Here is a 72,089-nt window from a genome sequence, read left to right on the forward strand (position 1 = left end):
GCATTCTCAATGCGGACCTGACAGGCTTCCAAGTGTAAAAAGAGGCATTGTTTTCCATTATTTTGGGGTTTTTGTGTTTGATTACAAGAATTTTGGCAAACCCAAGTATATATGACCTTAATTAGTATGGTACAACACGAAATAGAGGACAAACACCAAAGATGAGACTCTAGGTGTCTGCATATATGTAAAAATCGTAGTTTTCATGCTAAAAAAGTGAGGAAATTGAGCAATCTGGCCAAAAATACTACGGATGGATGCATATAGTGGTTTATTATGCTATTATCTAATTATTTTGATTATGAGTATTTTTCAATTCAAGTTAGCTATTTTTCTTTATTTTTTGTTAATTTTCTAGAGAAAAACAAAGGAAAATAGAAAAAAGCAGGTGAAATGGTGACATAGTGACAAAAAAAAAGGGACTTATCAATAAGTCAACAACAAATTATGGTGAAGACAGGGTGAAATTATAAGAAAGTTGTGGAAAAGCCCAATTTAGCCAGTTTTTGGACAAAATGACAAATTTTATAGAAATAGAGCAAACGGAGTTCAAATGACGAAATTTTTTAGCCTAAAGTGCCTTTTGCAACAAGATAGGAGCACATGTCAAGTTTGTAACAAGTGTTCTAGAAAACCTCCATATAAGATAATTTGGGCCCAGTATTTACAAGTGAGAGAGAGCTTGAGAGACCTAGAGCGCGTGGAATTTCTATGACTTCGTTCGATGCACGCAACACACCAACTAATACGAAACATGAGAGGTAGACTTGCTATCATATCTCTTCTTGTCCTATACTCACTTTGTCGCAAAAAAACTCCAAAAACGGCAATGTGGCATTGTGGGAAAGAAATTGAAACGGGCCCATAACACGTCAACCACTAACTTGATAGCTACAAGACCTGGTAGGGGCTTAACCCTAACCTAGGAGAACACCTCTATGACCTCCAATGTGGGTTTAGGTCAACCAAAATAAAACCTAACCTCTCCGGGCACTACAGAAGTTGATCGGGAACGAATCGTTGAAACGGCACGAAACTTTATGAGAAGTTATGTCTCAAGTATGTCTACAATCCCATGTAACCTCCTCATGAATCCATCATCAAAAAGTAAACAAAAAACGCAAAGCGTCATTTGGCCCTCACGGCCAAGCGAGACGTCCGTTTGCCACCAAACTTCACATGCATCATCGACATATCATCAACAACCAAAACTTATGGTCAAACCTCAAAGGATATCTTCTCCGACCTTCTCCTCACAAAAAGATGCAAATTTAGCGACAAATTGCCCAAAACGGTATCCATAAAGCCAAAGGTTACACCAAAGCCATGGGAAGGCGTTTTATTGCAACTACAAGTATAATGCCCTTGGTGGAGCTGCCTTTGAATGAACCTCCCAACCTCACATTAAATAGCCCCTTGGGCCTCATTCCCTATCCACACTTGCAGCCCGCCGCTTGGGCCTGGTCCTTGACCACCGAGAATTGCCCTTGGCATGACATTACTCCCCCCTTGGAGAAGCGTTTTTTGTCCTAAAAAACAAGAGTGATGATACACTAATGTTTTTCACAGTGGCATCCTGCAGGGATCCAACTGTTTGCTTGATTGGAACACGGTGCAGTAGGAGGTTCAATGAAATCAAGAGTAACATCTCGATTTTCCATATTTTTGTCCTGTTGAAACAATCTTGGTGTAATTGTTGCACATATAATATAGTTTAGAACTCACTTGAGTATGCTAAAGGAGTTATCACAACTAAGATTTACGCGAAAGAGGACCTCTTTTCACTTTCCTTGGAAGTAACTTGCTGACGTAACCATCATGCAAGTTTAAGTCCGTGACGTGTTATCTTCTCGTATCAGAAAAAAACCCCACCATAGCTTGTGTTCAAGGTTGAGAACCTAAATTGTAAATTGAGGGACTAAACTTAGTCGTAAACATGCTTTAATTTATGATAAACAAACTCCAAGTAGAGAAATAAATTATTACTAATTCGACTGCATGGTACTAACGTACGCACAATGCGTATCCTTTAGCACAAGATTGCACTTTGTAATCTACCTATCCTCCTTGGGTAACGGACAATACTGAGGTGTTTTCCCCTATGGTTTACAAACAATCTTCCCAGATGACTGGTAATAAATGGGGATCACAATGTGTATAACCTTTGCAACAAGTCGAGCCTTATAGCAATCAATCTCACCATCCGGCTTGCGTTTCAACTTGTAAACCCATTTTGTATTGGATTTTGAAGGTTCAGTGTGTTATAGATTCTTGCCGGATAGGATAGTTGGGGACAGATAGCCCAAGTGTATGTTAGTGATAGGCGTGTTGTGCTCAATTTATGGAGCCTACTTGTCTTTTCAGATTGCAGATAGGAGCCACGGATTGCATTTTATGGCCAATTGAAGTTTTGTAGGGGGCTAGGTTAGTGCCCACCTGACCACATGGGGAATCATGCCGTCTGGCGTCTTTTGAGTCTCGAGAAGGTTCTAGAGCAAGGTATGCATCATACGCACTCAGCAAGAACTAACGGCCGCCAAATGAAGAAGCGATGGTGGAGATATTGAAGGCTAAAATTGGGGGGTGCTTTGCAGACAGGGATACAAATGGTTTTGTGGGGTTTTGGCGGCTTCATATAATAAACTTAGAGGAGTCCAAAGGGGGTGAGGTTGTCACGGCTTGTAGTTAACATGGTAGAGACTCAACACAACTTTACAGCTCGGTGATTGGATCGTCTGGTGACAAGTGGCAGGCTAGGAAAAGCAGGAGCAAAAAATGAGGTTTTTAAGAGTTTTTTTTTGCATTTTGTTAAAGGCATGGGGGACATTGGATAGGTGACTTCCACGTGGCAACAAGTTAGTCCATATGCATTGGAGGGTGGCCGGATGCCGTGGTATCACTATAAAAGGTCACTTGAATTCCGGCACCACATTACTGGCGTCACTGGCGGGCGTCGGTATCTGTGTGTGTATTTATGGAGGGAGCCAAGGTTTTCTAAAAATTTCAATTTCAAAATTCCAATGCCTATTTTGGCAGGTGTTTCAACGTCAGTGCGAATGCACATTCTGAGGCCTCTTCCTTTGGCTGTTCCGATGCCTATACCGACATCTGTACCGTCGGTACCTGCAAAAAACGAAACCGCGGGCTTTCTTTGCGCATTTCTACTAATTATTGCACCACATCTCAAGCTCTCCTCTTCACCCTCTCTCATAGATCTGTTGCGATACACGCCATCGGAGGTGCTAATCTTGCTTGTGGGTTAGCACATAACAATAAGGTAAGATTATTTTCATGTTTTCTTGTAGATTTAGGGTTTATGGTTTAACTTTGTGTTTGTGTTTGTGTGTGCACTTTTGCAGTTTCTACGACTTAGGCAACAACTTTCATTGCTCAAATACGACTAATGTGAGTGCTCAAACCTTTAAATGCATATTAAGTTTATTTAAATTACTTTGTATATTAAAAAATTACTTTGTTTATTTAAATTACTTTGTATATTAAAAAAAGAAAATTTCATGCTTTAAACTTTGAATGCTTTAAACTTACAATGCTTTAAAAGAAATTAGGATTTGTTATGTGAAATTTCATTTAAAATTATGGAAAAAGTTTGTTTAAGTTTATGAAAAAATCTTGTTTTGAAGAAATCTTTTATTGAATTATGTCCTTTTTTAAATTATGTAGTTGATGGGGTTTATTTTTTAAGTTAAGTTTAAGTTATAAGTTAAGTTAGATTAGATCAAGTTATATTAAGTTAAGCTACGTTGTTATGTTAGGTTATACGTTAGGTTATCTTATACGTTATGTTAGATTAAGTTAAGCTACGTTAGGTTAAGTTATATTAGGTTAGGTTGGGTTAAGATATGTTAAGTTAAGTTAGGTTAGGTTAAGTTACGTTAGGTTATGTTACATTAGGTTAGGTAAAGTTACATTAGGTTAAGTTAGGTTAAGCTACGTTTGACAATACGGTAAGCTATAGAGCTTGCCCACAACGCATATTAAACACAACACAATGGCGTTCCGTTCGTCAATACGGAAATCCATAAAGCTTACCCACAACACATATGCATTGTGGGCACGCTCTATGGCTTTCCGTATTGCCAACGGCTCGCCATCGTGTCGTTTATATGTCTGCGAGCGTATTTCAAGTCCTAGAATAGCACCATGGAGAGCCGTTTGGCAATACGGCAAGACATAGATCTTGCTTACAATGCATATGCATTGTGGGCAATCTTTATGGCTTGCCGTATTGCCATACGTCTCGCCATGGTGTTTTCCATATGTTTGCGAGCTGCCCCTAAAAATAACATAATGGCGATCCATTTGGCAATACGACAAGATATAAAGCTTGCCCACAAGGCGTATGCATTATGGGCAAGCTCTATGGCTTGCCATATTGCCAACGGCTCTCCATGGTGTTGTCTATATGTCTGCGAGCGGTTTTCAGGCCATAAAATCACTTCGCAACTCTAAAAACAACACAATGGTGAACCGTTTGCCAAATTGGCAAGCCATAGAGCTTGCCCATATCACATATGCATTGTGGGCAAGATCTATGGCTTGTCGTTTTTCTAAACGCCTCACCATTGTGTTGCTTTTATGTTAGGTTATGTTATGTTAGGTTTAGGTTATATGTTAGTTTAGGTTAGAGCTATCGACGGCATAATAGTCAAGAAAATACAAAAGGACTTTGAATATGACGCGTGTACTTCAAAAAATACAATCGGACTTCCAAGTGGCTCGTGTACTTTTAAAAACGCAAACGGACTTCGGTTAGGTTAGGTTATAGGTTAGGTAGATGTTATAAGATAGGTTACATTAAGTTAGGTTAGGTATAGGTTTTACGTTACGTTAGATTATATTATAGGTTAGGTTAGAGCTAGCGTCAAATTAATATTACTAAAAATGCAATCGTACTTCGAGGATGACTCATGTACTTCTAAAAATGCAAACGAACTTTGGTTAGGTTAGGTTATACATTAGGTAGATGTTATAAGTTAGGTTATATACATTAAGTTAAGTTAGGTATAGGTTTTACGTTGTCAGGAGTTTTTTGGAGCAAGGGATTGTGCATATATACATACACATGCATGGTGCATCAAATAAGGAATTGCCCATTTTTCAGAGCCAGGTGGTTACGTGGGACCCACACGTGTATAGGTAGGACAACATGTACATAGTGAATCGATTTTCACTATTACCAGTACCATTGTGTGTTTTCTACAATAATGAGGAGTTGGTAGTGCATAAAACTTCTCGAGGAAGCTATTGCGGGCCGACGACATGAGGTAAGTAGGTGCGTCAGATGGCATCCATTGGTGTCAAGAGGTCGAATGGGGTCAATACTTGCACGTGGAGAAGTACGGACACAATGTGGTTGTTCTCTTGTGATAATTATGCAAAGAGGTCATCATGAGGACCATATTTTGGGGCCACATCACGTGGTGGCGGGATGCATTATTGGAAAAAGTTGAGTGTCAGGTGTGCAGATGATGCAAAAAGGTGACAACTATGCACTGCGAGGTCAGTTTTTGGCCTGTTCGGGGTCCGTATGAGGTTATCTAAAAGACCAAGGGTGCCCAAGTAAGAAATCTAAGTGTGGGAACTGAAAAAACAGAGAGAATACCAGAAAAAACGTGGAGTGAAGAGGACGAACAGCCGCAACTGTGTTTTTGCTCATTTTGGAGCCTGTTTTGGCCATAAACTGCTGATCCGAGGTCGGATTTGAGCACTTTGACATTGTAGACTAGGGTTTTGGGCCGTTCCGGACGCGATGGCACTGTCCATTTTGCCAAAATCCTCACTTTTTTTTTGTTTTTTTGGTTGTGTAAGTTTCTCCTATGAGGGAAGCTTCTGCTCCAATTTGTGATTGTATCTGGCATATTTTACCCATATTGTGTGAGCTATTTGCCCCATTGGTGTTGGCCGAAGCTAAATTGTATCTAAACATCAGAAATTCTCCTCTTTTGAGCTGAGTTTTTTTGGGTGTGTGTGTGTGTGTGAGTGTCTCTCTGTGTGGAGTGCATAAATGGGTAGTCTCTCTCCTCTCACTCCATAGGTGTGTTTCCTGTCTCGGCCAGGTGGGTTGTGTAAGCCGAGTGGTGCCCCATAGTGTGTGTGTGTGTGTGTGTGTGTGTGTGTATCATCCCAAGAGTGTGTGTCGGGTCATTATAGAGGCGTTCTGTGTATTTCCATCCCGCTCACATTCTTTTGGTGTCCCCCACGGAGGATCTTCTTCGAGTACCTTCTGCTTCGAGCTTCGAGCTTCGAGATTTGGGATTACAGGTTGCAGACTACAGATTATAGGGACAGGTGCAGGTGATTCACACAGGTACAGGTAGCTGGAGTACAGTGATATACTAGCAGTGGTGTCACTTGCAGTTGTTGTGGGTATGCATCATTTGGCGCCTGTTTGAGCGCATTGTCTCCTGGATTGTACGTTACTTGTGGAAACTACCATTGTACGCCTTTGTGGAGCCATATTTGGTTTTATTTGGCAGTCCCAGTCATTTTTGAGACTTGGTCTGGAAGATAGTCATTTCTGAGACTTGACTATACGAGATTTGCATAAGTCTTCGTGTGATGGTCGATAGCGTGAGGTTTTATTGAGCTGGGGGATTCTCAAATGTGGAGATCCTTTCAGTGATACAGGTAGCTGGAGCACCCTTTTTGTGACCTCGCCATAGGCTATGTACTAGTGATTCCTACTTGATGCTCGGGTTCTATTGTTAGCAGTTTATGCATACATATACAGTCTATATTTTGGGTTCTCACTGCTCTACTTCTGGGGAAACTCTGTCAAAAAAATTTCAAGTTATAATGGCTGATTTTTTGGTCTTTTGAGCCATTTATGCTGTTATGCTACTGAAATTTTGGCAAAATCAGAGGATAAGTCAGGTGTGCCTTCTTGGGAGCTTCATGGTTGACTTTAATGGATGATCAAAATATCCCTCAATTCACTCCTTTTCATTTAACTCAAACAATCCAGATAAATGTCCATGTGTCCAGGAAGATCTTTTTTCAGCAGCGCATAGTCTTATGTTCGGGCCAAGAAGATTAAGAGAGATCCTGGAATGTCCTTTGCCTGTTGTCATTCCGATGATTAACTATGAAAACTCATTTGATGTGCATGTGTTTGTCCTTATCTAAAGTTGAGCTCCATTGAAGTTTCTGGAAATTGAGTCAGTAACAAGTTTGGGTGCACGTGTGTTCGAAGGGGTTCTCAAAGCAACGTAGCTTGGGTAGCCATGGCTTTCTTTTATCCGCAGTTTCATGGAAGAAGTGATGAAGATGTGGAAGACTTTTTGGAAAAGATGGAGGTTGCCTGCATTAGGAACCAGATTCATGACCCAGCGCAGATGTTACGTCTTCTCAAGATTTGTCTAAAGAGTGATGCACGAGTTTGGTCCAAAGCATTTGAAGAGGAGTTGCGTGTGGCTAATCCACCTATAAGATTGAGTTGGGACAATCTACGACATGGGTTGGAAGTGGAGTTTGTGAAGATAGAAGATCCTGACAAAGTGTGGCAAGAAGTACAGGCTTTAGTGCAAAAGGAAGGTGAGCCAGTAGATGCGTACATACGTAAGTTTTCATTGGCATGGGAGCGGATGTGCAAGGCCTTAGCACCACAAGTACCCCCGCCTGACATGATGAAGAAGGACAGATTCTTGGCTCGTCTTTGGGAGAATATACGTTGGAGAGTGGAGCTAAAGAAGCCTAGGACATATGAAGATGCATTGGAGGTAGCAAGGAACAAAGAGTGGAAGCTGAGGAAAATGAGCCAGCTAGGAGTAGAGTCTTTGCCCATGAGGTCTGAATTTCAGCCTATGGACTCTTTACAAGGTCGCATGCTAGGGGTTCATCATGAACCAGTGTCAGGTTATGCCAGCAATGGTCACTACAGCAGTGCAAGATGATGGGCTAAGGCAAGATTTAATGAAGAATCTTAGTTCAAACATGCTAGGCGAAGTGGGAAATAATCGAGGTCGAGGGAGGTTTGCAAATCAGTCAGGAGGTGAAGAGAGACGGTAATGGTAGGTTCTGGAGGCAGATGCCCACATGTTATAATTGTGGAGAGTTGGGCCACATCAGCCCGCAATGTGATAAGCCACCAAGGATGGGGGGAGACATGTATCCATTGCCAAGACAGGTGCTAACTAGGTCAAATGATTATGGCATCGAAATCAAGGGAGAAGAAGGAACCAATGGATTAACCCAGGAGGAAAAGGGAAAGAAAAAAGTGTTAAGTGTAGTCACCTTGGAGAAGGCATCAAAGCTAGAGGATACATTAGTGATGCCTATTGGAAGAGGACCATAGAGGACAAGGAAAGGAAGAAGTGCCCCAGGTCCTAGTAAGAAGAAAGGAAAGAGCCATGAAGGCGAGGATATCAAGGCCAAGAGGAAAAGAAGGGCTCGTCGTAAGTTTCATGTTTCAGATTTTCCACTAGGGGATGGGCAATTAAGCTATGACTTGAAGGAGGATCTGAAGAGCAGGAAAGTAGATGTTACTTTTGGGCAGCTTATAGAGATGATGCCTAAGCTAAAGCGGCAGTGGAAGAGGATGGTTAACCCAATGGAGAAAGAACAAGAGAGAGGTTCAGTGAAGGTGTTGGCGATGGATGAGCTACCAAAAATTTTCCCAATAGTAGATATGTGGCACAAAAGAAAAAATCTGGGACAAGGTTATGTTGATGGCGGAGCCCAAATATGTGTCATAACACACTCATGCGTTGAGAAGATAGGTCTTACAGTGACTGGGGTGTCAGGCTTTCGGATCAGATTGGAAAACCATCAGAAATTAAAATGTTTGGGTGTTGTAAAGAGCTTAGAAGTGGAAGCATATGATGCAAAGGCAGTGGTTGATTTTCATGTGATGCTAGCGGGGTTGGGAGTATATCCTATTATACTGGGTAGACCATGGTTACGTGCAGTAGGAGCTGTTCAGGATTGGAGACGTGGTACGATTAGCCTCTATGGAAAGACAGGTTCCAAGAAGCTATATAATATGGACACAAAGAAATGATTGGAGGAGCTTTATGAATATGAGGATGAGTCTAGTGATGAAGACTATTCCACAGTGACTGATGAGGACAGTGATAGCACTACCAATAGTGATGAGGATGCTGATGTTTCATTTCTTTTGATGGACAAATAAATCCAAGATTCTGGTTTAGTCGCATTTGCAAATGAAGTTGAAGATGAAAGTGAAGGGCCTTATGAAGTGATTGAAGGGCTGATGCAAACCAAGGTTGAATTGTCAAAGAAGCAAGAATTGATGACACAAATGATCAATGGAGACCTGTAAAATATTAAGAAGGAGATATATTTGCACATGCAGGTCTATTCCAAAGTAATTGATGGTTTTCTTGGTGCAAAGTTGATATATGGCATCTCTACAGGTTTTCCTTGGGATCTAGGTGGAATAAGCATCTACTAGTGTTGTTGTTGCTGAGCATGAATGCTCTAGCAGGCTAGGGGATGGGCAAATTATGTCAGGAGTTTTTTGGAGCAAGGGATTGCGCATATGTACATACACATGCATGGTGCATCAAATAAGGAATTGCCCATTTTTCAGAGCCAGGTGGTTACGTGGGACCCACACGTGTATAGGTAGGACAACATGTACATAGTGAATCGATTTTCACTATTACCAGTACCATTGTGTTTTTTCTACAATAATGAGGATTTGGTAGTGCATAAAACTTCTCGAGGAAGCTATTGCGGGCCGACGACATGAGGTAAGCAGGTGCGTCAGATGGCATCCAGTGGTGTCAAGAGGTCGAATGGGGTCAATACTTGCACGTGGAGAAGTACGGACACAATGTGGTTGTTCTCTTGTGATAATTATGCAAAGAGGTCATCATGAGGACCATATTTTGGGGCCACATCACGTGGTGGCGGGATGCATTATTGGAAAAAGTTGAGTGCAGGTGTGCGGATGATGCAAAAAGGTGACAACTATGCACTGGGAGGTCAGTTTTTGGCCTGTTCGGGGTCCGTTTGAGGTCCTCTAAAAGGCCAAGGGTGCCAAGTAAGAAAGCTAAGTGTGGGAACTGAAAAAATATATAGAAGACCAGAAAAAATGTGGAGTGAAGAGGACGAACAGCCGCAACTGTGTTTTTGCTCATTTTGGAGCCTATTTTGGCCGTAAACTGCTCATCCGAGGTTGGATTTGAGTACTTTGACATTGTAGACTGGGGTTTTGGGTCGTTCTGGACATGATGGCGCCATCCATTTTTCCAAAATCCTCACTTTGTTTTTGTTGTTTTGGCTGTGTAAGTTTCTCCTATGAGCGAAGCTTCTGCTCCAATTTGTGATTGTATCTGACATATTTTACCCATATTGTGTGAGCTGTTTGCCCCATTGGTGTTGGCCCAAGCTAAATTGTATCTAAACATCAGAAATTCTCCTCTTTTGAGCAGAGTTTTTTTGGGTGTGTGTGTGTGAGAGTGTCGCTCTGTGTGGAGTGGGTAAATGGGTAGTCTTTCTCCTCTCACTCCATAGGTGTGTTTCCTGTTTCGGCCAGAGGGGTTGTGTAAGCCGAGTGGTGCCCCATAGTGTGTGTATATATCATCCCAAGAGTGTGTGTCGGGTCATTATAGAGGCATTCTGTGTATTTCCATCCCGCTCACAACGTTAGGTTAGATTATAGGTTAGGCATATTGATTACATTAGGAAAAGTTTCGACTCAAAAATGGGCCTTGTAAGAATTGTTGATGTGGCATAGCTTTCAAAAAGTGGGGATCGGTAAATTTTTTGCAAATAAGATCCAAACTTGTTGGAGGTTGGATATTTAGAATCTACTCTTCAAATGCTATCTATTGATATATAGCATGCATGTATCGGACATTGCCTTCATGTAGATCTAGAAAAAGGTGATTTTAGATTACCATAACGATAACAAAACCTGGCTGATTGAAAAAAAATGGCATAACTTTCATAGAATTCATCCAAACTTTTCGGACCTTGGCTCTTTAGAATCCATTTTTCAAGAACATTCCAATGATAGGTCATATCATGGGGTTCTAAGCAATATTTAGAGGGGTCTACCGGGTTGCTTTCTTTTGTACAACTTTGATAATGTGGCACTCTTAAAAGGCCCAAAAATGAGTTCAAAATTTTCCTAATGTAGGTTATGTTAAGTTTAAGTTATAAGTTAAGTTAGATTAAGTTAGGTTATGTTAAGTTAAGCTACATTGTTATGTTAGGTTATACGTTAGGTTAGGTTAGGTTATCTTATACGTTAGGTTAGATTAAGTTAAGCTACGTTAGGTTAAGTTATATTAGGTTAGGTTAGGTTAAGCTATGTTAAGTTAAGTTACGTTACCTTATATGTTAGATTAGCTTAAGTTACGCTAGGTTATGTTACACTAGGTTAGGTTACGTTAGGTTAGGTAAAGCTACATTAGGTTAAGTTAGACTAAGCTACATTCGACAATACGACAAGCTATAGAGCTTACCCATAACGCATATTAAAAATAACACAATGGAGTTCCGTTCCTCAATACGGAAATCCATAAAGTTTATCCACAACACATATGCATTGTGGGCAAGCTCTATGGCTTTCCATATTGGCAACAGCTCGCCATTATGTTGTTTATATGTCTGCGAGCAGATTTTGAGTCCTAAAATAGCACCATGGCGAGCCGTTTGGCAATACAGCAAGCCAAATATCTTGCTTACAATGCATATGCATTGTGGGAAAGCTTTATGGATTGCCGTATTGCCAAACGGCTCACCATGGTGTTGTTTATATGTTTGCGAGCAATTTTCAAGCGCTAAAATTATCTCGTGCCACTAAAAACAACACAATGGCGATCCGTTTGGCAACACTGCAAGCCATAAAGCTTTTCCACAAGGTGTATGCATTATGGGGAAGCTCTATGGCTTGCCATATTGCCAACGGCTTGCCATGGTGTTGTCTATATGTCTGCGGGAGGTTTTCAGGCCATAAAATTGCTTCGCAACTCTTAAAACAACACAATGGTGAGCTGTTTGCCAAATTGGTAAGCCATAGAGTGGGAAAGGAAATGCGACAGAGGATTTGACAGCTCTGTACGATTTATTTTGGTCATACTGTGATGGAGATTTGGGAAAATCTCGATCTTGAGAGAAAGAATTACATTGTCGATACCATTCAGAGAGAGTACAAGCCGGCAAAGTGGTACGACAAGGTCACTAACGCCTAGATTTTTAGTGTGGCGAGGTCCACAATGTCACACCCGTTTGTCAAAGGCCAGAGACAGATTCAATGACGGCGATACCAAGCCGGTATGGTTGGACGCAGAGGAGTGGATTGGGATTCCACGAGAGACACAAGACAATCCCAATAGATTTCAGCAGCAGAGAGATGCAACCAGAGCACGTTTGGAGTCTGCTGGACCGTCACATCTTGGGAGTGGAGGCTACGATACGCTTCGACATGAGTTTGTAAGTATTATATGTATGCTTTAAATTATTGATAGTATATATGTTATTTGAAGATTTATCTAATGATTAAACCATAATTTTGCAGGAAGTTGCCGTGAAGCACATTCCGAAACGCCAAGAGGAGAAGTATGGGTACAAGCATGGACTTGTGGCCCTTTTGACCTAGCTGAAGGAGGAGGGAGAGGACGTCGATTGGGAGGCATTACCATGAGGGCTTCTCACTCAGTGACCTCTTGTGTTATAGAATTGATATTTTATTATTTATTGCAGCTGACAGGTGGAAAAGACTATACCCGGCTTGGCCTATGTGAATGGATATGTATATCATATACATTTTATTATTCAAGTGCTCTTTTATGAGCTTTGGCCATTTATGACCGGCCGGTCAGTTTGTACTCACATTGACCATTCAAGAAATCTATAAATGAAATACGTGCAAGAGGGAAATGGTCACTCTTGCACGGGGGGAGATTGTACCCAGTGCTTGTGTCGCCTTTTCTCCTCTCCTCTCTTCTCTCTCGCCGTGCTAGGCGTAGCACTCCACCCTAGGAGGTGCGCGTGCACGTGCTCTCTCGCTCTATCTCCCTCTGTGTCTCTTTCTGCTCGTGTGCAGCTTGATTATGTGCAAGGATGGTTGCCAGGTATGAAAATTGTGTCTTTCATCGTCTATAGTATCTAGTTTTGGTATTTTGCAGGGCATCCAAGCTTCCGACTGTAGCAGTGGTATCAGAGCGAAGGTCGACATCCTTGGTGATGCACAAATGGTTTCTATGGAGGATTCTATTTTTTGCAATATTGATACAGCTAAGTTAGTTTCTAAATTTTATCTACCTCTTTGCTCCCTTTGTGTTTATGAACATTGAGTTTCTATATTCATCATCAAAGCACTTGATGTATTTATTGAAGGAGTTCATGACTTTTGCATATTTCAAATGGGGGTGTACAATTCATAAGGGACGTACCTTATAATAAAAAGGTTTTAGTAAAACACACAAAAGAAAAATTGGTACATATGTACATCGATTGGTGGAAATATCTCTGTAAGATGGTAGATTAATTTGTATTAGATAATACAGTTTGATAAGAAGAAGATATGGACGAGAATTTTAATGGAATAGGGATAACCGAAGCAAACCTTCAAAATGATGTCCGAGTTTGAAGAGGAATGAGAAGATCAATTAGAAAGGGTGTGCTCTCGTGGGAATGATTCACCATTTTAGTGCACGTGGTTAGTGACCGGAGACAAGAGGAGTTTGGAATTATGCACAAGAGATAACATGACACTATCGTTGATATCGTTAAGCAGCACAGTAGCTGTTCATTCAATTAACCATAGCAGCATATGCAACAGAAGATGGTGATAGTGGGAAAACAACTCAATATGGCAGCACATTGTGCCACTCAGGAGCTTAAGGCATCAAGCTTGGTCACAAGGATAGCTTAAGAGGACATAACATGTGGTTACAACAGTGGCACAACGACAACACCACTTGGAGACACCACCACAAGGGAAGAAAAAATAAAGATAAAAATAAAAATGGTAATAGCATGCAGCTGTCATACAGCAACGTGTGTTGATGGAAACCCACAACATCAGCAACAACGGCACAAGACCAATGACAAAATTGCCAGATGTCACCATCAACAAAGAACAGCATGTGAGTCAGCGGCAGTGCAAATTCTCTCAATCTCTCTCTCTCTGGTCGAATAATGACCACAAACACCCGCAGCTCTGTCGCTTTCTCTCAGTTCTCACCAACCATGCAACCCCACACCCTTCTCGCTCTGCGACGCTGGTTAACATGCAGACTCGCAAGTGAATTCTGACACGAGCCAACCACTGCCCAGCACACTCTCTCTCTCCTCTTCACACGCAGTCAAACTTCAATCTCGCCCACTTATTTTTATTCGTGGTCTGCAATATGGCGTTCCCCAGCCACACAAACCGCACCACCCTCATGCAGGGGTGGCGACACTTTCTCTAGTTATCCCTCTCCCTCCACACATGCACGGGAGCAGTCATCGGCTAGTTTTCGATTGCAGCTTGATTCTCTTTTTTCTCATAGTTGCACGTGCACACACACACACACACATTTTCAATCACCCCTGTGTCATGTAGAGTCGCCCACCCTCAGTTTCCCCCATGGTATTCCTACCCTCACCAATAGCCTTCTAACCGCACACACATGTGCGCTGTAGCTGGCGGCTAACCGTCACTAGCATGTTGAACCCCGACCACTGATCTACCAAACCATTAGGTATCCGCCCCTTTACCAATACAATGGCGATCAACCCCCTTCCCGCTCCTTTCCTGCTTGACGTACCTGACGCACTTCTCTATCCACTCTCATGATATCATGCAGCTAGCCTGCTAGCTGCTTGCATCCTCCTCCCCATATGGCATTCCCTGCCCCCTCTCAACTTCTCTTCTACGTCTAGGAGGTGTTGCACCCTAGCACTTACAATAGTCGTTGCCTTCACGTCATCTGCTTTTCAAACCACAGCACCAAGACGCATCCCCTACTGCTTACTCTATATCGACACCCCTATCTCCGTTGAAGATGACGATCGTGGAGTTGTGTGCTTCAGCGAGAAGGGTCCTTCAACAGCACTTGACACAGGCCGTTTTCGAGATTATAGGAACAGAGGGAGCATCCAAAGTTGGTGTCGACTCCGCATTGACAGTACCCAAAAAAAAAAACTCGAGTGACCTCTAAGTTTTATATTTGAACATTTTCCAAGTTTTTGGAAAACAACGAATTTGTTTTTCAAGCACTGCTGAGCATATGTGATTACCATCGTAATGTCTTCACCTCCTGCAAAAGCCTTATTGTGTTGGGCAAGTCACGTCGACTTGTGGACGTGCTGATCAACCAGCAATTGACAAGCAAGAAATGTCGTTGTTGATGACGCGCACATGTATGATGTGGAGTTGGAAAGACCCGCCAATGCTTCCATCTTAGCTTACCTTCTATCTACAACTCTGTAGCTTGAAGAAGCGACCTGCAAATCATTAATTTCCCCAAGTAGATGCTAGGTATAGATGCGACATCAAGATAGGAAAGATTCCTAAGATAACGCATTACAAGAAGGCGGTCATTGACAAAGCTCTGGAGCAACCGTTGCAATAATTTCTCAAACGATGGCCAATGCACAGCATCCTCGGGCATTGACACCAACACTGATGACGATTTTCTCAATCTTTTTTTCTACTTCATTTTATTTTGTACCTAGACATTGTATTGGATCCATAAGGATTGTATCAATTTGGTCTCATAAGCTTTTTTGCAGACAGTTAATACATTAAGGAAGTCATGGTGTCCTTTGTAAGCATATGTGATTGTATCTTTGATCGTTAACTCCGACAATCTGTTGTGGCATATTCTAGATGTGGTAGCATAAACAAATTTAAAATAATAATAATCATAATAGAAAAAATCATCACCTTACGTAGGTTCCATGACTATCACTGGCCAATTCAAAAATTGACGACCACAGTAAGATTAGAGACGATGATCACAATCCAAGACCTTGGTTGATGAAGTCGGATACTCCTCGACTGCAAGGTATCCATGGGGCTATGCTATCATAAACTCTGGGACGATTAGGCTCATTGACACAACACGATATTGAATTGTATCAAATCATTATTATAATTTTGGCTAGGCAGTGATAATCTCCTCATCACTAGTTTTTGGATAATGTATTTGTTACTCATTTCTCTGCTTGCCACCTGTAGTAAGAATAAAAATAAAAGTGGATACAAATTTATTATACACGCCTTGGGTCAAATTAAAGCAAATAATCCTTCCACATTGATGATAGTCCTTTCCTTTTATCTCTTATAAATAGTTTGAATTCTCTAACTATGTACAATTCGTAAACCTTAAAGTGAGGAGACCCTGTAGCTTCAACCAAGTGAGATACCTCACGTTAATTGCCTAAAAACCACCCCATTTTATTGACCAAGTCAGGTAGTGAGTGATCTTGGTGTTGTACTTTTGATATTCTTCTTAAAGATCAGACTAAAGTTACGACTAGGTAGAACCCTACCATTCAAAGTGAGTGTAACTTGTTAATGGATCTGTACCTTGCATCTCAATTTGACACTTTATCCACAATTTTACGTTACAATTTTGTTAGTCATTATGCTATATTTATGTTATATTTGGTTGTTTTTTTTGGAAACATTTGTTCTGCCAGATATCTCAACTGTTGAATTTTTTCCGTTGATTACTGCAAAATCTCTCCTCACACTACATATTGCAATTTTGTGTGCTTATTTTCTAGAACTCTGACACTCTCACCTAGCACATGGGATGCGTATTCTAACAAGGCATCAAAACTTCTCTCTTTAGTTACATAGAAGGGTGCAGGGATGATGTTTGCATATGCTCTACTTATGAGGCCGTGGATTTCACTCGTCCACTCATTCTTAACAATTTTTCTCATAAATTGAACCGTTTGCTTTCTAATTTCAAGTATGTATTGCGACACAAATGATGGGATAGAAAATGGTGTTTACAAGAACAGGATATTAAGTAGTACGAGAGTTACATTGCTCAACACATGATTCGAAATACTACAAGAACCTCGCGCTTGCCACACACACAGATACGTACACATTTTGATGCAAAATATCCTTTAGGTATGTATATCACATACATCATTTCTCTTTTCATATTTCATTTCTCTCCATTGTGTTCTAAGCTGAATACTCAAACACTGTTAAGGTCATGGCTTCTGATTGTATTGAAAGAAATTTTTATTGAGATGATTTGTCAATAAGCTATGCAACTACTCATGTGAGCTAAGTTGCTCTAGATAGTGACCAACAATTTGTAAGTACCTTGCTATACTCCAAAATGGTGCCCCACACATAGTAAATATTGTTCCCTTTTATGTCTTGCCTAGTCCATTGGTCACCAACACACAGATTCGCCGATTTAGGCAGTGTGTAGATACTCATCTTAGTGCATATCCGCCGATTTAGGCAGCACATTGAACATTACAGATTCATGAATTTGAAACAATACCAAATGCAGATTCGCCGATTTAGGCAGCACGTCAGGTGTAGATTCACCAATTTAGGCAACACCGACCACAAAATCATGTTGTAGTGACTGGTCACCACTGCAACTGGTATGATTTTGTTACCCGGGTACATAATGAAAGTGATTTGGATTTGGAATTATATTGTGGAAATGGAATTGGATTGGGATTTGGTATCTGATGATTATCACAACATTGTTTATGTGATGAGACTTGACATTATGAGATTGATGATGAGTGTGCCCAATGATATCCCGATTCATCAGGGTATGACATATACTGCTTATTCTAGTGAAATGGGACACTAGAATAGGTAGTATGTGGATGACGGCAGCAAGCATAAGCAATGTTGTCTAATTTTATAGCTTTTTCTTTTACTATGTGATCGTTTCAATGCAGATTTGTAATCATTGTTTTTGACAAGTATTGTTTGCAGATTTTTATCTTTGCAATTGAGGACAGTTGCTTTCCAACGGAGAGGTATGTTATAGAATTGATATTTTATTATTTATTGCAGCTAACAGGTGGAAAAGACTATACCCAGCTTGGCCTATGCGAATGGATATGTATATCATGTACATTTTATTATTCAAGTGCTCTTTTATGAGCTTTTGCCATTTATGACCGGCCGGCCAGTTTGTACTCACATTGACCATTCAAGAAATCTATAAATGAAATACGTGCAAGAGGGAAATGGTCACTCTTGCACGGGGGGAGATTGTACGCAGTGCTTGTGTCTCCTTCTCTCCTCTCCTCTCTTCTCTCTCGCCATGCTAGGCGTAGCACTCCGCCCTAGGAGGTGCGCGTGCACGTGCTCTCTCGCTCTATCTCCCTCTGTGTCTCTTTATGCTCGTGTGCAGCTTGATTATGTGCAAGGATGGTTGCCAGGTATGCAAATTTGTGTGTTTCATCCTCTATAGTATCTAGTTTTGGTATTTTGTAGGGCATCCATGCTTCCGGCTGTAGCAGGCTTTGATACCTCTGTCGGTATAGCAATCGTGCTATGGTTATGGTTTTGCTATGGTTATGGTTATGGTTATGGTTTTGGTTCTGGTGATGGTTATGGTTTTGCTATGATGGTATAGCAATCGTGTGATGGTTATGGTTATGGTATGGCACACAGGTTATGTTTATGGTTTTACAGTTTTCGACTCATGTTAACAAGTTATGTTATTCTTACAATTTCGCTAATTTCCATACACTCGCTCTTTAGCGTCAGCTTGTAGGTGGAGTGCGGTTGCTTGTGCACTCTTCCTTTGGGCAAAGAGGGTTGTTTTCTTTTGCTGCAGTACATGCAGCATTAGTTCCCAGCCGTCTTTGCCCAAAAAAAAATTGCAGGTTTTGGTCGTCGGTACAGGTTACGGTATGACCGCCGGTATGGGTCACGGAACACGCGTCAGAATTTGATTTAATAATACCAAGGCTTATACCGTTGATTATTCCAACGCTTGTTTATAAGCCTATTTCGACGCCCGCTACACCAATACTTATACCAACGCTACGATACCAGCACCTCTTCGGAAACTTATTTGAGCGCTTTTAAGTTTAAAATTTAGCGTATTATCGTCGATACATGCGCCGAATTCTGCGCGACCTCTTGTAGTGTATATAACCCGAAAGATGAGCCCATTGGTGAAGTGTGGAGGCCTGACTAGCACTCCTTGAGCGCCGACTATGGCATGTCATGTGGTGGCTCTGTGTTGGTTCCATTGGTGGCGCTCAGGGGCAAAAACCATGTGGTTTTGGCCTCTTGCGGCCCTACGCCGGCGGCGCGCGCTGAACAGACTGCCACTGGCGGCTTGTGTTGTGAAATGATGTGGCGTGCCCTTGGGGGTTCAATCCCGTGCCCGTTGGGGCCAATCTTTTGAAGGCGAAGGTGTGTCCCCCAATAGCGATGTCGCTATTGCTCAACAAGGGAGGGTCCCACGGCAGATGACGGCAGAGAGAGAGACAGCTCGAGAACATGGTCAAGGGGCAAGGCCAAGGGGCCTATCCCACCCGCGGCAAGCAAGCGGTGGTTTGCTTGCGGGTAGTGTCGAGTTTTGAAGGTGAACTCTAGTGGATTGAGGCGTTGTGTATATCCTGGGCTATAGTGAGGCATTGTGTTGTGTGCTGGGTGTGTTCCCCTTTCCCCCTCTCCAACGTGGGAATACTTTTGAGTCTTCCGATGACCATCCAATTTTTCCCTACTTTGGTCTTTGGACAATTGAATTAAAATAAAAAACCTTAGCCTATGAAAGTCTTAATGGAGCAGAACCTTAGGTCTTTTTAAGCACATTGCTCTTTTGCAGACTGCCCCCCTTTGGATCCCTATTTTTCCTCCTTTGGATCCCTGCAGAGATCGGTCTGGCAGCCTTACCAATATTCAAGCTTTTACTCTCCTGGTACTTCCCCATATTAAATGATCAGTTTAACATGAGAAAATCATTTGGGAGAGTTAGATATTAATTTTTATGACAGTCTGTGGTCTTTCTATTGCAGTCTTTAAATGTTGTTCAAAATTGAATTTCATTATTTAGGAGTGTGAACCATGGAAATTGATTTGTTGCATGTGTAGAGTGCTCACAAGTGTGACAAAATAGAAGGACACTTACCACGTTGGTGGTTAATCTTGTTGCCCAACATATATCACAATATTTGAAAAGACAAGTCGCATGCATGAGTGAGAGCGAGAGATTTATAAATTATGAATGTTTGATATATATATATATATATATATATATATATATAGAGAGAGAGAGAGAGAGAGAGAGAGAGAGAGAGAGAGAGAGAGAGAGAGAGAGAGAGAAGCAAAGATGATTGAGGAGAAGAAAAATCTTAGGTGGTATAGTGATAGAACCACTTATCACTTTTTTTTAACACATACAACCATTCTCAAAGTACACAGATACCTAAGAGAGAGAGAGAGAGAGCGACGGAGGATCAAGAGAGAAAATAAAGTTGAGAAGGAAGAAAGAATCTTCTTGAAATCTGCTTGCCGGATTTCAAAAGAGCGCACGCCAAAAAATGCTCGGTAAAAAATTACGTCCTCACTCTCTCACACACACACAAATAGGAGTGTCATATATCTATGCTTGCATCTAAGGGCATGTAAAGTAGCCTATGTTAATGAGGCCTACATAAGAGACTTTAGCTATGGTTTTTGTTGAAAATTTCTCAACAAGTTGTTGTGTTTCTTGTGTTAATGAGGGCTAGCCAAGCTTTACTCGCAAGGTGGTTTGTGGAAAGGGTTCGAGGTACACAACAAATTGGTTGCCCCTCAATGGACTAGCCTGAAGATCAGGGGTGCGACGGGTGAGCTCGTTAGGCAATGCAAAAGAGTAGCGAAGACTTTGCGATGGGGAGATCTTGTGAAACTTCAGCTAAGCTATAGTTTCTGTTGGAAATTTTTCAGCTAGGGTAAAGGGGTCAATAAGGAATCGGGCTCCCGTCCTGGAAGCCATTGGCCCCTATTACTATAACCACTTTTTGACAATGATGAGACACCTAGAAGCTGGCGTTGGCCTGGCTAGCGCAACGGATCAAACCATCCTTACCGTTTGATCCAGAGCTTGAGCCTTACTGGCTTATCGCTCGTTGTACGTATACCCTTGGTTGGCTTCCTATACACAGTCATTTTTGACACGCATGAAATTTTCTTTCGTGTCGTGCATTCTCTGTGTCTCATCATTCACAACATGACTTCTCTCCCCGACAGTTCTTGTGATGAGCTCTCCACCACGCCCTCCCAAGTTGAATACAGTTCAGAGAAAGGAATTGGCCGCCTTGCTTGGGTGGCCTTAAGTTGGTCCCTTCACCCTTTTCTTGGGTTTGTTTTTTTTTTGGAGGGGGGGGGGAGGTAACTTTCAAAAGTCTTGTTGAAGTGGGCTGTGTTGACAAGGACTTCTAATTTGAGGCACCATTTTTTGCAACGCTAGCAAAAAGAGAGAGAGAGAGAGAGAGAGGGAATAACTTGTTTGCATAAAAAAGTTTTGAACCAACTGACATTTAATTTGGAGCCCCTTTAAAGCTTGGACAATTTTTGTTAAAGTCAAATGACCTCCCGATTGCCCGATTTTTTTGGAAGCTCATTCATTACTTACTACTCGGTCCAAACATCCCAAACCAATTAATTAGTTAGCGAGATTCCATAGAATCTTTGAATTCAGAAGTAAACTTCCACCCCCATGTCTATTCTCACTGTACTGGGCACCCACACCCTCATCACCGTTGTGTCGTCCAGACATGGCATCTCTCTCTCTCTCTCTCTCTCTCTCTCTCTCTCTCTCCCCGCCCATGCAAGCCTTCTGACCGGCATTGTATCTCTCTCTAGGATTGGCCATCTCCTTGCATGGCTGCAGTGATGCACTCACCATCCAATTAACAGGTCGCCTAACAACCGGTCCCATCGCTTAACAACCTGGACTATCGCCTCTCTCTCTCTCTCTCTCTCTCTCTCTCTCTTCGCCCTCGTAGAGGCCATTTCTCGCTGCTTATGTCATCGCCCTTGCACATGCCTCTCTCTCGGAGCGCCGTTTTCAATGATGCCTGCGATGAGATGATCTCCAGGCTCGTGTCTCCAGGCCCCACAAGAAAACAAAAAATCCTTTCTCTAACACATGCCACGAAACATGGCAGCCAAATGCAAGGCAGATGCAGCATCCACAGACGATCGCAATGATATTCTCTCTCTCTCTCTCTCTCTCTCTCTCTCTCTCTCTCTCTCTCTCTCTCCATGTGCCTGCCCGTAGAATGCAATAAAATCAAAGAAAATAATGTGCTTGCCACCACGCCCACGCTTCTCCTCAAAGCCTTAAGAGGCATCTTGGTAGATTCTATCTAGTAAACCCACTTTGCAAAATTGGCACGGCCTATGAGCTCATTTCTTGCATAAATTTCTTTGAACTACATGGCTTGGATTTTGGGTGCATCTCTAGACCATTGGATAAAGCTTGTGGATTAACGTCACATGGCAAGATGATGAGAAACTTTTTTTAAACTATTTTTTGTAGGTCCATTTTGTTACCTGGCCTCCCCCGTTTAAAAAGATACATTGGGTATTGAGTCACACCAATGTTTCAGAAAAATCAATTTCACAAGCATACAAAATTCCCTGTAGAATAGATTTGAAGACGAGATTTTGCAAAAATAACCGCATTTTTTGCAATTTAACTCTATTTTTTACATGTTTCAAGTGGATTTTCTTCCTCTCCCCCTCTCTTCAAACGGCTGACTTGGTTTCTCAATAGGCTCAAGGCTAAGCTGAGGGGTCAATGTTATATTTGAGCCTCCACTCTACTAGATGCCTTCAACTTTGGGGTTCTCAAGAGTTCTAGAGTCAAGCTAATGAAGCCATTAGTTCTCTTTTAACATAGAAGGAGCGTAAGAATAAAGTAGCTGTAAGCCCCCATATTTGATGTCATAATAGGTGAAAAACACCTCATTGAGATTCAAACTTTCGTTTGAGATCTTTTTTCCTGCGCTGGTGGGATGGAAGCTCAAATTTAAGTTTTAGCCTCCATTTTTCCTAAAGCATTGGGCCGGTTCAAAATTAAGTTTTTAGTCCTAGGTCATGTGAAGGCCCGAAGTTAAGTTGGAGCCTCCACCTCACCTAGGTGAAGAAACAAGAGGTTCAAACATATTCTAGGTGGAATGGGTTCGAGCCTCCACCTCAAGCAAGTGAAAACGAGGAGGCTTAACTTAAAGCTCAAGCTAAAGTTATTGCATCCACCCCACTTAGGTGGAAGACCTAACCTAGGTGGGGAATATAAGGCTTGGATTTAACATGTTGTAGTTAAGATGGAGACTCAAGCTTAAGTTCAAGCCTCCACCGATCAACATAGGTGTAAATTAGTATGCATAACCTTAAGCCTTCACTTTGAGCCTTTTGTTTTCTACCTGGTGGAGGATCCAACTTAAGTTCGAGCCTCCATATTGCTCATGCACTAAATAATAAACTAGACATTGAAGATAAGTAAATATGCAACATTAACATGGAATAAAAAATAGAACACACGCAACTAGAAAATCAGTGATGAAGTACAAATTACAAGATGACATGGACCTTATTACAAAACATCTTGACAATTAATCAAAAGATAGAAGATACATCAAACATAGACCTTAGTTTAAAAGCTGATCAAGAAGCTAGATGCTCATGAGTCAACAACCATCTTGAATACTATTATTCATGCTCCATTATCAATCTTAATTAAATAACTAATGAATCTTGTTTGTAGAATTAACACCCCTTGACTAGTGTTCACAGTGAGCCCCATCCTCATGCCTCTACTGAAAGATTTTGGTCTTGTCGTACACGATCTCTGTTGAACCAAACGTTCCCATGGTCTGCACTCAAAAAAAGAAGAAACTTCTAGAGACGCTACAAATGATGGAATGGGTGGGGTGGCATTGATCTCATGCTGCAAGACATGAAGCACATGAGGGTGTTAACTACAAGAGAAAATTAGGAGACATTGGTGACAATTACAATATCACATACTTGGAGGAGAGCTCGGAGGTGATGTGTTGGAGGAGAACACAAGCCAACTTGATGAAGTTGCTATTTGTGATCATAAGCTCTGAATCTTTATTATAAGCTGGTGCTTTTGTTGGGTAGATCATGTTAATAAGTTGAGGTTCATTAGCAGCTTCAGAGGGAAGAACTGGAGGCGCTACAAATGATGGTAATGGGGGACGCCACATCGATTCCATGTTGTAATTAGGCATGGAGCTGTTAACTGCAAGAGAAAATTAGGATAATACACAAAGGAGTCCTGGATTGTGAAGAAAAAAGTAAGGAAGGACTAAGCAAGGAAGCTACGTAGAAGAAGCAGTGTCTGAGAGCCTAAATGGCCAGATTTCCTCGTTATAAAGATGAAAATTGGAAATAGTAGTAAAATATTCCAAATTTTGTGTTTGCTGGGAGGGAGAGAGAGAGAGAGAGAGAGAGAGAGAGAGAGAGAGAGAGAGATGTACCTGCAATAGGAAGGTCGTAGCTAGGGCTACTGCTGCACGCAGATGCCGATGAGGTCTCTGCCTCATGCGCGTGATTTGCAACATGCAGGAGGAGGCCCGTGTGCTGATGCACCATCTCCCTGAAATTGAGCTTGTTGGCAGACAGCTCTTTGATGGGCGATTTGGGCTTCGCCCGCGACTTGCGCTTCCTCACTTTCATATGAGCACTACTACTGCCCGAGCCTGCAGGTCTAATTACTATCTCCTCCTGCAGCAGCTCAGGCCTTTTGCAGGGTATTATGAAGCAATTGTCAGCTCTATTAGAATTAAGCTCGACGCCATGCAGGCAAGCTGTACTGCAGCTGGCAGCTAGCTTCCTCTTCGCCATCTGTAGCTCCAGTAGCTGCTGCCGATCATGTATTGCAAGGCCAGAGTTGAACGACAATTAGCTGGATAGCTTATATAAAGGAAGACAACTACAACAGGAGCATTCGCCTCAGATTATAATAAAACAGGCGAGAATGAGAGCGAGAGAGAGAGAGAGAGAGAGAGAGAGAGAGAGAGAGAGAGAGAATATTTGACATTGGGTATGTAATTATAATACTATTAAAAACATGCGAATCAAAATTCAACCTCAGATCAGATATGACTTTGAAGAATTACAGGTAACATCAATCCTGCGTCATGCCTGGCTGCTTGGATAACGACCCCTGCCCCGTGCCTTTGGAAAAACATGAGTGGCAATGACTATTTCTTGAGCCATCTCTGACTCTTTGCTTGACCCACAAGATACCGATAACAACGGCAATAATGTTTACCCAATTGGCCTAATTAATTGCTTCCTATTGTGTTGAGCGTACTTAATTGGCTAATAAAGATAACATGTAGCTAATTATATACCAATTGCTAACTATCCAAAAAAATCACAACTTTTCCAAATGGCTCAAAAATTCTCTCAACTAGTGTGGTCGGCAGCCAAACGCCTCTCTCTCTCTCTCTCTCTCTCTCTCTCTCTCCACCCTTTTGGTTGCACGTTGTTCATTGTCTTGCTTGGAGCTGCAGGGGACACCCGTCGCTTGAAGGATGTGTTGACGCATGGGGGGGGGGGGGAAGGGGGAATCCCTGCCCCCATTTTAAGCAGTATATATTTAGAACTCTGTAGCGAACCATTCTAACCTGCCATATCTCACTGAATTAGCTTTGATAATTATAAGAGAGTTCTTTGTGAGAGACAAAATGCAAAAGGGACACTCTCGTTTTAAAATATTTGTTGTCATAATAAATTTTAGATCATTGTAACAATCTAGGAGAAGAAGCAACAGGGGGAATGCTACTTCAAGGGGGGGGGGGGGGGGGGGGAGCTTTTGCAGTTATCTCTAGTAACAAAACTTGTTTCAAGTGTGGCATAGCAAAGAACTTTCTAGCATCAAAGACTTGCAGCATTTGCGGGAAGAAGGGTAACCTTCCTTCCAGGTGTTTCAAAAAGGACAGAGGAAGCACCAATAGAAATCCAAGGCCCAAAGTCTATTTGGCAGAAGAAGACAAAGATGAAGATTAAGAAGAAGGTAACAGTAACTACGACAACATTCTCTAGCTTTTTGTTTTGGTGTCTCCCCTTTAGTTGTATTTTGTTTGGATATACCTTGGACTAGCTTGGTCTAAGTTTATATGTCTGTTTGAGGGGAGGTGTTGAGTGTCTCTTGGATTGGAGATAGTTTGTCTCCTAGATTGGGGATGGTCTTCTGAATTGGAGATGTTCTTTTTTATATTGGATTGGAGTGTGCCCGGGATGTGAGCTTCTTCAGTTTCTTCCTAGTCCAAACCTCAAGGGGAGGTGTGAGCTTCGTCCTAGAGTACTAGAGTATGAGTCAAGGAGAGAAAAGGTGGAATTATCCAACATGTATTGGTGCAAGGTTGTAGAGCTACTTAAAGCTCATTTCTTGAATGGATAAACCAAGTCTATTTTGCATCATCTCTTGTTTATCGTGATCCCATCACACTCACTTGTGTGCATGATGTTCATGTTTCATCCACCATAGCTAGCACGATCCCATCCCATTCCCATCAGTTGGCTATAAGAATCCCTTGCTAAAGAGATAGATGAGTTCCTTGATGAAAATTGGCTCGCATTAAGTTGGTTGATGATGGCATGAAACGATGTTGTATTTCTTGCACGAGAGAGTTCTTCCCAAAGAGATGCTAGTAGTGAAGCCTGGAAAAAGTTGGCATGGAGGAGAAGAATACTTTGAGAAGGTGTTTTCAAAAGTTTGAACAAAAATTGATATTGGGAAAAAACATGCATGTGATGTAGGAGGTCACTTTTCAAGGGAGAATACTACAAAGAAGATTTTTCATGCTAGGTTGTGATGAACCTGAATTTTCAAGGATGCTCATGAATATGTGAAGACTTGTTTGACTTATCAACGAGATGATACACTATTGGATGCAAATAGAATTTCACTTCAACCAATACTTCCACCTGAGCCCTTTCAAAAGTGGGGTCTTGATTTTGTGGGTCCTTTTAAACCAACTGCAAAGTATACATGCAATAAATACTTTTTGGTGGCAATAAAGTATTGCTCCACATAGGTGGGTGCACAAGCAATGATGGATAGTAAAGTAGAGAGTGTGGCAATTTTTTTGTACAAGACCATTATGACAAGGTTTGGATGTCCTATTTACTGATCTCTAATCAAGGAGATCATTTCATTAATAATGTGATTAGGAAGTTGACTAGATATCACATGATTATTCGCAAGAAGTCCGCAAATAAGACCTTGATCAAGACGCTTCAAGGGAGGATGTTCCCTAAAGTTGTTAACTTTTTTTGTTTAAAACCTTTTACTAGTGGTGATTGTCATGTTAAGGGAGGTAAGAAAAGAACCTTAAATCTAGGAGAATCCCTGGGAGAAGTTTATGCTATGAGTGAAGCGGGGTCACATCCATGTATTTCAAACTTTAAACGTACCCTTGTTCTAAACCTTTCATTGATCTCGTGCATGCGTTTTTCTTGTTTCAAGCTTTGCACACCCTATTTCTCTTAAGCCATGTGTAAGAAGCTGCTAGCAATTGAGGTAGGAGACTCTGCAATGATCCCCTCAAAAGTGGAAGAAACAGAGACAATGGTGATGAGGCGGTTTGCATGCAAGGCAAAAGTTGCTACTCAAGCTACACCTACATCACCAAATGTGGTGATAGAGGAGGACCTTTTAACACCTATAGAGGAGTCACCGTTAGCAATGGAAATGGGGCCAATTGTCTACAACTTTGTTGACATGGGATAGGATATTTGAATATGGAGACAAAAGATCTTTTGACTTTCCATCTTCATATGTCTTTTGCCTTTCTACCTTCGCATGGCTTTTCATTTCCTAAACTCACCCTTCACTTACGCACTTAATATGTTTTGATTTTCTTTTATTTTTTGAAATCGGGGAGACATAATGAACTTTTTAGATTACAATACATTTCAAAAGATTAAAAAATGATAGATGGAAAAACACTCAAAAATCATTGCAAGAAATTGAGGAAAAAACAAAGTGAATTTAATCGTGAAACACTCTTTGAGAAAAATCAATTCCACAAGCTTACAAAACTCCTTTTAGAATAGATTCAAAGAAGAGATTTTGTAGAATAATCGCATTTTTTGCAATTTAACTCTGTTTTCTTACATTTTTCAAATGGATTTTTCTTCTTCTCCCCCTCTCTTCAAACGGGTGACTTGGTTTTTCCAATCGACTGAAGACTAAGTTGAGGCACACTTTTTCCGAAGACTGATGGAAAGGATTGTGTGTGACTCAATACCCAATGTCTCTTTTTAAACGAGGAGGTAAACAAATGGACCTACAAAAAATAGTTATAAATTTTTTCTGTCATCATTAGCTTGCCATGTGACATTAATCCACATGCTTTATCTATTGGTCTAGGGATGCACCCAAAATCCAACCCTTTACTAAGGAATCACGATAACTTATGTAGTCCAAAAACAAGAAGGGGGATGCTTTTTAGCTCAAAGAAATTTATGCAAGAAGTGAGCTAGTGTCAATGAGCCTCCAGAAAAATCCGGGCAAACCGAATGTCATTTGACTTTATATCCAAGCTTCAAAGGAAAAAAATTGACAAGGCGCTCCAACTTAAATGTTACTTTGTTCAAAACTTTTTTATGCAGACAAGTTATTAGCTCGTTCTCTCTCTCTCTCTCTCTCTCTCTCTCTCTCCCCCCCCCCCTCCCCCCCCTAGCGTTGCAAAGATTGGAGCCTCAAATTAGAAGTCCTTGTCAACACTTATAGTGAAAAGGTTTCTTTGGAAGAACAACACGAAAACTTTCCGGACATGGCAGTGGGCTAGATGGGAGGTAGTTTCTCGCCCGCTAGACCAAGAAGGGCTCGGCATTCTTAATCCTGTATCTCATGTTGAGGCCCTTTGTGCCAAGTTTATGGTCTCATTTGCTAAAGACGACCAAACTTGGACTATCATGATCACGGAAATGCTTGATGCAGTAAAACTGGGATCGAAAGGGGGAAAGTGGAAGGGGATTGTGATGCACGACAAACTTCTCGCCCTGAAGTGGTCTTATCTTAGATCTGGTGGACTCTCAAGGGAGCTAATGAGAAAGTGCAAAAGTGCAGCTGAGGTTTTGGAATGGGGGGAAGTAACCAGATACTTTAAGAACTCCATTTTGCATTGGTCCCCTTGGCTCTCTAAAATATTGGGGCCGTCGCATAGCCCTTATTGGATAGAAATGGCCAGGAATGTGAATAATAAGAGGCTCATTCGACTTGGGGAATTCTGGGATGGCAACGGGAAGTGCTGGAAAACTGTTGACTCTTTAGCCACCCAATTTCAACTGAATGGCTTTGAGATCTTACTAGTCTATAGGGTGATGAAAGAGCTTTATAAGGTGGTGATGCCAATTTGTGAATCCAACATTGAAGGGGACGCTTGGAGATGGCCCGGGAGTAGCCTCTTTTGAAAACCACATTCTAAAGGCATTTACCATGCATCAATGCATGAGGCTAATTGGTGTAGCCCCCTCAACAAATTATGGAAGAGGCACTAGATGGAAAAACGGTGGGAGGGAGTCATGGAGAACATCTAGAAGCCAAGGTGGCCTCAGTATATGAAGATATTTTTGTGGAAAGTGATATGGGGTGCTCTGTCGACGGGCGTGAAGATACAAGAAAGAGGAATCGGGTCCGATCGTTGCTCGCACTGCAGAATAGCTAGTGAAGACCTAGCCCACCTTTTCATAGGATGCCAGGCAATCGGTGGCATGGCTAGAAAAATATGCAAGTGGATTCAAAGGAGGTGGAAAATCAAGTTCTTCAAGAATGATATGTTCTTTGGTAGTAACAGTTTGGGAAGTCCTGCTCTTCTTGTCTGCACTCAAATAATCAGGTACTACTTCTTTCACCATATTTGGCAAGCAAGGAACGCCATGTGTTTGAGGGGGATCTGGCTGTGGCAAGCTTTGGTGAAATAATAGTACAAGAGAGCAGAGTGACAATCCACATGATTGGAGGCAACCAAGCCTCAGAGGACTGGTTTAGAACAATACATGACATCTTGTAATAAGTCAAGCCTAGTAGTTGTGGTCTCTATGTCAAGCTGAAAACTTATAGTTCTTTGACCCTCAAGGCTTGGTCCGAGCCCAAGTTTGGTGTATATTTCTGATGTTCTTAATAGTATCCACTCACAATTGTGAGTTTTGCAAAAAAAAAAAAAGAGTCCTTGTCAACATAGGCCACTTAAACAAGATTTTTGAAAGTTATCCCCCCCTCCCCCCTTCCAAAAAAAAAAAAACACACAAGGCTAGGGTAAAGGGGCCAACTTAAGGCCACCCAAGCGAGGTGGTGAATTCCTCTCTCTGGTGCATTGTATTTATCTTGGGAAGGCGCGTTTGAGAGCTCAATACGAGAAATGTCGAGGAGAGAAACCATGTCGTGGATGATGAGACACAGAGAATGCACGACGCGAAACCAAAAGGGTGTAAAATCAGTTGATACGCCAACAAGGATCGAGCTCAGGATTCAATGGTGAGGATGGTTTGATGCGTTGCACTAACCAATCGAGCACTAGCTTCTAGGTGTCTCATCATTGTCAAAAAGTGGTTATAGTAATAGGGGCCAACGACTTCCAAGACAGGAACCCCATTTCTTATTGGCCCTTTACCCTAGCTGAAAATTTTCCAACAAAAACTATATCTTAGCTGAAGTTGCACAAGCTCTCTCCACCCCAAAGTCTTTGCCACTCTTTTGCATTGCCTAACGAGCTCAGCCACCGTACCCCTGATCTTCAGGCTAGTCCCTTGAGGGGCAACCAATCTGTTGTGTACCTCGAGCCCTTTCCACTCACCACCTTGCAAGTAAAGCTTGGCTAGCCCTCATTAACACAACAAACACAACAACTTGTCACAAAATTTTTGAAAACAATTATAGCGGATAACATCAATCCTGTATCATGCCTGGCTGCTTGGATAACGACCCCGGCCTCGTGACTCACTATAAGAGGTTGTGTGCACTTGTGACGCTGCTAGCAACAAAAATACATTGGGTTTTTAAACTCCTCGGTGTCGCTAAGACCGTCGCTAAAAGCGTCGATACAAGAACATCGCTATGAGCGTCGCTATAAGCGTCACTATAGACGTCGCTATATAGCGACGCCTATAGCAACGATCATAGCGACGTTTACAAGCCACCTATAGCGACATTCATAGCAATGCTAGAGAGCTTTATATAGCAACGCTTATAGCGACGCCCAACAGGAATGTTTTTTGGTGTCAGGGCATTCAATGCCCTGCCACCCATCAACCATATTGAATGTTTCAATAATAGAGTAAACATAAATGAATCCAAGATAAGCCCAAATTCTCCTTTAAAAGAAAGTGAAAGCTTAGATATAGACCCAAAGTAGTCACCAGCAAGACAATATAACCATTAACTCCATCATCCATAGTATTGTTTGGAGAATAAAGATACAAAACTGACAAAAGTAAAGTGATGAAAGTAAATCAATGACAATTACGGTACACATCATAGGCAAAATCACTTGATTGTTAAACTTTGCAAATGTAATAGTTACAACACCATTGTCATTGTTGAAAAAATATACGTGGTTTTTCAATAGTTACAAAAAGACATATATACGTCATCTCATGATACATATGCTATGACAAAGGGAAACTAATGCTATCTAGCTACGGTTAGACTACGTCGTCTAATCAGACGTCTCATCGCGTCCAAGCGACGTATCTGTCGACTTTTGCAAAAAAAACAATAAGACAGCTTTTTGTAAGTATAAACATATAAATTATAAAACAATACAACAAATAGAAAAGAGTAAACCCTAATACTAACCATGCCCTTGTGAGAACTCAGAATGTCCATCGGGGCATTTAAGCCCTTCCTGCCTGCGTACTCAAGCTCGTACGGCAGGGGTCTGTAGCCGCATGTCGATGGGGGTACGTACGTCAGGTGTCTCCACTGGAGTCTGGGTCCCGAAGCGAGGAGTGTCGACTAGAGTGACTCCTGGAGGAGTAGGTAGTGGTGTGTAGCTGCTAGGAACGATTGTCAGCCGTGTAAAACCTGGCGTAGATGGCGATGCGGTGGCTGGTGTGGGGACGGGCAAAGAAGGGGTGGATAAAGAGCCTCTTCAAACACGAGGTAGTGTTGAGGCATCCGTGGCAGCATCCCCACAACAACCGCCACCGCCACCACTAGAGCGTCGGTGCTTAGACGAGTGTCAAGATCGTCTCGTCGATACTGAAGCTTCGGAGCGCGCTGAATGCTTCGAAATAGAGGGAGACGCTAAAGAAGTAGGAACGCGTAATGGTGCTCCAGAGGGATGACGCTCCACGTACCACTGTTTTTGTTGGGGTGACAAAGAAGAAAGAAACTCATCATCATCCATACTTGCATTAAATACACAAACATTTAATCTTAATATTGAATGAATGGAGAAGAAAAAATGGACAAGTAAAGAGAGAGAGAGAGAGAGAGAGAGAGAGAGAGAGAGAGAGAGAGAGAGAGAGAGGACTCATAAAGGGGGAGGGATTCCTGTGTAGAGAGATTTTGTTGAAGTTCTGTGAATTCGTAAAAGCACTACGCTCCAGGTGCGATGGAGACTGAAGCTGCAATCGCGAAGGTGATCCGTCTCTGCTCATAGATGTTGCTTGCCCCACCGCTAAATCTAGTTGATCAGGTGAAAGAGACTCTAAGAAGCAGTAGTAGTGCTTCTTATCGTTTCTTTCACCCGATCAACTAGATCTAGCGGTGGGACGAGCAACATCTATGAGTAGAGACAACTCACTTTCTTCGCGATTGTAGCTTCGGTTTCAATCTCACCTGGAGCGCAGTGCTTGTCGTCCCTGCTTGTGAGAACATACCTAGAGCATACGTACCTGGAGTGGACGCAAAGACCATTAAATACTATAACACAATGATGCATATAGACAAGAATGGACAAAAAGGCACGTGAATATAATATATATTATAGAAAGGAGCAAAATTATTAAAATACAATATTTATGGCTTTACGAGGTCTCTCTCTCATCCTCGCAAAGCTCATCATAACTTCCTATATCTATATAGAGCTCTCCGTTTAAACAGATGTCCTCCATTTCATTTTGTAGATCCTCAGCATGCACCCCATAGAGAGTAGCAGCTTGATGCTCGTCTGGCACCACCTCAGCAGCTTCTGACTGAGCATCTTCTTCGATCTCCTCCATTGATGCCGCTATGATTGGCACATGGTAGCCTTCATATGCCCGTGCACTACGAGGGGCTATCTCTATGACGTACCACCACTTTGATGCAGACTTTGTAGGATGAAATATCACCTGCCAGAGCCACATAACTTACATGAGAGCTTCCAAGCACATAAATTTTAAAATTGGATGTTAACTATTTACATACTGACCAGCTATTTCCACCTCATCAACTATGTGAACAAGAAGATGCACCTAAATGGTTAGCATGGTAGTAGGAATGTGTTTTTCAAACATGCACACAACCTCCACAGCATTTAGTTTGGCGAATGGTATGGAGTCTACGTTGATCTCCTCTCATGAGATCCATTGCACCAAATTTGCAAGTTTGTAGATTGTGTTACGGACGTCAAGTGACAAACATCCCTCAATGGACACTAGTAAAATAAACTGCAAAACACGTGTAGCAATGATATTAAAGTCCACACAAAAATTTGTTATACAATTCCCACTATGATATATTCCACTATGAACATACCTGACACATTTTATGCCAGTCGTGTGACTTCAAACCGGTAAGCTTTCCTTCTTTAGTAAAACACGTTCAGAGCGAGTGCATTACGCCAGTGGGGGTCCACACAGATCAAATGGTCTCTTTTACTTTGCGTTCTTGTGCTCCTGTGAAAATCCATGGCACTTTAGGGAGTTTTATCGATCCATCGGATGCAGTCTATAGCCAATATTTCTCCATACGATCCACATTTCTAAGGTCAACCCTGGCTCCCAAAGTATCTTTCTTGCCGGTCAGATGGTCCCATAGCAGATTATCCACATTCTTGAATATGTGCATTGTATCAAGCAAGTGATTGATCATGAGTCGGGGCCAGTATGGTAACTCGTACCATAGAGAGAGTCTCTTCATCCCTGGGGGCAAACCGTCATCACACATCTCCTTTTGCTCTAACCATGCTTGTGCAGACATCCTCGGGGTTGTCTTCCCGAAAAGTCGTTGCATAACACATGATTCTCTGGAAGATACACTTGATGACCTTCGTAGATTTACTTCTTCAATGAGGGTGCCCGAGGTGCATTCAGTCTAGTTCCACATGTGACACATGCTTTGTATCCGCTTGTTTGAAGCCCTGCATGTATACACATGGCTACAGATGCCAAAGACAAAGTACTCATGAATGGTGAAGCTTGAAGCTCTCTCCCTACGAATATATTCACAAATATATAGACAAGTTTTGGAATTTACATCTCAAAGACACTGTCTTCAAAAGGATGGATTTTGGAGAGCAAAAATAACAATTTTGTACGGGTTCAACTTGGGATATGGCGGATTCTGTTAACTTCCAAAGGCCACGTACCATATCTGCGGTCATATACAGCATACCATGGTGGCTTCAAGAATCAACTTCCAACAAGGGGCTAAGAGAAATATTCTAGGAGAAATCTTAAGTCCACAAAAAACAAGGATCGTAACGAGCCTAGGGGAAGGACAACGTCCAAAAGTCTCCCAAAGGCAACGCCAACAACAATAAAGCTAAGGAGAAGGGACTTTATAAAGGCAAAAATAAACTCTCTCCTGAAGAGCTAGAGCATTATCAAAAAGATAACCATTCCAGCTTGTTTTAAGTGCGGGGAGAAAGGGCATGCCTATCGTGCTTGCCCCCACATGAATACATGTGATAAGCCACCTAGAGCTACCTTGGTCAAAATACAAGAATAGGATTGTCATGCTTGGGGAAAGGTAAGAGAACATGATGCTTTTATTCTCTTTGACCCTGGTTCTACTCACAATTTCATATCCACAGAGTTGGCCACCAAGCTAGGCATCCAAGCCTATGAGATGAGAGATGTCCTACCTATTGATGGTTCTTTCAAGTGGAAAGAAGCCTCAGTCACTCCCTTAATTGGGAAATTGAGGCTCCCTGTCCAAAGCTATGTGGACAAGGAGGATTTATTCATCTCTCATCTCAAGCATGAGGATGTAATATGCATTGCATTTATACGCCCATATAACAAAAATTATACGTATAAAATGCAATATACATTGTATTTCCGAATATTTTCCGAATACCCATATAAAATAGTTTTCGATCGATATATTTTTCGATTGAAAACAATTTCGATCGAAAAATATCTCGATCGAAAAACTCTATGTATATACAATTGTCGCCATATTCGATCGAAAAGCATTCTGGACTTTTTGGGAGTTTACAGAGCTTGGAGCTTTTGAGAGATTGATAGATAGCGATAGCCTCTTCGGTTTACAGCCATTTTCAGGTATATTTTTTAAATTTTCAGTAAATACTAACTTTTTTTGTGTGTTGTGCCAGACTTGTGTGGTGTAGTAGTTTTGACCCTCACCACAAAGTTGGCTTGCAGGTCGTAGGCCACTTTGTGGTGTGTAGCCATATGGCTCACTCCAGAGGTCTGTAGAATATAGTTTCCTTTCCCGTGGTGTGTCGTTATATGACTCACTCCAGGGAAGGCTTAGGGTAAATTTAGATTCTCACTCGTATGGTGTAGTAGTATATCTCTCACCATACAGATGGGTTAGGATTAGAGGTCGACTCGTAGAGTGTAGTAGGCATGATGTACACCTCTCACTTCAGAGTGGCCTATAAAATTTACAATCTTAAAGTAAATCATTGTTGATTATTCTACATAGAAGCACAAAGATTAACGTTCGTCATTTTAAGAGTGCAGAGATGCATACTTTATGCTCTCTTCATCTTAATGTGACTTTTGTTATTTTTGTGCTTCTATTTCTGTAGTAACATTATTGTTCATCAGCAGATGACTTGGTGTTACTATGAACGTATATATATACAACAATTGATTTACATTTGAGATTGTTGAGTTGTTTGCTGATGGTTGTGTTGTGCGTTCCACACACTCAATTAGAAATAGCTTATAAAATTTACAATTTTAGATTAAGTTTTTATGTCATATGTGTTACATAGAAACACAAGTGTTACCACTCGTTATATTAAGAGTGAAGAGATGCATATTTTCATGCCCTCTTCATCTTAATGTGACATACTGGTTACTCGTGTGTTTCATATTCCAAAAGAACATCATTTTTCATCATTAAATGACTTGGTGTTGTTTTGGACGTAAACACATACGATAGGTAACTTACATCTGCAATTGTTAATTTATCCGCTGATAGTTGTGTTGTGAGTTCCACACACTTTATCAGGGATTAGATTGATAAAAACTATCAATCTATTTTACAACAACATCCAGGACTTGTGCTGAGAATATCTCACACTAGCTGAGCTGTTTATATTTGAGTGTGAGTGAATATGTGTGTCTGAGAGAGAGAGAGAGAGAGAGAGAGAGAGAGAGAGAGAAAGAGAGAGAGTTTTTGATGTGAACAACAACGAGATAACACTTTCTTTCATCATATACAAAAACTTGTTGAGTAAGTATTACAATGGTACTCTCACAAATCATCTCCATCTTCAAAAACTGTAACCATATCATCTACTTCGTCCATATCGGAGCATTCTGAAACTATCTCCCATTCCATATCATCATCATCATCAACTTCTGCAGAAATAGCTTCATGCGTTTGGAAGACTCCATATTGCTTTTGAGCGGCTCTAGTTGCAATGTTTTGAGGCTTATAAATAAGTCTCATATTGCAAAAAACATAAACCAAATCAGCAGCCCGTTTAGTATGAAGTCTGTTTCGCTTTTTAGTGTGCACAAAGTCGAACGCTGACCAGTTTTTCTCACAACTTCCACTTGATGCAGCTACTGATAAAACTCTAACTGCAATGTGTTGCAATTCCATTTTCTCTCCACCATACTCCTTCCACCATACTCCTTCCACCATAAAGGTGCACTTGTTTTGTCAATGGCATCTATATGCCACGGATCCTGAAACATACCAGTTCTGTTGGCATAATCTACTCGCTGATGAAAAGTTGCTTTTCCATCTTCCTGCCCTAAGAGTTGGGAGCACACTATTTTGAAGTCGGACATAACTTCTTTGTTGGCAGATTGCTGATGCATTTGAAACTTAGGATTCAATACAAAAGCCGCACCATGCAATGGCGTATGCAACTGCACCCAACGCATGTTAACAATTGTAATCATGGTAGCTTTATCCTTTGCACCAAAACTGACATTTTCTCTTAGCTTGGGTATAGCCTCTCACATATACCAGTAGACCCGACCAAAAATAAAAGAATCTGTGTCAACTGCTCTCAAAAGATCTACAAATGGCTTTGACACAGTTACTATTCTTTCTACATTACGCCAAAAGACTAGCGAGTTTACTATTTGCGCACATCGACCAGCTGCTTCCTGATAACTTGGATACTTGCTGAGCCATCCATCCCATCTTTTGTCTGCTAAGGTTTTCATCAATGCAGGCTTCAAATCTTGCAAAGCAGCAAGAACATAGTATGCCGTAGCAAACCTTGTTGCGCAAAATATTTGCAAAGATTTATTTGGTGATTTGGTTCGAAAAAGAGCATACAAAAATTGATGCTCTCTAATGAATTTCACCACATGATTTGCATCCAATAAAGTTTGCTTCACACATGCCATTTTACCAATATCTTTTAAAAGAAAATTTAAAGTGTGAGATTCACATGGCACCCAAGAAATCTCCGGATACTTGACTTGAATAGCTCTTCTGCTCCTTTGTAGTTGGCCGCATTATCTGTGACAATAGCAGCCACATTCTTTGGTCCACCTGCCTTTGCAATTGCACGATCGTACACCCCTGCTAGGTAGGTGATAGTCTTCTCTTTCAATGAGTTGTCAATTGCTTCCACGAACATAGCCCCTCTAGGGTTAATAAGCATTACATTGATTAAAGGTTTTTTCTGACAGTTAGTCCATCCATCCAATGCTATGGTGCATCCATATGCTGGAACAAATACTAGAACTGTGCGTTTGAGAATGGCTTCAGTACTGTCTTTGACTTTATCAAGATATTCAATTTGCATCTTGTTATAGTCAGGAAGCACAAATCCTTTTTTGGCTGTACTCATCAAAACATCTTGAAATATTGGATTGCGCATAGCATTGAACAATATACCACACGCAAAAAATTCTTGTGGCCATTTTAAATGCAACTCAAGCAACCATTGTTTACCTAATGCTTCAGCATTGTCTATCCATTGGATGACGCTCTGCCGGATTTGCTTGTGCTAGGAACTCCTCCTGATGTAGAAGCATGTCCATGAAGAGGGTTCAATTGAGAACTTTGATCGTTTACTGGAGTGGTACACGCCTCTTCTGTTGCCTCATTGCATACAGATGGTTCAATATTCGCATGAATATCTTTAGAAACATCACCTTTATGTTTAGCTGCAAGAATCAACTTTACTTTGCAAGAATACATGGCAGATTTTTCATGAATATCTTTTGGTGGTGCCTCGCACTTTTCAACATTGCCAGGGACTTTAAATAAATGCTCTTTAATTCTAGTTGCATTACCACTGAACTCGTGGCCACAAGATTTACATTTAAGTCGAGATGTATTTCTCCCAGCTTTTAACTCATGCACATAACTCCACTCTTGTCCTTTCACCATGATGCACAAAAGTAATTTTCTAGTAAAAACAAAGTCAATGATCATTTTCATAATCAAAATCAATTTAAACATTAAATTAATGTAACTAACAATGATTGAACGAAATTAAAATAATAAAAAACAATGATTGAACAAAAATACAATAATAAAAAACAATACCATTGGATTACATATAAATTGCATCGATTTATCTAAAGTGCAAGCTTGTAGCTTTAACACATTACGATAATCAATAATTACAATTAAATCAAGTATTAAAATGATTATCATTATAAATTGTTATACATACAAGAGCTATAAGTGACATTTTTAAATGTCAAAACGATAATCACTTACAATACTTGATAATTATCGTATCTATGTAAAGTGCGAACAAAAAGTTCTTACACTTTATCATAGATTTTTAAGCGATTATCTATCTACAATGCGAGCATGTGTATGCTCTCACACAGTGGAATAGATTTTGCAGTCCAAATAAAGATAAGAGAATATCAATATTTTTTGACATGTTTTTCCTAAATTTTTACTCTAGTGAGAGCATAGCAGTGTGAATAGCTCTACACAAAATGTAAAAATATAATTTTGTTTCATTATATTCATTTTGAAGTGAGACAAAATCTCTACACATCAAAATCGAACTTTAAATTACATAAAATTAATTTTTATGTAATTATATTTTTAAACTAATTATCTCATGTGAGAGTACACTCTACACACAACGATAATATCCTAATTTTTTTAATTAGTCACTTTCAAGTGTCAATTAATTGAACACATTGACAAGTGATTCTTATAATTACATTTTGTATCAAGTGAGAGATTAAACTCTTCACAAAATACAAACTTTCAACAATTTACTAATTTTTTCAAAACAAATTCATAAATTTGAATCACAAAAGTTAAATTTCATTGAATTTTAATTTTTATTTAATTCAAATTGTTTTATTTTTTTACATAATACTCTTTTGATGGTTTGGTGAGAATACTCACATGGAAAACACTGACTGTGAAAGATGGTGTGAGTATTGTCGCTTATTGCTATATATACTAACATATTCGATCGTTATAATTTTAGATCGAAAATAATTTCGTTCGAAAAGTTTTTCGATCGAAAAACCAAGAAGTTATACGTTTGGCCGTGTATGCTGATGTGGCACCATATAATACGACCGTATGATTTAAATAAACGAATAATACGCCCATTATTCGCGTATTACACGTCTCCCGAATAACGAATAATGTAACTTAGGATGTAATCCTAGGGACACCATGGTTTGTTCACATGGCTACCAATGTTAAATTCCCTGAAAGACAAATCTACTTTAGGTTCAGGAAAAAGATATGTAGATAGATGCTAAGGAGTTGGGTAACACCATACCCATTGTACATAAGCCGGCTTTCAATAAGTCAATTATAAAGAGCTCTACTTTCGTGTAAGATTTTTGTTAAAGATTCTCAAAATGAACCTAATGTTTTAGCAAAAGAGAATATAAACAATCATAAGGAATTAGAGTTATCCAATTTTCTCAAGGGGTTCCAAGATGTTTTTATTGACGACATCCCTTGTGAACTACCTCCCAAACGAGGGGATGATGACCACGTAATTTAACTTCTTTTAGGAAGCTCACCGCCTAATAAACCTCCTTATCGAGTTTCTCAAGCTCAATAAGAGTAAATTATGCGGCAAGTGCATGAGTTGGTTGAGAAAGTTCTGGTTAGGCCTAGCTCATCTCCATTTTGTTCACCAATGTTATTATTGCAAAAGAAAGATGGAACATATCGTATGTGTGTCACTATCAATAGGTTTTCCATTTCACGTGTAGAAGACCTATTTGATAAGCTACAGGGGTCAACCTACTTCAGTAAGATTGACGTAAAAAACGGCTACCATCAAATAAGGATAGTTGATAAAGACATTGTAAAGACCGCATTCCTCACTATGTTTGGTCTTTATGAGTACATTGTCATGCCTTTTAGCTTGACCAATCCAGAATCCACATTTAACCGCCTGATGGAGAAGCTATTCATACCTCACCGAACCTTTATTGGAGTGTTTACTCTATTTCATTAGACAAACGCAAGCAACACCTCCAGGTAATACTTCAAGTTTTATGATAGAATAAACTTTATATTAATCTAAAGAACAGTGATTTTTTCTTACAAGAGATTCAGTCTTTAGGTCACATTATCTCTCAAGATGGAATCCAAATGGATCCATCAAAGCTAGAGGTAATAAAAAGGATTGCCTAATCCAAGGAATCTGCATGAACTAAGAAGCTTTATAGGTATGTACGCATACTGTAAATGATTCATAAAAAAGCTCACAAATTGCAGGACCATTCCATGACCTAACAAAGAAAAATGTTAGGTATATATGGTCCCCCAAGGAGAACAATGCTTTCCAAAATATTAAATAGAATCTTATCTCTCAACCTGTGCTTACATTGCTGGATCTCTCAAAGCCATTTGTGGTCCAATGCGATGCTTGTGGCGATTGCCTTGGAGCTGTTTTTCTCCAAGAAGGGCATTCCATAGCCTATGAAAGTCGAAGTCTCAACCCTGTTGAGCAAGATCTAAACATATATGAGAAGGAAATCTTAGCAGTTCTACATGCTCTAGATTTGTGGAAGTACTATGTATTGGGGACTCCTTTCATTCTGGGAAGAGATCACCAAAGTCTTAAGTACTTCATGACGTGGAGCAAGCTCTCCGAAAAACAAATGAGGTGGGAAAATTTCCTTTCGCAATTTCATTTTCATGTTGCTCACATTGCTGGCAAGCATAATCAAGTGGCCGATGCACTCTCAAGGCAACCGAGAGTGAATGTGGTATCCATAGCAACCCACAATAATCTATTTTGTATGATAGATGAGTATGCTATCGATTCTCATTTTAGAGATGTGATTTCAGCCCTTACATTAGGGAAGAAAGAAGAACCATTCAACCTACAAGATGGTTATCTTCTTTATGGCAACAGACTATGTGTTACTAACTCACTATGTGAGAACGTAATGTATGAATCTCATGCTCCTCGTTATGCGGATCATAGAGATATTTAGTCTACCCTAAAAGTGATAGAAACATATTTCTATTGGCTTGCCATGAAATCAAACATACAAGTATCTTTCAAAATGTTTGGTATGGCAAAATACAAAGTTTGATAGGGGGAAGAAACCTGGATTTCTTCAACCTTTGCCAATCCCTAATTCACCATGGGAGAGCCTATCCATGGATTTTATCTTTGGATTGTCCAAGTCTATCTGTGGGAATACATGAATATGGATGATAGTAGATAGGTTTAGCAAACAAGCACATTTCATACCTGTCAAAAAGACTATCAAGGCCCATCAAATGGCAGCCCTCTTTATATCACAAATCTTCAAGTACCATGGCTTGCCAATCATCCATAGTGTTAGATAGAGATCGTAGAATGACCAGTAATTTCTGGAAGGGACTCTTTCAGAATTTAGGTACAAGGCTAAACTTCTCTTCGGCCAATCATCCCCAAATGGATGGCCAAAGTAAAATAGCTAACTTAGCAATTCTTGATCTACTAAAAGCTTATGTCACCGAGGTATATCAAAAGTCCCAATGGGAGAAGTTCTTACCTTTAGTGGAGTATGCTTAGAATAACACTACTTCCACGAGAAAAGAACCCTTTGAGCTGATGGAGGCAAGATCAAAAAGTCCCCTGCTACTTAAGGTACATGGGAAGATCTTCGTTGTTGAAGATGAATATAGTCGAGACCTGCAAAAATCTTTTCAAAATATTAAGAATGATATATTCATCTCTCAGCAAAGGAAAAGGTTGATGCTGCTGATAAGCACAGAAGAGCCCTAGCCTTTAAACAAAATGATTGGGTCTTGCTTGAGTTTCCCAGGCTGGATTAAGACACACAACATACAAGAATCCTATGAGACACCAAAAGTACTATGCAAAGTTATCAAAAAGGTACTATGGTCCTTTTCACATTCTTAGGCCAATCAATGAGATGGCCTATCAACTCAAGTTTTCCAGCCATTGGCTCATACACAATGCTTTCCACGTGATCATACTAAAGCCTTACAAAGGAGAGACACCTCAAGAAGTAATCATTGAAGACCCAATGGAGATCGGGGACGAAGAAGAGGTCCTATAGTCTGAATCCATTCTTCGACATGAAGACAAGGTATTACAAGGCGGTAAGACTATCCAATAATATCCTATCAAGTTTTAAAACTATCCTTCTGAAGATGCTAGATGGATGCAAGGCATACAATTAAAGGATAAACTAAAACTTGTCAATGCTTAAAATAATTCCCTAAAGTAAGAAAATGTAAATATGTATTAATGAACAAAGTTTTTGTCTTATAAGACTCTCTTTTCCTTTATTGTGTACAAATGTTAATAACTATGCATGCTTAGGATCAAGTTTGTGGAGACTACATCTCCCGAACATCAAAACAAGTAGAGCTTGTCACTCTACTATGGAAGATTGATACGGACTAATGTGTAGAAATTCTTGCGGTAGCTAAGGCTCTCAAGCAATGAATGGACTAGTCATCCATTCTAGAATGGTGTCATAGGGTAAAATAGGGATTCTCTACTCGCTAGCAAACGGACTAATGCCTAGGATTTATCTTCTCTACCTCATATAGTCGAGGACGACTCTGATTTCAAGAGAGAGGTAATGTCATAAAAACTAATATCTAATTCTCTCAAACAATTTTCTCATGTTAAACTGATCATTTAATATGGGGAGGTACCAGGGAAGTAAAAGCTAGAATATTGGTAAGGCTGCCATACCGGTCTCCTTAGGGATCCAAAGGGGGGTCAATCTACAGAAGAGAAATGTGCATCGCTGGAGCTTAAAAGACCTAAGGTTCAGCTCCATTAACACTTCCGTAGGATAAGGTTCCAGAATTTTAATTGAAAAGTCCAAATGGTCAAAGCTGGGAAAATCGGATGATGGAGGTAAGACTCAAAAGTCTTCCCACATCCCTATCAAGGAGGGGGCAAGCCCTAACTCCCCAAAGGGAAGAATGGATACATGGCAGGCTCCTAGGCTAGTTGCCCCCAATTTTCCCTCAAATTCTATTGGATGGCCATAGAGCTGGACCAATGAGGATTAGGCTAGATTAAAATCATTATGATCAATTTTGAAATGCTTGATAAAAGAACCAATAAGAATTAAGCTCCCTAGAAGACTATTGGACAGTCTATCAAGGGGTCCAATGTGCATCTAGCAGCCCAATGGCTTACCTGATTACTATTGGCCAGAAGACTAAGAGGTCCAGTGAGAGTTTAATCGAAATTTAATTACCTAAATCTCTCACAAAAGGGGAAAGGGGGACACATGTCACAAGGCTATCAATTATGCTTCTAATTTGTATTTGGCTAAGCTTTACAAGAGCCAATGGGAGGCCAACATGAGCAATTAGAAAGAGGGGTGGTGCGACCAAGAAGAGAGAGGGATGCATTTCACTCTAACACATGGCCATACACACACACAATTCATGTGTGCAAGAAGAACTCCATCTCCTTCTCCAAGCATTGAGAAGTAGAGCCCTACACCAACAACTCTTGGTTATGGAATGAAAATCCAACTAAGAGCCAAGCTTCAATGGCGTGCTCATCTCCTCTACCATGCTAATTACTAAGCTAATCTATCTTGTTAGAGTGATTATGTGAGGAGAATACTTCTTTCTTGTAAGATACACCTTCTTCCTCTCAATCTATCCTCATTCCTTGCTAGCTCTCACCATTTTTTAAGGTGTATGAGGTCTTGGGACTAAGGCTAGGGACACTAAGTGTGTTTTTCAAGCATAATTTGGTGCATCAAGCTTCCATCTTCATTGCACCAACTAGTTTTGTTAAGGAATGCAAAGATTGTATTGTACAAAAGTCTCCTTCGATACGAGAAGCTATAATACAAAGCCTTTATGGAGGGGGGACCGGATCCATGTAAGTCTGGTCCTCAAATTTTGTCAATTTTCTCTATCTTTCAAGTATTTTCAATGCCATATTAACCGAATGTAAATTGCTATGTTGCTTTCTCAAAAGAAGTACTCTCTCTATGCTCATTAGGAACTTGTTCTTAATGAAAGGATCACTACGTTATCGATTTCCACTACACACAAGTTACTAGTGCATTAAATATTACATTGGTATCAGAGCTATTGGTTTCTCTTTTCTTGCTCAAGAAGAGAGGTCCTCAGGCTTGCTACAAATGGTTGGTGTTATTAATTGCAAAAGAGTAAGTAGAAAAGGGATTTTTCATCCTTGAAGCACGCCTGCTTTATGCAGCTAACGGGGATGCCTAATGGAGTCCTACGGGGCTTTCCTATGGCTTAACCATTATTGATCTATTAGAAGCTTGACAAGAATAGATGCTTTCTTGGATTTGTTGAACCCTCTCTTCTATTCCTTGTTGCAATTAATAATATTCAAGCCACAGGTATAGAGAGGGGACCGGCTCCATGTATATCCGGTCCTCAACTGTTGTCTATTGTTCTTTTTATCTCTCTTTTCAAGGATAGTCAATGCCAAATTAGCTAGGTATAAATTTCTATGTTGATTTCTCAAATTAATTACTCTCTCTATGCTCATTAGGAACTTGTTCTTAATGAAATGCTCACTATGTTATCAATTTCCGATATACAGAAGTTACTAGTGCATTAAATGTTACACTAGGCATAGTGAAGCCTCGCAAAGAGATGAAAAGATGAAAACTAGAGGGGAATCTGGTGAAAAGTTTTCCAAATCACCACATAAAATTGACGTTGTAGATTTCTCTTTGGGTGAATGTTCTAAACCATATGATTTGGTTCAAGTTGTTTCTATGAAGGGCCCAAAAACCACCTGGCCCCAGTTACTCCACCTAGCATCTAGGGTGAGGAGACAATGGACAAAGATGGGTAGCACAAGATGACCAAAGCCAAAGATAGCTCAGGGTATCTGTGGGAGGAATATTGATGACATACTATCAATTATGGATGCTCTTATCAAAGGCCAACACATCTCCATGTACAGTGGATTATTTTATGGCTCAGCCAGGTCTTATATTCTAGTAAGGGTAACTTGGGCCTTAAATCTCTCATCCATCGTTTCTTTTTTCTTTGTTCTTGAAGGGATTGTTGTACCTTATGCTGCTTGGAAGGATTCTGCAGGGGTGTGGCCCGCTTCAAGAACATCCTTGTAGATTTTTTGTCTTCCCTCCTCCGTCAATGGCACTGTTCATATGTTTTTTCATGTATAGATGTAGAGGGGTGGGTCTTGAGTGTAGTTTTTGTGGTGGTGGGAGGAGACAATGGTGGCACTTCTGTCTTTTCTTCTGTTTACATCTCCTCTGTCTTCTCCTCTTCCTCTTTGTGATCCTCTTGCACTTCTAGAAATTCTTTTAGTTTCTTCTTGATATTTTGTATTTGTTCAACAGTGAAGGGTTCTAGATTTTGTTGTTCAATTACATCTTTGGATTCTTTGTAAGTCCGGATATAGTGATTGAATTGTTCCTCAAGTGGTATTGAGGAGCTGCCTCCGATCTTGGTTGGACCTGACACCGAGTATTCTTCTGAATCATCTTTTAATGCTCGCTCAGCCTTGAATTACTCGATCAGTTTTTTGATGTGAGCCTCTTTTTGACGGTTAGTCTCCTTTGTCTTTTCTTAGTTTGTCATATTTGCTTTACCTTTTTTCTTTGGGGTCTCTTGTTCAGTGTCTTCTGGAACCGTCTCAAGTTTTCACCCTAGTCAATTTGTAACTGCAGGGGCTACAGTCGTAGGGAGCTCCTCTATTACATCTTCTTTAAATCTTAATCATTCATTTTGAGATGGTGGTTCTATCCACATTCTGCATGCACCATGATGGTGTTGCAACTATGGGGGGTGAAGCCTTTGGGGTGCCATGGCTAGGCGCGAGGAGCTCAGCTTGTAGAGAACAAGAGCAAGAGAGAGAGAGCTCGACATCTTGAAAAACAAAGTACACCCTATTGTATTATTATGAACTTCTTACATATATAGATTTAGACCTTCCATGCAACAGTCCACTTCAAACTAGAGTGTATAACTGCATGGTATAGAAGGTGTCTCCCACGAGCTAGACGACCACAACCTGGGCTTGAAACCCAACACACCAATGGCTTCGTATGAAATCTTTGTTAGAATTTCTCCACCTCTAATGTACTTCAGGTTGTCGGTCCCCATTCTGACCACTTGCTCATGGAGATACTGAGTGTAGTTCATTTCTTTGGGTACACTACTCTTCAATGCCTAGGTGATGGTGGTGGCTACTGCATGTGGCAGTGGTGTGCTTTTGAGGCCGCTTACTGCACACATGAAAGTATTGATTGTAGAGCCCGCAGATCTTAGTTTCCCTTGGATCAACTAAGTCCTCAAACGTCTAATTAATCTTCCTCTGAGAATAAACCGTGACTTTGTCTCTTCTTTCTCTGACTAAGCTACCTTCATTTGGTAGCCCCATAGCATTGGCAATGATTTGAGGGGCATTGACCACCTCTATCTTTTGCCCATCAAGAGTTGCAATCACAGCTTTGCTGTCTTTCTCAATGGAGCTTGCTATTTCATATACTCTCTGAGTATCCACTTCTGTTGGAGGAGCCATGAAGAAGTTGTATATTAGCTCTTTCTAGGTGGTTGAGGATGTCATCCTTGCTAGTGTATTCAATCATTAAATTCTCTGGGGATCATGGGCACATCAACAATATTTTTTAGTGGACTTTAGTGTTTCTTGTGGGATGTTGAATGGCTTAACTACAACTATGATGTCCTTGAGGATAGCCCTCTTCTTGTTTACTAAAGATTTGCTAGTATCCATTAATCGTGATTGCACGCCACGTTCAAAGTTATCATCCTTCACAAAATCTGACTTTCAAAATCTTGACTTATCTTTTAGATACCCAAATGGTTTCAAAGTTGAACCATAAGCTAATTAGGACATAACCTTGCTTTCCACAAGAACAAAATTGCAATTTGGTGCTCATTTCATGTTGTGAGACATCATACGCATATGATATCTATGTGCTCAGATTGAGGTAAAACTTTTCTTATGCATAGCCCATAGCTTGTACATGACATATATATGCCTGGTTTGAGGTTTGAATTAGGGTTGAGCTAAATTTTGTCTTATAGGCTCTATAGAGGTTCTGAAAGTGGGCGTATCTCGATGATATGAGATTCAAATGGTTTGACACTTAGTAAATGGACTCACTGGCACATATAGTCAAAACATGGGTTTGGTCAAAACCTCTATTGGTGACCAATTTGGCACTGGAGACATCATATGCGTATGATGTCTTTTATCAACAAATGACTTCATATTCATTGAGTATGATGTCTATAGAATATACATAGTGTTTGTGGCTTTTGGATTTAAATTGAGATTGAATGTGGGTGTGAGAGGCCAAGCAAGATTTTTTTGTATCTTTTTTCTGTACTCGGACAAAAATAGGTCAAATGGGATGAAAATTGGTAGGTGCTGGTTACTCCAAATTCACAGCAGTTACTCAATTCATGAAGAGTAGACATCATACGTGTATGATGTCTATTGTGATTTTTTTTTGCCCAAACAAGGTGAGTAGCTTCCTCATGCTGTGTGTAATGCTCTGATGTGCTCAAAAGTGGAATTGGTTGAGAGTGCATATGTCCAAGATCAGAGATGGTGTATCAAACTCAAAGTTTTGAGAAAAATGATATGGATTGTGTGCAAATCTTGACCAAATTGTATCCAAACTTGGTGAGGTTGCTTTTCATAAGGTGCATAGAAAATATGGATGCTCAATATGCTGCTAACTCTATTTTGGCAGGTTTAGACATTATACATGTATCATGTCTACTGTGAGAAAATGGGCATTTAAGCATTTGGGTTTAAAATAGATGCCTTGGGCATGCCATATGTGAGTTTTCTCTAGGTTTGGAGTCCATTTTCTATACATGAGGCCAACATTGCTAGGAGACTCTAACTGTATGTTTTTGCTCCATATGGTGGCTTCAAATGATCCAAATTGCATGAAACTTGATGTATGAGATGTAATGAGCATTTGGAAAGAGCTGGTATCGTCAAGTGGTGCAAAACTTGTGTAAATGTGGCTGCCAAACATCATACGTGTATGATGTCTGGAATGGAAAAATGAAAATTTGATGCCTTGGGAGGATGTGTGCTAGTGCAACAAGCCTATCTAGCTTTGCTTCAACCTAGAAGCACATGTGTTTAGCATAAAAACTCCTTGTTTGTCATTTTAGTCTCTAAAATAGATTTATGTCTTTAGAGATGACTTTCTGCAGTGATTCTTCTTGAAATCATTCTACCCAACTTGTTGTCATGCCAAGGGAAATGCCTGATGGTCAAGGACCAGGCCCAAGGGGCTAGCTGCAAGTGTGGATAGAGAATGAGGCCCAAGGGGCTATTTAATGGGATGTTCATTCCAAGGAAGTACCACCACGGGCATAATACTGGTATCACAACTTCAATATATTCTAGGCAAACTGGGTGGTGGACCTCCACTTATAGCATGCGCATGCAACCTAAAGGGCTGCGAGGCGGGCATGACCGCTTAGTTGGGGAGGAAGACGAAGAAAGGGCTACTCCCGTGTGTAGGAGGAGCTCACCAGGTTGAGGTGTAGTAAAGCCATAAAGGGTGGGCTCAACAAGAGCACAGGGGTTGTGGGAGTGTTTCTCGACTTAGGCTCGGAGCCCGGCATGCAACACACTGCTTGGCCTCGCCCTGTCTTCCTCGCACACTACCTGCACTGCCGCCATGGCTTCTTTTGAAGCTTTGGGTTCACATCAAAATGCCTAAGGCCAAGGGCCTTAGGGCTTAATTTCATTAAGGGCAAGTGCCCACAAGTCTAATTAGGACTTGCATACTCAACGGAGTTGATTCGGGGGGTTTGGCAAGGGGCCACAAGCAAGCTGTTGGCTACTCCTTGAGAACATCACCGGCAAGCCGGTCTTTCTACAATTACCTTTTCAAAGTCTTCAAGCATTGCTACTCTACAAGGGTTCTACGAGAAGCTTGTTGGAATACATCCTGATTGTCACAACCTGCTAGCGGGACAACCACGGATCCAAGGGATTTGCGTTCAAAATTTTCCCAGTTCAAGCAGGACTTGACTTTGAAGGCAATTTTCTACCTCTTAATTATAGTTACAAACCTAATTAGCACAACTAGTTATTGGTGACGCTGATACATCATATGGCTACAAGATTTCTCCTTATTTGCTCACAACACACTCAATCATCATGGATACCACGTTCAATCTTTTGGATACGAAACTTTTCGAGAATCATCTTTTTGACTTTGAACTTCCTTCAACCGCACCTACTCCTCCTCCTCAAAATGTTCTTGAAATTTTGGAGGATACAAGAAATCTCATTGATGAAAAAGAGTACGTTCCATGACATGACTTTCAAACATTTGAAGAACGGTTTTGCAAATTGTCTGTTCGCGTCCAATTGCTTGCTACACAGATGGATCACCTTACGAAGTTGGTCATCTCATGCATCCCCCAAGCTACCATATCTACACATGTGACAATTGTCCAACCAGCCCCCACTAAGGTGGCAAAGAGGATACTTTCCACAGTAGACTTTGAGAAAGCCAAATTGTAGAAGTTATGTTTAATTGTATGGGACAGCATCAACGAAAACATTGTCTCCGGGTATTGGATTCTTAGTTCTTCTGATGGATTTTTGTGGCTAAGTAGTCAATAAATTTCTTGCATGCTCTTTAAAGGTTATCTTCCCTTTCAAATAATCCTTTTGGTTAGTTGTATATGATACAATACCTTGCTTAGTATAACATATTCAATTAAGATATAACACATAATTCTTTCTTTCTTTAAGCAATTTCGACATGGTCATTTAGCTGAAAGTGTTCGACAATGTCGATTCGCTTTTTCCATGATATTTGTATGTTAACAATCACATCTATTTTATATGACCATAGATGTAATTATGTGAAGCTTGGCTTCCACGATTGAAAAGTTTTGTATTGAGACTTTCCACATTTGGCATATGCTATGAGCATACAAACTTGGGAGGGATTTGACTCTATGCTTGCATAATATCTCATTACGTGCCACACAATCATAAATGATACCTACGGGTGTATATGATACACGTGACAACTCTCTCTTGTATAGCAGAATTGGCTAGGAGCCACATTTCAACGAGTTTTTTCTTCGAAAATTCTAGCCAACGGGTTACATCCGACTGACAAGGTTAGAAAATTTTTAGTTTTTCTTGTTTCTCCATGTTTCCACTTTTAATTGGAAACTATTTTTGTTGTGCAAAGAAAATTGCTTTGACAATTTTACACAAATCAAGGCTTCTCTCTTGTGCTATGATACTGGCCACTGACTTGGAATCATGGGCTTTGTCACATAAGTTTAAGACACTGGTAAAAGAAGGATATCTCCTCAAATAATTTTATGTGTGACAATGTCTAGTTCGCATGTATCCCTACCCGTACAGACTGTGCAAGGCACTTATGGTTTTGGCTCTCATGTTTGATCCGTCACTCTCGCCAAGGGCTTACCACTCTGTATGCAAGGCATGCTAACTTTTGGTTTATGCTTCTGCTATAACACCACTAAAAGGAACCTACAAATCGAACTTGATTCACAAACAAAATGCCCTATTCAAGTCATCCTCATATAGTCACGACCCCATACAAGGTAGATGGGTCAAGATTTGACTTGTGTTTTTTGTTACCTCTCTGGATGCGAGTATTTTACAAGAAAACTATTGCATACTTATAGGATAAGTTGTTTCTAAGAAGATTTTGATACATGTTTTGCTCGTAAGTCAGTCTGAGCTGAGGTGCTCTCAAGCTAGAAAGTGGCCAACACGCCACCCAAATTAGTCTTCATCGGCTCATCGATTGAACACTAATTTGTTATTGGCATAAAGGGCTATACACCACAAAGGTTAAGAGCCATTGTCGGACCTAGGGTAAGACCCAAATGTTGGAATTTCCTAGGTGATTGTTCTCTAGCTTAAACAGATCTACCAACTGGAGTCCCCATCGATGTCAATGGCCAAGCAATAGTCTTGCCATTACCAATGTTTTGGGTATTCTGTTAGCACTATATGTTTTTTCGTGCCAAAATCAATTTGAGTTTTTGATACTCTTAAACTCACATCAGCTGCTCTATACCATGGAGTTTAGAGGCAGCAAATAGTTTTGACAGCATGGTTGTCTATAAGAGCTAGGCCCATCAGCTGCTCTATACCATGGAGTCTAGAGGCAGCAAACGATTGTGATAGCATGGCTGTCTATAGAGCTAGGCATCTCACTGGTATGGATCTCTTGCTCTCTCTATCACACTATGAGTGTTTGTAGAAGCACAGTTTTGGGGTGATACCTAGCAGGTGATTCTTAACTCACCCCATAGGCATCCAAGATCATAGTTTGATCTATCCCATTTATACTTTAAAGGAAAGATGTCCGTAATCTACCACAAGGTTGTGGACAAATTGAGCTTTTCAAGTTGACTCTAATCATTTTAAATACACTTGACTATGTTGGTTATCGTTACCCGCTAGTTGAGCAGTTTCTATAAAGGGTCTTACCAAGGGGTTTGACTACGTAGATTCCAACCCAAGGGTCTTGATTGCGAAGGCAACACCTAGGGTTCCGAGTGCAGTGCTCATTGTTTTTTTCACTAATTTTTCCATTAGTGTTACTACCCCTTCACAGGTGGGAGATGTGCTCGTGCGCATTTGAATATGGGTAAGCGAACATTAAGTTCAATCCCTAGGTATGCACCTATTGATTTAGTATTCTTTGCTTTTTTTTTCCAAAATGAATAAATGCAATTAGATGTTTCAGATACATGCCAAAGGCATGTCGGAACAAAGTATTTTGGGCCGTCTGTAGTGTTCAACATACATTTTTTGCATTATGCAGTTATAGACCCACTTGTAGGGTTTGATTTGCCACATGTTGTCATATGGGATACAACATGGTCTAGGAACTCAAGGAGTTTGGTTTAGCAAGTGGAGTAAGGATAAGGAGGGTCCCTCTCACTCACGTTACAGAGTGTTTGCAATTACCTCCACACACAAGTACATCCCGTACTTGAAGTATGTTCTTTTTAGGCATCCTTACATGAGACATATTCCACATGTGGAGAATATGTGTCTCTAGACTAACACTGGTGCCCACTATTTCAAGAATGTGTCATGACAAAATCCTCCGGTGCTAGTCAAATCTGTTTTCTAGACCATTTCATCATGATATATCAGGAGCAATTTTGGTGGCCAGAAACTGTCGGATGATTTGAATGACTTATTAAGGTACAAGTACAGATAAACAGCATTACAGATGGTTGTTTATGCATATAGCAAGTCTATGAGTTGTTTACAAAAAAGTTTCATTGTCTGTACCTAGAAGTGATTAATGTTTCACCTTCTATTATGGTTCAAACATTTCCGTGAGGCTTGCAAATGATTGCAGCAGTGAAAAGTATTTAGTTTGTTTTCAAAACTATCTACATTACTCTTTAATGTGTGCTAGGAGCCTCACATTTTCCATAAGTATTGGCGAAGATGATCATGGATATACAGGTTTGGATCTGTTTTTTGCTAAATGCATGCACACTAGGTGTTATGGGCCCTAGTTTTTAGCAAAGGCTGGTTTGGAGTGGCATGCATATTCATCACATCAGTTGCTTATGAAGCATTTTTTCACTCCATGTACAGTAACTCAATGACTTTAGTTTTGGGTCTCCCAATCACCAATAGAGGTCATGGCTCGGTTTGGGTGCTTGTATATTTTTCAAGTAAACCAAGATGGTTATTGATGACATTGTTGTTTGCTCAGCAATGTTGTATTTTGAGACACAACATGACCTAGTAGAGTGACCTTGCTCTCACCTATGTGGCACTTGTCTTTATTCAATTGCCCACCCAATTGGGCCAGACGGGTGAAACCTTCATCAACCTTGGACAGATGTACTTCCCTAGAGCTGTAAATGCAAAAATCATCAATGAAGACTCGTATGGACTTACCAAAGTAAGGTTGAAACACCAAGTTCATAAACCTCTGGAAAGTAGCTGGGGCATTAGTTAAACCAAAAGGCATAACTCTATAAGCAAAACACCCCCAAGGTGTTATAAAGGTAGTCTTTCTTTGGTCTTCATCTGCAATTCTGATTTGGAAGTAGCCTGAGTACCCATCACACACTGTGTACCTTTCATGACCAGCCACTTCATTTAGTATTTCATCTTGAAAAGGCAAAGGAAAATGGTCCCTTTTTGTGGCTGCGTTTAGAGGCTTGTAATCCACACATACCCTCCACTTCCCATTTTTCTTTGGTGCTACCACAACTGGAGACACCCACTCAGAATCTTCCACTGGGTAGATAAATCCTGCCTTGAGTAATCTTTTTACTTCTTTTAAGAGTGCATCTTGTTGCACTAGCCCTAATCTCCTTAGCCTTTGCACCACTGGTTTGGCACCTTCCTTTAATTGGATATGGTGTTGGGTTACCGTCACTCCTTTAATGTTCTCGTAATCAATTATAAAGAGGCCAGCATGCTTCTTTAGTACCTGCAAATAGGGTTCTCTCTCTTCTTCTAGTAGGTCCTTAGCTAGCATCTCCTCTAAGCCTGTGGCTTCTTCCTTGTTTAGAGAGTCTTGACCACCTTCTCCTTCTGGGTTTCGTAGTATTATACCCATGACTTCCAAAGAGCTAGCATCCTCCTCAGATGACTCATCCTCAGATGAAGAGCAGCTGCTTGTGCTCCATTCATCCATAGAAGTCTCCATCTCTAGGTCTTGTTGTCTACTCTGCTTCATTATCAAGCTACGTAGTGATGCAACTCAACAGGTCTTGTCACTCTTTTGATGCCTATTGTGGTTGGGTTCTCTGAGCGGTTGTTGCAATTATTGGGATTAGTCGGACTAATCGTGATTCCTCTGACTCGTTGACTCTTTCTTGCATGTGCAGCTTGTTGTCTTTAAGGAAGACTACTTCTACTCCCAACTCATATGTCGTAGGGAATGTCCCCTTCACCTTCTCTTTAAGTGGCGACCACAGGCCAGCAATGAAATGGTCCTTCTTCAAGAAGTTAGGTGCTGCTTCACCTTCCTCTAGTGAGGCAACCCATTACTTCCACAAATCCACAAACTTGGATTTGTAAGTGGCATAATCTACCCTACCTCCCTGCTTTAACTCTGTTCAACAATTTTCATAACGTTTTTGAGGTTGTGCCTCCACCAAACCTGTTCACAAATGCAGCACGTAGTAAGTCCCATGTATCCTTGGTATCTTGAGGCAAATCATTGTACCAAGATTGGGCCACTACTTTCATGAGTAGAGGAAAGGTTTGTAGTCATGAGGCATCATCATCCTTGTTGGAAACCACACAAGTGATGACAAAATTCTCCAAAAAATTGATGGTGACATCTTCTCCCTTCTTGTTGGACCATGTGAAAAAAGACACACTTGCCATGGTAGTAAATCAATGAGCAAACAATAACAAACCATTTTTGTTTTGGAATGACTTAGTGATTCAGAAAGGTTTATAGGTGGATGGAAACTTGAGCAGGAGCTAAGAAGAGAAATGTCATAATAATCAATATCTAATTCTCCTAAATGATTTTCTCATGTTAAATTGATCATTTAATATGGGGAAGTGATAGGGGAGAAAAAGCTAGAATTGATTAAGCTAGCAGACCGGCCACAGTAGGGGTCCAAAGGAGGGATAATAGGGATCCAAAAGGGGGGCCATCTGCAAAAGAGTAATGTGCAACAAAGGGCTTAAAATACCCTATGGTTCAGCCCATTAAGACTTCCAAAATGCTAAGGTTCCAAAATTCAAAGGTTGTCTCCAAAGGTCAAACGTTAGGGGAATTGGATGCTTTGTGTGTGTCAAAAAAAGTATTCATGATCCCTACATAGGAGGGGGTGAGCCTTGCAAGTAGGGGATGAGAGACAAACTCACACACACACACACACACACACACAAGCTTCATTTGTACACAAGGGGAAAGAGGGACAAATGTCAGCTCCATGGCCCATATGCCCACAAGGTGTACTCAAATCCTATTGGATGGCCTTGGAGGTGGACCAATGAGAATTAGGCTAGAGTAAATCTAGTTTAATTAATTTAAAAACACTTAATAAAATAGCCAATAGGAATTAAGCTCTCTAGAAGACTATTGGACAGTCTCCCAAGGGGACCAATGAGCATTCAACAACCCAATGGCTTGCGTGTTTCCTATTGGCGAGGAGACAAAGGGGTCCAATGAGAGTTTAGTTGCATTTATTAATTATCTAAATCTCTCACAAAAGGGGAAAGGGGGACACATGTCCGAAGGCTATCACTTATGCTACTTAATTTCCATTAGCTAGGCCTGGGGAGGTCCAATAGGGATGTAGCATGAGCAATTAGCAAGGGGGGTCAACCAAGAGAGAGAGGGGGGTGATTTTTGCAAGGCATTATCACACACACACACTCACACAATCTCATGTGTGAAGCAAATAAGACTCTCTCTCCTTCTCAACTTTTAATGAAAAGCTTACCACCTACTCCAAGCTTCTGAGAAGGGAGTCCTACACCAACAACTCTTGGCTTTGTGATGCAAATCCAACCAAGAGACAAGCTTCAATGCATGCTCATCTCCTCTGCCATGCTAATTACTAAGCTAAGCTATGATAATATGAGTGATTATGTGAGGAGATGTACATCTTTCTTGTAAGAATACTCCTTTTTCCTCTCAATCTACTCTCATACCCTGCTAGCTCTCACCATCTTTGAAGGTGTGTGAGGTCTTGGGTTTGAGAGCGTGATGGAATTGATGTTGTGTTTGATAAGTGTTTTGCTTAGTGCATGAAGTTTCCATCTTCACTGCACTAGCTAGTATTGAAGGAACACAAAGAATTGTATTGTAAACTGTCTCTTTTGATGGGAGAAACCATAATACAAAGCCTTTTGGAGGTGGGACCGGCTCCATGAAAATCCGGTCCTCAACTGTTGTGAATTGCTTAATTTATCTCTCTTTTTAAGTATTATTCATGCTATTTAACTAGGTGTTATGATTTTTGTTGCTCTCTCCACCCAAGCACTCTTGTTATTCTCATTAGGAATCTATTCTAATGAAATGCTCACTATGTTCATGCTATTTTCCGCTACACACAAGTTACTAGACCATTAAATGTTACATTGGTATCAGAGCACAAGCCTTTTCTCTTTTCTTGCTCAAGAAGGGAGGTCCTTAAGCTAGCTATAAGTGGCTGGTACTATTAATTTCATGTGAGTAAGTAGAATAGGGATTTTTCAGCCTTGCAGTGCACCTGCCTTTGTGAAGTTAACGGGGCATCACCGTTGAGAGCTATGGTCTTAATAGTGGAGTCCTAGGCGGCTTACCTATGGCTTAACCACTATTGAGCTATTAGAAGCTTTATATGAGCCGGTGTTGTTTTAATGTTGAACAACCCTCTCTTCTATTCCTTACAATTAATGGTATTCGAGCCACGGGTACAATAACTTGAGTGCTTTTTCTAAAGGGGTAAAGAGGAGTAGCAACTAGGGCTTGAAGTGCCAAATTACACCTAAAAAGTTTACACCTAAAATTTGTTAGAATGGCTAACAATAGTAAAGAGAAAGAAATTAATGTTGATAACTTTGATTTTGCTAATGAGCAAGCTACTAATGATGCCTCAATGCTCGTTAACTATCTTGTTTCTAGGCTTCAACAAGCTATGGGCAATCCATCCTCCAAAGTGAAGTGCAGCGGCAGCTTCGTGCTCATGGGATTCTCCAAGCTCCCCACCATGATGAGAGAACACCTAGGAAGCCTCCTTGCAAGACTTCCAAAAGAGGTCTCTCTCTGATTTGGGAAGAAGAAAAGGATCCATATGAAGGGCTCATAAATTTTCTCCTTGATGACGCATCTCCTTCTCAAAGGAGAAATCAAGAGCCTCTACCGAAGGAACAAGAAAGAAGTGAGTCTCCCACCACCTTGGCGGAGATGGCGGGCTAAACGCTCTCCATCACCTCCAAAATGGAGAAGACCATCACATACTTCTCCACACCATACTTCAAAGATGAATAACAAAAGGCAAGAGAAGAAAAACGGGAGAAAGAAGACACCCTCTTCTCCATCTTCTTCATCCTCTTCCTCTTATGAAAGTGATGGTGAAGACAAAGAAGATCAAGGAAAGAAAAAGGCAAGAAAGAGGTCACCCTCTTCTCCATCTTCCTCAAATTCTTCATCTTCTAAAGAAAGTGATGGTGCAACCTTTGAACCATCACAAAGAGGATGCCATAGGAAATCCTATGCCGCGTAGAAAAGGTCGTCCAAGCTCAAGAAATTCAGAGACGGAGGCAAGAGCATCTCTTTCCTTACCTATGATGGCACTTTTGGTGCTACAAACAAAGTCTTGGCCTTTATCCAACAATTTGATGCGGCGTTTGGAGATGAGGGCTTCACAGAGTCCTCTAAGCTCGCCATGTAGCTATGCACTTTTAAAATTCTGCCAGACAATGGTGGTCTAGTTGAGAAGGGCATGGTATTTCCTAGCTCATCTCCATTTTGTTCTCCTGTGCTACTAATACAAAAGAAAGGTGGCACATATCGCATGTGTATCGACTATAGAGCACTAAATAGGATCACTATCAAAAATAGGTTTCCCGTTCCACGGGTAAAAGACCTATTTGATAAGCTACAAGGGTCCACCTACTACAGTAGGATTGACCTAAAAAGTGGCTATCATCAAATAAGGATAGTTAATCAAGACATTGTAAAGACCGCATTTCGCACTACGTTTGGTATTTACAGATACATTGTCATGCCTTTTGGCTTGACCAATGCACCATTCACATTCAACCGCTTGATGGAGAAGCTATTTAGGCCTCACCGAACCTTTACTGGAGTGTTCTTTGATGATATCATCATCTACTCTAATTCATTAGACGAATACAAGTGACACCTCCAGGTAATATTTCAATCTTTAAGAGAGAATAAACTTGATGTTAATTGAAAGAAAAGTGAATTTTTCTTACAAGAGATTCAATATTTATGTCACATTATCTCTCAAGATGGCATCCAAATGGATCCATCAAAGTTAGAGGTAATAAAAGGATGGCCTAAACCAAGGAATCTTCATGAGTTAAGAAGCTTTATAGGTATGTGCGCATACTATAGAATTTGTGAGCGGGATAGAAACACACACAACACCTCTATAGTGACTCAACACACACTCTTGGGATGATACACACACACACACACACTATGGGGCACCACTCGACTTACACAACCCACCTGGCCGAGACAGGGAACACACTGATAAAGTGACAGGAGAGAGACTATCCATTTTCCCACTCCATATAGAGAGACATACACACACACACACACCCAAAAAACTCAGCTCAAAAGAGAATAATTTCTAATGTTTAGATAAAAATGAGCTTGGACCAACACCAATGGGGCAATTAGCTCACACAATATGGGTAAAAATATGTCAGATACAATCACAAATTCGAGCAGAAGCTTCGCTCATAGGAGAAACTTACAAAGCCAATACAGAAGAAAAATGGTGAGGAATTTGTCAAAAAAAAATCCATCTCATCCGGAACGGCCCAAAAACCCCAGTCTACAATGTCAAAGTGCTTAGAGCCAACCTCGGATGAGTAGTTTATGGCCAAAACAGACTCCAAAAACAGCAAAAGCTCAGTTGCGGCTGTTCCTTCTCTTCCCTGCACATTTTTTTGGGTCGTCTCTCAGGTTTTTCAGTTCCCACACTTAGCTTTATTACTTGGGCACCTTTAGCCTTTTAGTTGACCTAAAACGGACCCCGAACATGCCAAAAACTGCCCTCACTATGCATTATTGGAAGTTGAGTGCCAGGTGTGCGGATGGATGCAGAAAGGTGACGACTATAAGTTTATTCTCTCTTAAAGATTGAAAGAAAAGTGAATTTTTCTTACAAGAGATTCAATATTTATGTCACATTATCTCTCAAGATGGCATCCAAATGGATCCATCAAAGTTAGAGGTAATAAAAGGATGGCCTAAACCAAGGAATCTTCATGAGTTAAGAAGCTTTATAGGTATGTGCGCATACTATAGAATTTGTGAGCGGGATAGAAACACACACAACACCTCTATAATGACTCAACACACACTCTTGGGATGATACACACACACACACACACACACTATGGGGCACCACTCGACTTACACAACCCACCTGGCCAAGACAGGGAACACACTGATAAAGTGACAGGAGAGAGACTATCTATTTTCCCACTCCATATAGAGAGACATACACACACACACACACCCAAAAAACTCAGCTCAAAAGAGAATAATTTCTAATGTTTAGATAAAAATGAGCTTGGACCAACACCAATGGGGCAATTAGCTCACACAATATGGGTAAAAATATGTCAGATACAATCACAAATTCGAGCAGAAGCTTCGCTCATAGGAGAAACTTACAAAGCCAATACAGAAGAAAAATGGTGAGGAATTTGTCAAAAAAAAATCCATCTCATCCGGAACGGCCCAAAAACCCCAGTCTACAATGTCAAAGTGCTCAGAGCCAACCTTGGATGAGTAGTTTATGGCCAAAACAGACTCCAAAAACAGCAAAAACTCAGTTGCGGCTGTTCCTTCTCTTCCCTGCACATTTTTTTGGGTCGTCTCTCAGGTTTTTCAGTTCCCACACTTAGATTTATTACTTGGGCACCTTTAGCCTTTTAGTTGACCTAAAACGGACCCCGAACATGCCAAAAACTGCCCTCACTATGCATAGTTGTCACCTTTCTGCATCCATCCGCACACCTGGCACTCAACTTCCAATAATGCATCCCGCAATCATGTGAAGTGGACCCCAAGTACAATTCTCATGATGACCTTCATGCATAATTATCACAAGAAAACACCCACGTTGTGTCTGTACTTATCCACATGCATGTATTGACCCCATTCGACCTCTTGACGCCACTAGATGCCATCTGACACACCTGCTTACCTCATGTCGTCGGACCGTGGATAGTTTCCTCGAGACATTTTACATGCTAACAACTCCTCATTATTATAGAAAAAACACACCGGTTCTGATGATAGTGAAAATCGATGCACTATGTACATGTTGTCCTACCTGTACACATATGGGCCCCACGTAGCCACCTGGCTCTGGAAAATGGGCAATCATTTATTTGATGCACCATGCATGTGTATATCCATGTTTTTTCTGATCATCTCTCAGGTTTGTCAGTTCCCACACTTAGCTTTATTACATGGGCACCTTTAGCCTTTTAGTTGACCTCAAATAGACCCCGAACATGCCAAAAACTGGCCTCGCAGTGCATAGTTGTCACCTTTCTGCATCCATCCGCACACTTGGCACTCAACTTTTTCCTATAATGCATCCTGCAATCATGTGAAGTGGACCCCAAATACAATTTTCATGATGACCTTTTTGCATAATTATCACAAGAAAACACGCACGTTGTGTCCGTACTTATCCACGTGCAAGTATTGACCCCATTCAACCTCCTGACGCCACTAGATGCCATCTGACGCACCTGCTTACCTCATGTCGTTGGCCCGTGGATAGCTTTGTTGATAAGTTTTACACGCTACCAACTCCTCATTATTATAGAAAAAACACATTGGTACTGATGATAGTGAAAATCGATGCACTATGTACATGCTGTCCTACCTCTACACATGTGGGCCCCACGTAGCCACCTGTCTCTGGAAAATGGGAAATCCTTTATTTGATGCACCATGCATGTGTATGTACATATGAGCAATCACGTCTTCCAAAAAACTCCTAACAACGTTTCATAGAAAAGTTCTCACTAATAGCAGGACCATTACATGACCTAACAGAGAAAAACGTTAGGTACACATGGTCTGCCAAGGAGAACAACGCTTTCAAAAATCTTAAAGAAAAGATTATCTCTCAACCTGTGCTTACACTACTGGATCTCTCAAATCCATTTGAGGTCCAATATGATGCTTGTGGTGATTGCCTTGGAGTTGTTTTCCTTCAAGAAGGGCACGCCATAGGCTATGAAATTCGAAGGCTCGACCCTCTTGAACAAGCTCTAGGCATATATGAAAAGGAACTCCTTGCAGTTCTACATGCCTTAGACTCATGGAAACACTATTTATTGGGGACTCCTTTCATTCTGCGAACGGATCACCAAAGTCTTAAGCACTTCATGACGCAGACCAAGATCTCTCACAAACAAATGAGGTGGGCAAACTTTCTTTCGCAATTTCATTTTCATATTGCCAATGCACTCTCAAGATGGTCGAGAGTGAATGCGGTTTCCATAGTAACTCACAATGATCCATCTTCTATGATAGATGAGTATGCTATTGATCCCGATTTTAGAGATGTGATTTCAGCCCTTGCACTAGGGAAGAAAGAGGAACCATTTACTTTACAAGATGGTTATCTTCTCTACGGAAATAGACTATGCGTTACTAGCTCACTACGTGAGAAAGTAATGTATGAATCTCATGCTCCTCCTTATGCAGGGCATAGAGAGATTCAGTCTACTCTAAAGGGGATTGAAACATATTTCGATTGCCGTACCATGAAAGCAAACATACAAGAGTATGTTTCTAAATGTGTGGTATGCCAAAAGACAAAAGTTTGATAGGGGGAAGCAACCTAGATTGCTTCAACCTTTGCCAATCCGTAATACACCATGGGAGAGCATATCCATGGATTGCCTAAGTCTATCCATGGGAATACGGGAATATGGACGATAGTATACAGGTTCAGTAAACAAGCTCATTTTATACCTGTCAAAAAGACTATCAAAGCCCATCAAATGGCAACCCTCTTCATTTCACAAATCTTCAAGTACCATGGCTTGCCAATGTCCATAGTGTCGGATAGAGTTCGTAGAATGACCCGTAACTTCTGGAAGGGTCTCTTTTAGAATTTAGGGACAAGGCTAAATTTCTCTTCGGCCTATCACCCGCAAACGGATGTCCAAAGTGAAATAGCTAACCTAACAATTCTTGATCTACTAAAAGCCTATGTAATGGAAGTAGATCAAAGGTCCGAATGGGAGAAGTATTTACCCTTAGTGTAGTATGCCTACAATACTATTGTACATACTTCCACGGAAAAAGCACCTTTTAAGGTAATAGAGGGAAGATAAAAAAGTCCCTTGCTACTTAAGGTACACCGGAAGATCTTCGTTGCAGATGAGTATAGTGGAGACCTACAAGAATCTTTCCAAAAGATTAAGGATGCTATCTCTATCTCACAGCAAAGGCAAAAGGCTACTGCTGACAAGCACAGAAGAGCCCAGGCCTTTAAAGAAAATGATTGGGTCTTACTCAAATTTCCCAAGGCTCGATTAAGCACACCACGGGCAAGAATCCTATGGGACACCAAAAGTACTGTGCTAAGTTAGCCAAAAGGTACTATGGTCCCTTTCAAATTCTTAGGCCAATCAATGAGATGGCCTATCAACTCAAGTTTCCCAACCATTGTCTCATACACAATGCTTTCCATGTGATCCTACTAAAGCCTTACAAAGGAGAGCCACCTCAAGAACAAACTATTGAAGACCCATCGGAGATCGAGGACCAAGAAGAGGTGCTGCAGCGGGATTCCATTCTCCGAGAGGAAGACAAGGTACTAAGAGGCGGTAAGACTATCCGATGATATCTTATTAAGTTTAAGAATTATCCTTTTGAAGATGCTAGATGGATGCAAGGCATACAATTAAAGGATAACCTAAACCTTGTCGATGCTTACAATGCTTCCCTAGAGTAAGAAAATGTACAAATGTTAAAACTGAACAAAGTTTTTGTCTTATAAGACTCTCTTTTTCTTTATTGTGCACAAAAATGAAGTAGTATGTACGCTTAGATCAAGTTTGTGGAGACGACATCTGCCGAACACCAAGTAGACCTTGTCACTCTACTATAGAAGATTGATAGGACTAATGTGCAGCAGCTTAGGCTCTCAAGCGCCAAATGGACTAGTCATCCATTCTGGAACGATGTCGTAGGGGAACATAGGGATCCTCTACCCGCTAGAAAAAAGGACAAATGAATATGCTTTATCTTCTCTACTCCATAGTCAATAACGACTATGATTTCAAGAGAGAGGTAATGTCATAATAATCAATATCTAATTCTCCTAAATGATTTTCTCATGTTAAACTGATCATTTGATATAGGGAAGTGACAGGGGATAAAAAGCTAGAATATTGGTTAAGCTAGCAGACCGGCCACAGTAGGGACCCAAAGGAGGGAAAATAGGGATCCAAATGGGGGGTCATCTGCAAAAAAGAAATGTGCAACAATGAGCTTAAAAGACCCTAAGGTTCAACCCATTAAGATTTCCAAAATGCTAAGGTTCCAAAATTCAAAGGTTGTGTCCAAAGGTCAAACATTAGGGGAATTGGATGCTTTGTGTGTGTCACAAAAAGTATTCATAATCCCTACATAGGAGGGGGCAAACCTTTCAATTAGGGAATGAGAGATAAACTCACACACACACACTCACAAGCTTCATTTGTACACAAGGGGAAAGAGGGACACATGTCAGCTCCCTAGCCCAGATGCCCACAAGGTGTACTCAAATCCTATTGGATGGCCTTGGAGGTGGACCAATGAGAATTAGTCTATATTAAATCTAGTTTAATTAATTCAAAAAAACTTAATAAAAGAACCAATAGGAATTAAGATCTCTAGAAGACTATTGCACAGTCTCCCAACGGGACCAATGAGCATTCAACAACCTAATGGCTTGCCTGATTCCTATTGGCCAGGAGGCAAAGGGGTCCAATGAGAGTTTAGTTGCATTTATAAATTACCTAAAGCTCTCACCAAGGGGTAAAGGGGGACACATGTTAGAAGGCTATCACTTATGCTCCTTAATTTCCATTGGCTAGGCCTGGGGAGGTCCAATAGGGCTGTAGCATGAGCAATTAGCAAGGGGGGTTGACCGAGAGAGAGAGAGAGAGAGAGAGAGAGAGAGAGAGAGAGAGAGAGAGAGAGAGAGAGAGAGAGAGAGAGAGGGGGGGGGGGGGGGGGCTGATTTTTGCAAGGCATTATCACACACACACTCACACAATCTCATGTGTGAAGCAAAGAAAACCCTCTCTCCTTCTCAATCTTTCATTGAAAGCTTACCACCTACTCCAAGCTTGTGAGAAGGGAGGCCTACACCAACAACTCTTGGCTTTGTGATGCAAATCCAACCAAGAGACAAGCTTCACTGCATGCTCATCTCCTCTACCATGCTAATTACTAAGCTAAGCTATGCTAATATGAGTGATTATGTGAGGAGATGTACATATTTCTCGTAAGAATACTCCTTCTTACTCTCATACCCTGCTAGATCTCACCATCTTTGAAGGTGTGTGAGGTCTTGGGTCTGAGACTGTCAGAGAATTGATGTTGTGTTTGATAAGTGTTTTGCTTAGTGCATGAAGTTTCCATCTTCATTGCAAAAGATAGTATTGAAGGAACATGAAGAATTGTATTGTAAAATGTCTCTCTTGATGGGAGAAACCATAATACAAAGCCTTTTGGAGGGGGGACCGACTCCATACAAATCCCGTCCTCAATTGTTATTCTCTCTTTTTGAAGTATTATTCATGCTATCTAGCTAGGTGTTATGATTTTTGTTGCTCTCTCCACCCAAGCACTCTTGTCATTCTCATTAGAAATCTATTCTAATGAAATGCTCACTATGTTCATGCTATTTTCCGCTACACACAAGTTACTAGACCAATAAATGTAACAAGCACAAGGCTAGAATTGAATAAAGATGCTTATACCAAAATAGTGGTAGCAATCAAGAATGGGCAAGATGATGGGGCAGGGGGATCTAAGGATTTCATCAAGCATATCTTCTCCAAATAAGAAAACAATCTTTTGCTTGTAGAATGTCTTCCTATCAATGTACACATTTACATGCACGTGTTGCAAGAAACGGAAGAAAAACTTCTGGCCTATTATTATTATCCATGTTGGGTGTAGGGCAAGGCTTCACAGACTACAACTTCATACCTTAAGTGTTGACAAGGTGAAATCTTCACCATCAGTCTCTACCTCTTTTTGAAGTCCAAATAATCCTCCATATTGGGTTCAAAACAGGTTGGGCGAGCAGATTCTACCTCAATCGGCTTTCCATTTTGCATGCGGTGGTGACGCTTGGGTGGTCATACTTCACTTGAACTCTCTAGGACTAGAGAGAGTATAGGCCCTCTTGCTTCCACCAAATGCTTTTGGCTTTGTGGTTTGGACTTTGTGGTTGATGTAGTTGATGACTCTTCTCTAACCATTGGAGAGAAAAAACTTGGTGCTACCCAAAATTTGACTGATGTGAGAGTGTTGATGCGGTTCTCAAAAGTAAAACTCACCGCTCTTACTTCACCTCCTCTGTCGGCACTCATTGATAGAATGCTTTGGTTGACAATGTATCCCTCCCTCTTAATGATCTTGATTTGTGATTAGAACAAGCAATGCAAGATGGGGAGCTTACCTCTTGGATATTGATGATGCTACAACCTGGTATGTAGCACTTCAATGAACGCGTTGAGTGCTCCTACAATCTTCTCTTCTTCAGTCCTCAAATTTGAAAATTCTTGTAGCCAATCGTCCATGATTGATGGCATGCATCACTACTCTTTGTTTACTGAAGGTCTTTGCAAAGAACTCCTTAGTGGGGGTACCAAATGAGATGCGGAAGCACAAAACAGAACCGGTGGCCTCTACACCAAGACTATGCACAATAGCATCGTATGGGAGATACACAAGAGGGGCACCACCTAGCTTGGAATGAGGCTAGGAAACATGGTAGGGGATTGGTATAATCAACATCTCACAAATTCATGTGTGCATGGAAGTAACTCAAACCTCCTAGCCATTATGAAACAAAACGATTGACCATAGCCAATACTATGCCTTAGTATAACTATGTGTACGTAGAGGTTCATACATAAGAATGTACATATGAGATCATGAGTGCTATAGCTTGATTGTGTGTCTATTTACAAAAGATAAGGCCTCCTTTTATAGGCCAACAGAGTGATTAAAGAAGATATTATGATCAAAAGGAGTTATTACAAAGTAACCTAAATTAGAAGCATTCCCCTAATGAGAGAGCTCCATGTGCCCTGCTTATTGACCAATTTCCTCCTCCTAATCACCTTCATCATGGAAATATTTGTCTCCATGCCACCTTCCATAGCTTGAGTCCAAGAGATTTTTAATAGTATTTGAGAGAATCTTGATTTTAAAAAGAAAATCCATCAATAATGAAGAGAAACCTCTAAGAAATTTTGTGTGTGTGTAGCTGGATAATCATGACCTTTTCCCATGTGCGCAAATAAGCTCCAGAATTTTGGCCATATCTCCTAAATCCTAGATCCAAAAATTAAAAAAAAAACAAGAGCAAAAAGATAAGCTCCACACCTACAACTTTGTTGTTGACAACTTTTTAATTTTGGAATAGAAAAAATAGAGAAAAATCTCACAAAAATATGTGCCCGCCCTTTTCCTTGCAAAAGTCATCCAGGGTGTCCACTCTTGACTCCATGTGCAAGCCTCATGTCCACAAGTGAATTATGCTTGAATTTGATAAGATTTTGTTGACTCTAACTCCATAGTTCATAAGATTCTCTTCCCTTTCACTATTGATTCTTATTCTTCACCTATACTGAACGTCCGGTAGAATCATCATACAGTGTGTTTTTTTTCATTGGGTTTGTTCTCACCTCTCCTTATTTCCAAGAAAGGTAGACCAAAAATTTGAAAAGTGGACCTCAGTCGCACAAGAACAAACAAAGGGTCTCTTAACTAGCTCCCATTCGGGATGGGTATGGAAAGGGCTTTTGAAGGGAAGCTTTTGAGGGAGCTTTTTTCTATTCCTCTACTTGGGGTATCTGTTCTAGCCAAAATCTTTTCACGCTGTGGCTGGAGAGAGCCTATTGAAGGAATCTTTTTTTTCTATTTATTAATCTCTTAATTTTAACTCAACACATAGCATCCACTAGCAAAGAAATATTTCACAAACAAAGTGTTAAACTACAAAAGAACTTGAACCCAGTATATAGCATCTAAAAACAAATAATTATGATATGTTTAAAGTAGTCAAACTGCAAAATAGTTTTTACTCATATGGCTTTCAAAACAAAAGACATTACATCTTCCCAAAGCAATAATTCTCATCGAAAGAGTTTCAATACCAAATCAATCGAAACTACATATAAAGTCCCTAGCGTTTGAGGACAATTTTGTTGCATATTGATAATTGAATACATGTAGCATATCTTCCTTTTTCATCCTTGCTTTGATGGACAAACATATTGTGGTTCAAATCCGAGCCAAAATAGTGGAGGAATATGTACTATATATGCTTGTAGGCCATATATGGTTTACTTTGCACCACTCGTTCTGCAAAGTCTCCACATGAACACATCGGACTACTGGCAACATGAACTTCATACCTCTATCCTCAAACTTGAGAAGAAGATGTCTCCACCATGATTTTTTCATGCATGCCTGCCTTCACAATAGTGTGTTGAGCTACTTGTGCTTCCATGGTCATGAATGATTCAATTCTCTTAGAGGCCTGAATCGATACTCCTAGCCGATAACGCACGTTGTTGGTTCCCTTGCTGAGATCTTATTTATGGTGAAGCCCCCTCTCTCCAAACCCAACAACTCCAAGGGATTTGTATTTTATCTCTTCTCCACACGCGAGGGTTTTGGGTACCCTTGAAGGACATTGAGTGATTGTGTTACAAATTTTCCATGTATGATCCACACTATTATTACAGACCCACATGAATTGTTCCTTTGATGCCGCTATCTTGACTAGTGTTATCCCCTCTTTCCCATGTACAAACTCCCCAGAAGGATTCTGCAACCGCACTTGCGCCTGTGTTCCTTATGTTTTTCTTGCATTTACCAAATTTAGATCCCAACCACCCTTGACATTAAACCCTACTACCCTTTGGTATACGACGGATTGCCCACATTGTCTTATGAATATCCATATCTTCCACCATTAGACCACCCTCGTGATCTTTGACCTCATGACCTTCCCTTGTAAATGTTTTTTGAGGTCCTCAACGATTGCGATGAACATTTTGTGTAATGTATTCAGGTTGGTGCAATGCGTTCACTTCCTCACAATATATTGTCTCAGCATTGTGCCTTTTGGATACTATGATATTATCTCCCATTGTTGGTCTTTGATAGAGGGGTGTACCTCTCAGCCCATCTTCAATCTCTTTAGCAACAATTGCTAGACCCTGTTTTCTTCCTTGTTGTGCAGGACGACCAAGTTTTTTGGCTTAAGGGCTTGCTCCATACCCTTGACAAAATCTAGCATCTTCACACTTTGCAACAATTTATTTGATAGATCGGAAACACATCCATCGTACAAGATTAACACTTCTTTGTTTCCCTCACTAGCAAGCCGACTTGCATGCTTTGTTCTGCAACATTTGTAATTGGAATGTATGACTTCTTGCAACATAAAGAAAAGTTGTAAATGCATCAAAGAAAATAAGTGTAAACGCCACTAAGATAGATTCCCATCAAATTTTACCCCAACAAAGTGCTTTCGCTAGCGAGGGCAACACACATGCCACCAACTGAGCCAATCATCCAACTGGGACAAGTTACTGTCAAAGACTTTTCAGTTGCCCACTAAGCTAGTATAGTCCTATACAAGCTTCTTTCCTCCTCCTTGCTCCTTGCACATCGCCAAAGTTGACACAAACGCTTGTATTCATTTTGGAAAGTTTTATGCACTTATTGCATGGTGTGAATATTCAAACATTTCTCCCAATGAAACAAGAAAGAACGTTCTCTTCCCTCCATAATATTGTCAAGCCCTCCATTGAGTACAATTCTTATAGATCTTCAATTTGCCCAAACCTCATCTTCCATGAAACCTCTAAAATTTGATGGATGGTGCCCACCCAATAATACATAGTTCGTCATTTCCCAAAACATGGTTTGTGCATGTGTATCTTCTTCTTTCATCTTGAAAATTGCTATTGTCTGCATTTCTTGGATCTTGCAAAGTGCATTGATTAACCATTGTCACAAACAAAAGCAAAAGAAGAAGACATCAGTTCTTACGCAGGGTCATAAACATGGGCTGCCATTGTTTTCCACCCTGCTACTCTATGTAGGTGATCAAAGCAAACCATGCTTTTTTGGAGGTGTCCACTACTATCTTGTCGCATTCTATCTACAAGCTCAATACTAAAACCTAGGCTGTTCACTAACATTTTGAACACATGAAATCTTTTGCTATGATATGTGGATTGTCTGGGAAAAAGAGAACCGTGGAAATACTCGTAGCCGCAACTTTTTTTTAGCCAAATCAATTAGGACTCTGCATGAACACCAATCCATGTATTTGTAGCTTCTTACATCATTTGTTTGAATCTGAGTTACAAACAACAAAGATGCAGGTACAAACTCCAAGAGGGAGCAAAATTGCTAGATATATTGGACAAAAATTCAATACGTCTGTGTATGAATCAATAGATACATATCCTCTAGTATAGAGAGGAGCTCATTGCTATTCAGTTTCTTCCCATTTTCATGCACCACCGCCCCCATAACCATTTTTGCAAGATTTTATTACAAATTCGTAGGGCCAGTCATTGGGCTTTCAGACAACACACGTGACACAAGCTCTTTAATGTGTCTAATTGATGATCGCAAAACTCCCTTCACCACATGATGATTATCCCTTTTGAGGTGGATAAATAGTTGGGTCCAGTTTTAATCGACTAGCAGGTAATAGATAGTGCATGGACACTCTCGAAGAAGAATTGGACAATTGCCACAATGAAAGCAATGTAGTGTTCCATTTTCTAAGCTAAATATACCCACATAAGCAATTGATGTTAGCAATTTCCCCGTCCAAGAAGTCTTGTTTGGTAACTCGTTCATTGCATTTATCAAGCAGCTTGTTCCCACCACATTTACGTCTCTTGATCAAAGCTCAATACCTCATTCTAGAATGGACAGACTTAACCCAACAATGGCCATCATACTTTTGATCCATCCCAAACATTTGGGAATGCCATCCGGCACAACCTTGAGCTCATAAACGTAGCTCCCATTGTATATTTAAGGAACCTCATCAACATGCTTCTTAATTGAACATCTAAAGATCATTTGGCTTAGCTTGGGGTACTTGTGTCTATTTAATGCAATATACTCTAATGTACTCTGTGTTTTCTCCACAACATCAAAATCTGCCCCTTTTTCATTATTTTGTATATATTTCTCTCTGAATTTGCCTGTTGTTCCTTCATTATAGGCATAAAAGGAATCTTTGGTCTTACCAGATTAAATTTGGGCAGTCCTCTCTCCTTGTTCTTCAATGGAGCTATTAGACAAATCTACTATTGCCACTTTTGGTGTTGAGGACATTTTCATAATGTTGTGTGTGACCAAAAGAAACTTAGAAGACAAGTTTGAATCCAATATAAATTGAAACTATTGACCTACTTGCACACCATCTTTCACCTCTTTCTGAATATCACCATCCGGAGTTGAAATGATGGTAAACATTTTACAATCACCACTACCCCCGTTGATAGACCGCTTTTGGCGTGTACAAAGTAGCGTTTATATGCATGTTCATATGTAAAAAAATATGTAAATATATGCATTTGGGAGCTTTGCAAAGTGGCTTCAAGTTTGAAAGAGATGCAACGTGTACACATTGTGAATAGGCAGGTTCTTGTACTAGCAGTCGGACACATGTACATGGCCGGATAGGGAATTGGGGCCTTGCATATGGTTCTAGGTGGCTTATTTTGGCTCTAGAGAATGTGTTGGATCTTTCTAGAATGTAAATAATGCAAGTGACAAGTATGGGTACTCTCATCCCGCTTGAGAAGTTTGGGACATGGAGTAACTGTCTATTTATGGTGTCTGATCTGCAGTGATGCGTGCACCACCTTAGAAGTAGTCAAAACTAGTATGTGAGGATGTGGAAAAGTGATTTGGGTATCAAGGATCAAGAGTACAAAATTTGGTGAATTTTGGAGTCCGTTTGGGGTTTTTCCCGCAAAAATTTCCCGTCGGGGGTCAAAACTGGCCAAAACTAGGTCAAAAAAGGTCAAAAAATGACCAAAAATGGTATGAAAAGGCTTCAATTTGTCACATCAGTGATGCTGCCATGAGTTCTTGAGAAAAAGGAGCATTCTGGAAGCTAATTCTTGGCACTTTCACCTCTTTGTGTGGGAAAGGAAGCAGGGTTCCTACAGTTAGTCTAGTGCAGTCCCGTCGCGTTGTGTCCTGTTTTCGAGTGTGTGGAGGAGTGAATGAGAGCATTATCTCTTCAATTTTGCACTTGGGAGAGTCTATAGAAGTTATGAGGTTTCCATGGATATGTGTGTGCGAGGAATTGAGGGAA

General features: G+C 40.6%; 1 protein-coding gene across 1 annotated transcript; it reads right to left on the minus strand.

The window, feature by feature from the left end:
- Positions 1 to 23,573: 23,573 nt before the first annotated feature.
- On the minus strand, positions 23,574 to 24,951 carry LOC147452940 (uncharacterized). Its single transcript, XM_086519043.1, has 3 exons — positions 24,436 to 24,951; positions 23,960 to 24,197; positions 23,574 to 23,879 (listed from the first exon to the last, which is right to left on the minus strand). Exons 1-3 carry the CDS (start codon positions 24,800 to 24,802, stop codon positions 23,840 to 23,842), a joined length of 645 nt encoding a protein of 214 aa, XP_086375169.1. The 5' UTR covers positions 24,803 to 24,951; the 3' UTR covers positions 23,574 to 23,839.
- Between the last annotated feature and the right edge of the window lie 47,138 nt (positions 24,952 to 72,089).

This window comes from Adiantum capillus-veneris, chromosome 8, assembly GCF_014529385.1.
Source record: "Adiantum capillus-veneris isolate H3 chromosome 8, ASM1452938v2, whole genome shotgun sequence".
In the NCBI taxonomy this organism is placed as follows: domain Eukaryota; kingdom Viridiplantae; phylum Streptophyta; class Polypodiopsida; order Polypodiales; family Pteridaceae; genus Adiantum; species Adiantum capillus-veneris.

What these genes read in the sequence shown, in the direction of transcription:
- LOC147452940 (XM_086519043.1), bottom strand. Translation starts at nt 24,802, where the DNA reads ATGGCGAAGAGGAAGCTAGCTGCCAGCTGCAGTACAGCTTGCCTGCAT. An exon ending in CTACGACCTTCCTATTGCAG is followed by an intron (nt 24,198 to 24,435) that starts GTACATCTCTCT and finishes TTTCTCTTGCAG; the next exon opens with TTAACAGCTCCATGCCTAAT. An exon ending in ACCTCCGAGCTCTCCTCCAA is followed by an intron (nt 23,880 to 23,959) that starts GTATGTGATATT and finishes CATGTCTTGCAG; the next exon opens with CATGAGATCAATGCCACCCC.